Source organism: Rhodamnia argentea, chromosome 1, assembly GCF_020921035.1.
Source record: "Rhodamnia argentea isolate NSW1041297 chromosome 1, ASM2092103v1, whole genome shotgun sequence".
Lineage (NCBI taxonomy): Eukaryota > Viridiplantae > Streptophyta > Magnoliopsida > Myrtales > Myrtaceae > Rhodamnia > Rhodamnia argentea.
The window spans coordinates 12267220-12339308 of NC_063150.1; the positions used below are offsets into that span (position 1 = coordinate 12267220).

At 37.9% G+C, this 72089-nt stretch overlaps 3 protein-coding genes and 1 non-coding gene across 4 annotated transcripts; all 4 read right to left on the reverse strand.

Moving 5' to 3' along the window:
- Positions 1–32917: 32917 nt before the first annotated feature.
- On the reverse strand, positions 32918–35863 carry LOC125312428 (transcription factor NAI1-like). Its single transcript, XM_030692612.2, has 5 exons — positions 35762–35863; positions 35332–35680; positions 35026–35189; positions 33913–34281; positions 32918–33568 (listed from the first exon to the last, which is right to left on the reverse strand). Exons 1-5 carry the CDS (start codon positions 35795–35797, stop codon positions 33494–33496), a joined length of 993 nt encoding a protein of 330 aa, XP_030548472.1. The 5' UTR covers positions 35798–35863; the 3' UTR covers positions 32918–33493.
- A 6996-nt stretch (positions 35864–42859) lies between these two features.
- LOC115753799 (transcription factor bHLH18-like) lies at positions 42860–45318 on the reverse strand. Its single transcript, XM_030692611.2, has 5 exons — positions 45244–45318; positions 44801–45152; positions 44529–44692; positions 43512–43880; positions 42860–43273 (listed from the first exon to the last, which is right to left on the reverse strand). Exons 1-5 carry the CDS (start codon positions 45277–45279, stop codon positions 43199–43201), a joined length of 996 nt encoding a protein of 331 aa, XP_030548471.1. The 5' UTR covers positions 45280–45318; the 3' UTR covers positions 42860–43198.
- A 4557-nt stretch (positions 45319–49875) lies between these two features.
- TRNAE-CUC lies at positions 49876–49948 on the reverse strand. The gene has a single exon. It is a non-coding gene; the product is annotated as a tRNA-Glu (tRNA).
- A 3843-nt stretch (positions 49949–53791) lies between these two features.
- On the reverse strand, positions 53792–57509 carry LOC115753812 (transcription factor bHLH25-like). The gene is made up of 4 exons (XM_030692629.1): positions 57221–57509; positions 56942–57105; positions 54379–54759; positions 53792–54032 (listed from the first exon to the last, which is right to left on the reverse strand). The coding sequence occupies exons 1-4, from the start codon at positions 57438–57440 to the stop codon at positions 53931–53933; spliced, it is 867 nt and encodes a 288-aa protein (XP_030548489.1). The 5' UTR covers positions 57441–57509; the 3' UTR covers positions 53792–53930.
- Positions 57510–72089: the final 14580 nt, after the last annotated feature.

The following is a 72089-nucleotide window of genomic DNA, read 5'->3' on the forward strand; positions in this document are numbered from 1 at the left end:
TAAAGGCACTAACAATTCACATGTGTTTTCAAGATCTTGTATGCATTTCACTTTTATTCCCCTCGAGAATTTATATAGGATGGCAAAAAAGAAAGAAAAAAACTCAACTAATGCAAGGAAGCCAATAAAGTGTTACAAATGATTATAGAGAAAGATTTTAGTGAATTCAATGAGTACGTAAAGTTTTTACCTTTTAAATTACTCTTGTCGAGTCTATCCTCTAACGTTGCAGATTGAAATATTTGTTTCAATCAATTGTGTCTAGGTTAATATCGAAAGAATGTAAAATTGGGATAACTGAGGATTTTGACTTAAAAATTTTTTAGATGTTCCTTTTCCAACTATGATGATACTTTGGAAAAAGAAACTAGCAAAGAAAGGGATAAATAGCAAATTAGCCTGACAAAAACTAATAAGTGAAACTTCTTTCTTATATATTAAAGCGTACCAAAGGGCAACCAACACTAATCATCTCCTCTTACCATTACCATAAGGATTCTTCATCCATTAAAGAACGTTTGGATTGAATCATGATAACTTCACACCACTTGGGATCCAAATATCCGACGTTGACGATCAATTGCCCACCAAGTTAGTAGTAGTCAAGAAATCTCTCACCATAAGGTATTTTGTAATGGCCGACGCGAGCTGTTCAGAGGTCCATGAACAATTTTATCCTAAACTTTTCTTTTTACCACTTGAATCCTAAACCTTTTTTCAATTTTTTCCAATTAAATCCATCCGGCCAATTTTGGCCAAAAATTGCTAACATGAACATTAGTGTTGACACCAAAATTTTGACTAACCTTTTCAGTCATTTATTTTTCATAAAAAAATATGGAATTAGTTTTAGCTCCTAACAAAAATAGTTAAATCATCTTTTATATTAATTTTCATGCATTTCATTTTCATTAATTTGGCTGACAATGACGAATTGAAAATTGACAGGTGATTAGACCTAGATTCAGCATTGAAATTTTCGGCAATAGGGAGGGGGTTATGCCGAAATTTTTAAGATTTATTGGGGCCTATTTTGAGGTTAATTCAGTCCATTATTCAAATAAGGATTTCAAATTATTTATTAATTATTTAATTAAATCCTAAATCAGGCTCAAAACTTGCACGGACAAGCCCAAAGGAAGCTCAAATTCGGTAAGCTTATTGGGATAGCACAACCGAAAATTCTGATTTGGTTAAGGACTTAATTCGATGCAATTTTATCCTTTGGGATTTAATTTGAGCTAAATTTCTAATCTTAGGTTTATTTCAAAAGAAATATAGAATTTGAAACCCTAACTTGTAACTTTATTGTCTATATAAATTGACGTAAGCCTAGGTTTAGGGGATCTGCATTTTTTTGCTTATATGACACTTTGAGAAACGAGAGAGAGAGAGAGAGAGAGAGAGAGAGAGAGAGAGAGAGAGAGAGAGAGAATCTTTTGAGTGGAGCCCCTGGAGGTCCATGAAACTTTCCCCCCAATAAGTGCTGCTACCTCTTGCCATCCTAGCCGCCGTCACTCCCTTCCACCTGTGCCACCGCCTAAGCTATTGCTCAAGCGGTCTTGTGGCTACTATTCGGGCGAGTTTTCCCAGCTATCCAGGCCATTTTCAAGCTGCTGTCCGGGCAAGACCGAGTGGTTGTCCAGGCTTGTCATTTCCTGTTGTTGAAAGCAAGTTCGTGCTGCTATTCAATATGTTTTCCAGCCACTATTGAGTATCGAAATCACTGTTGTTTGGTGCTCGTTTGTGCTGGAATTGGTGTGTGATGTCCTTGCGGTTCGGTGCTCAATACCTTACTATTTGGTGCTGATTTGATCACTATTTGGTGTCCGATTTAGCTATTGTTCGTGTCCAAAATGGTGTTGTTTTTTCGATATTTTTGGTGATCGTTCGGTGCAGATATTGGTCGACGTTTATAGCTATCTTCCTTATCATTTGGTTGCAATTTCCTTACAGTTTCATGTTATTTAATAAGTGATTCATGCTAGAAATTATCTACTGTCCATCAAGTGGGAAAATGTTGGAGTTAACGAATACTTCGAGGACCATTATTTCTCATACCCTTGTTTATCTACCGTCCATCAATTAGGGAAACTGCGCACAAAATAAGGGGGTTCGGGGGCAACGCCCCCGACATGTGTGTCCTGTTGCCCGTTCGGCGGGTGGGGTTTTCGCTTGTCGATGAGCGTGCAACGGTTCGGGGGCAGCGCACCCAAAACAACAATAGGTTTGGACTTTTATTTAAGTTGGCCTATTTGTTGAGGGATTAAAGAGGTTCCAGATAGGTTTAGGTTTTGGGCCGGTTTAGAGCATATATATTTGCTCATTTTTTAGCTGATCATTACAACGAGTTGTCCTACTGTAAACCAAAATCATAGTGAAATCTTTTTGCAGGATGTAGCTCTATTTTGGGGTGAACCTGGGTAAACCGTGCGTCGTCTATTTTTCTTCTATTATCTCGTGTGATCATTCGAATCGGTTTGCAAGACAACCCTTCAATTGATATCAGAGCCTTGTGTTCGAGAAATTAGGATTTATCTAAAATGTCAAAAGGGTCACGGATTGAGATAGAAAAAATCGATGGGACGCGATTCGATCTGTGGAATATGAAAATGGAAGATCTTCTTTGTGATCCCGATCTTTGGTTGGCGATTGTAAGTGAAAGGCCAGGTCTTGCAGCCCTTGGTGTCGTGATAGGTAGAGAAGCGAGCAAGGAAGGGGATTCAACTTCCAAGTAATTATATCCAAAGGAGATTGAGGAATGGGATCGGATCGATCGGAAAACAAAGGGTTTGATCCGGCCTTGTCTTATGGACTCCATTCTGATGAATATGATGAGCGAATCTACAGCTAGAGATTTATGGCAGAAATTGAAATTGCTATACCAAAGTAAGTCCTTAGTTAATAAGTTGTTCTTAAGGAAAAAGCTATATAATCTTTGGATGCACAATGACGATTTGTTTTCTGCACATCCGTATAACTTTAATACATTGATAAGTCAACTCGCATCAATCGGCGTTAAGGTTCGGGATGATGATAAGGTGATAACACTACTCTGTTCACTACCCGATTCATGGGATAATCTTATTGTGGTAATCGGTGGTGGGGACAAGGAATTGCTGTATGAAAGTGTGTGTTCGGCCTTGTTATCAAAGAAGAGATGAAGAAAGGGGTTAGGAAATTTCGGGAAAGAAGCGCTGGCTGCTAGCGGTAGGCTAGCAAAGAAGGCTCAAAATCGGAGAGGGTTTATATTCAAATCTCGTGGGTGATCGAAGAGTGAGGAGAGGAGGGTACAATGTTGGACATGTGAAGAGTGGAACCATGTGAAGCGGGATTGTAAAAACAAGCCTATTTCTAAGAAAGAAGCTAAATCATCCTCGAGGAAGAAGGAGGTCTAGATAACAGATATATATGTGGCTACTGTATGTACGGCGCAATCAGACAAGGATATTTGGTTCGTCGACACTAGTGCTTCATACCACATAATGCCTCAAAGACACCGATTTTGTGAATATGAGCAATATAAAGGTGGAGATGTGTCGCGACCCTCGATCTCTTTGGGAGATCATGGGCTAATGGGTCGCCCTTCCGGCCCGGTTGCGTGTGGACCTTCGGACGCGGGCCTCTCCCAAGGCCCATTACCCAAATCGCGGCGGAGGATAAAATCGAGTCGACCTTTCGGTGTGGTCTAGTGGCATGTGCTACGTGTGCATGCCTTGGAGTCGCCACCAATCGTTTCGTGGAAGGTACGATTGGAAACCCTATCGAATAGTCGGGAGTTTCTATTCGATTCTGCGAGAACCGGAGAAATGGGATCGGGGACTTAGTTACGCCAACTATCAGAGTTGACGCCCTTTTGGTACCTAAGTTGATTGAATTTTCTAATCTCGGATTTCATGCAGATGAGTGAGGTACGAATCCTAATCTAGGAGTTCATGCGGATGGGAGCGACTATCCTAGCAATCACAATCAATCAAAGTAAATGCTCAAATCAAGGAATCCATAACGTGCGGATAAATCGCATCAAATCAACATGGTATTCCTAGTATAGCTCTATCAGCTTAGGGAAAGGATATTCAAAGCATTGGAGGGGATCGGGAGTGATTTGGAAGTGATTCGCCCATGAAGGGCAAAATCGTAATTTTGAGAAAATTTGGGGACGATTTGCCAAAAAGGGCAAAACCATCATTTCGGAAGAGATTCGGAGTGAGAAATGTTGAAAATAGGATTGGCCACCTAAACTGACCCGTTTCCTAATTTCCGACATTTTTCGAAATTTTCTGGAATTTTCTAAAGACAAATTACCCCTAAAGGGTAAAAATGTCATTTTTAGGAAAGATCGGGAAGAGAAATCTCAAAAATAGGATTGGCCAGTTGATTGTGGCTATTTCTCAATTTTTGAGAATTTTTGGAATTTTTGGGAATTTTCTACGATTTTTCCTAATTTTTTTTTTTATTTTGTAATGATTTTTTCGATTTTTTTATTATTTTTTATTATTATTTATCGGACCGGGTCAACCCGGTCAACAAACCGGTCAACCCGGTCCGAACCCACGTCCGGACCGGCCTCCCTTCAAAACGACGCCACTTCGAAGATTTGCGTACGAATTTTCAAAAATTCCCGCCTAAATGAAATGTGTGTCTCAGATTGCGCCACGTGGCGAAATCTGGACGCTCCGATCGGAATTTAAAATCTATGGCTCAGAATTCGCCACGTGGCGAAATCACAACTCTCTGATCTAAGAGTGAATCTATGGTCAGGATAATGACACGTGGCTAATCCACGGTCGTTGGATTGTCAGATCAGATCTACGGTGGGCATCTGACAACGTGGCTAGTCCACGACCATCAGATCAAGAGTATTATTTTTTATTCGAAAATTGATTATTTATTTATTTTTTTTTAAAAAAGAATTTTTGATCCTACGATCGGAAACATGACGCGTGGCTAAATCTGGGCCACCCGATCACAAAACGTTTTTTTTATTTTTCAAAAATGGAATATTTTTGAAAAATGATTTTTATTTTCGTTAAATCCGAGATCTCGACACGTGGCCTCTTTTAGGCCGTTGGATCAATTTTTTTTGTTTTTTCTGTTATAACCGCCGCGCTGACGTGTCCTCCACATCAGTGCCACGTCAGCGCCACATCAGCGCATTGACCCGCTGACCGCCACGTCAACTTCATCTCCTACCTCTAGACTCCGACGGGATGGACGGCCGACGGCTTCCCGGCACGATCCGACGGTGAAATCTAGCCCGATTTGGGCGATCTAGGTATCGACAGAATCGTATCGACGTCATCTATAACATATCCGAAAATCAGCGCGATCTAACGGTGGGAACTATCCTAAAAAAGGCCAAACAGGTCCGGCCAGAATGCACTTTTCCGGCGATTTCTAGATTTCGAGTTTTCAGCCATTCAGACGTGATTTTCAACATATCAAAAGCATCCAGGAGGTAGGAAGGACTTACCTGAGCATCTTGAATATTCGGCGATTGGTCGTTTAACGACCACAGACTCGGGATTCCGGCGAAGTTCGGGAAGTTTCCGATCTCGTCATTTTTGGCGTGCATCGATGCAAGAAAAGAGGAAGGATAGGCTTAGATGTTGTTCTAGGCTCTAATCGAAGGTTGAGAACGCATGAACAAGACTCGAGCTATGTAGTCGAACTGAATTGCAGATTGGACATGAAAACAGAGCATACTCGGATGGAAGGGGACTGACCTGGTTTCGCCGGCGATGATGGCGGCACGGGGTAGTGCGAAGGTGGTGAGCTCGGCCTCTTGAATCGCTCTCTCTCAAGAACTCGCGCTCTCTCTCCTGTGAAGTCGTCCTCTCGCACCTATCTCTCTCTCTGTTCTCTCCCCCTTTCTCCTCCTCTGATTGTTCTTCCTTTTTTTTCTGTTGTCCCTCCTTTCTTTTATTTGCGAGCCCCCTTTTTATCCCCTTTTCTGTTATGCCCTCGTCGTTGGAGTCCCTCCTTGTTCTGTTAACTCCACCCGAAGACCAATCTGTGTTCATCCGAGCGATGGTGACGATGATTCGTCCTCTTGATTTCTGTCTCGTATTTCCTTTCTCGATGAAGTTCTCGAGTGAAAGTCCGTGAAGGACCTCTGATGAACGTCCATGGTCTCCGAGCTCTCCTCGTGTGTCTCACCAAACGGAGTCTCCCCTCGAGCTCGATGAAGCTCTCCTTGAATCTTCTCCCCCCCCAGATCTTTTGATTTGAAGTTCCTCGCCTCCAATCTGTTACGAGAGCTCCAGTCCAGGGTGTCTTCACGTGCGCACCATGTGCTCGCACCAGTTGGAACGTACCGGACGGAAATGGGCGATCCGCTGGAAAAAAGATCGATGGATGGGCATGACTCAAAGGTCTTCCATTTGTCTCCCCTTTGCATCTTCTCTGGACGTTGTGAAGCTTTCTGGGTGTGCATAGGAAGAACCTGCATAATAGGTTATGTGCGTGCACTTTTCCTTGGGTGATTTGGTCAACAAAGTCAATGGGTTGACCGGATTGGTCAACCCCACGTCATTTCAAGTTTTTTTGGTGTAATTCACTGTCCATTTGGTTGATTTGCATGAAATTAATGTCAAAATTGGACCTTACAACATGGATACCATTTATGAATGTCAATTTCGAAACAAATTGGTACAATTTCATGCAAAAGCCCCAAACTTCAAATTCAACCCGAACATAAAATCTGGTCAATTAGGGCCCTAATTGACCAGTTTTTGTCAATCTAACCTCACAAATGTGTTTAGAACACCAAAAAAACTTGTGGGTCAATGTTCATTTCTGTATGGGTTCGCCTTTAAAATGACCAATTTGACCCTAATTGAAAATCGAGGACTAAATTGGAAATGCAAAGAAGCACAATTTGCAATCTGCTCAAAAATTGAAATTGATTGGACTAAAATACAATTAAAGGTGTAGGAATCAAATGTCATAACTGACTCAAAGTAAGAAAAATAATAGAAAGACCTCAAATGATTTTTTTGGCTCAATTTAGGTCCACATTTGCAAAGACTCATGTGACCCCAAGTTGAATTTTTCAATTTTTAAATGGCAGAAATGAAGAGGGAATTAAAGGAAAAATATTGGATATTTTCCTATATTTTTTAGGCCGAAAATGCTATTTTTTTTTTGTAATTTTGTGTATTTTTCTAATATACGGAAAATACTAAAAAATGTGAAAAATATCGAAAAATATTTTTTGTTCAAAAATGGATCCTTAAGCTTGGCAAAGGCTTCCAAAATTGATTTTTCGATTTTATGAATTTTTATGGATTTTTAAAGATTTTTTCAAAAGAAAAACTAATCAAAATCAGGTATTAACATTTGCCCCTCTTTGGAAGTGATCTCGTTAGAGGTTACTTCCAAAGACAAGGTGACACCTGAAATTTAATTGACTTGATTGGAGAAAAAGAAAAGAAAGAGTCATGACATTTGATCCACACTTCTACGTTTCAATGCAAGTCCAAAAAATAGTTTCCAGGCTATTAAGGATATGAGAGAGATCGGAGGAAGAGCTTCACCCGATACTTACCTGCTCATTGTGTGTATGGTTTCTGAAATGAATGGATTTAAGAAGATACCTAGGGACTTGTCACTAGAATGTCCTAGGGAGGTTAAGCTTTGACCCGTATGATAGGTCAAACCATAATGGAATTCCTAACTAAAGGAATGTGAAGGTGACTTATCCCGTCCGAGGGATTCGTCAGAAGATTTGATCCGTGTGGTGGATCAGCCCATAAAAAGAATTCCTACTTAAAGGGATTCTAGAGACGACCTATTCCGCCTATGGGATTCGTCCGATGATTTGATCCGTATGGTGGATCAACCCAGAAAAAGAATTCCTACTAAAAGGGATTCTAAAGACGACCTATCCCGCCTATGGGATTCGTCCGATGATTTGATCCGTATGGTGGATCAACCCGGAAAAAGAATTCCTACCGAAAGGGATTCTAAAGACGACCTATCCTACCCGTGGGATTCGTCGGAAGATTTGATCCGTATGGTGGATCGGCCTAGAAAAAGAATTCCTACTTAAAGGGATTCTAGAGACGACCTATCCCGTTTGTGGGATTCGTCAGGAGATTTGATCCGTATGGTGGATCAGCCCAGAAAAAGAATTCCTACTTAAAGGAATTCTAAAGACGACCTATCCCGCTTGTGGGATTCGTTAGAGGATCCGATCCGTCCGGTGGATCGGTCCGGAAAAGGCTCACCTACTAAAAGGTTTTACCTGTAAGATGATTTATCCCACTTTCGGGACTCGTCGAAACACTTTAGAAAAGGCTTACCTACTAAAAGGTTTACCTAAACGATGACTTATCCCACTTTCGGGACTCGCCAAAAATCTTTAGAAAAGGCTCACCTACTAAAAGGTTTACCTAAACGATGGCTTATCCTACTTTTGGGACTCGCCGAAAAACTTTAGAAAAGGCTTACCTACTAAAAGGTTTACCTAAATGATGACTATTCTGGGATTTAGGGGATACCCGAGTCCTACAGAAATTTAAACTTTGAAAATTCTTTCTCATCAAGAGAGGCGTCCTTCTGAGATCCGGGGTTACCATGAGTCCCGCTGAAACTCAAACCTAAAAATTCTTTCTCATCAAGAGAGATGTCCTTTCGGGATGCGGGGTTACCATGAGTCCTTCCGAAGTTCAAACCCGAAAACTCTTTCTCATCAAGAGAGATGTCCTTCTGGGATGCGGGGTTACCATGAGTCCCGCATAAGTTCAAACCTGAAAATTTTTCTCCACAAGAGAAATGTCCTTCCGGGATCCGGAGTTACCATGAATCCTGCAGAAGTTCAAACCTAAAAATTTTTCTTATCAAAAGAGGTGTCATTCTGGGATTTGGGGGTTACCAAGAATCCTGCAGAAGTTTAAACATGAAAACTCTTTCTCATCAAGAGAGATGTCCTTCTGGGATCCGGGGTTACCATGAGTCCTGCAGAAGTTCAAACCTGAAAATTTTTCTCCACAAGAGAAATGTCCTTACGGGATCCGGGGTTACCATGAATCCTGCAGAATTTCAAACCTGAAAATTTTTCTTATCAAAAGAGGTGTCATTTTGGGATCCGTGGGTTACCAAGAATCCTGCAGAAGTTTAAACATGTAAATTCTTTCTCATCAAGAGAGATGTCCTTCTGGGATCCGGGGTTACCATGAGTCCTGCAAAAGTTTAAACCCGAAAACTCTTTCTCATCAAGAGAGATGTCCTTCTGGGATCCGGGGTTACCATGAGTCCTGCTGAAGTTTAAACCTAAAAATTTCTCTTTATCAAGCAATGGAAGTTCCTTCTTACCATGAAAGGTAGCATTCTGGGATTTGGGGATACCGGGAATCCTGCAGAAGCTTAAACCCGCAAACTATTTCCTACCAAGAGAGGTATACTTCTGGGATTTGGGGTTACCATGAGTCCCGCAGAAGTTTAAACTTGAAAATTTTTCTCCACCAAGAGAAGATTATTGATCTTTTAGGTGGTATCTATTATCAAAGCGATAAAACTTTATGACTCAAACTGAAGTCGTGAAAAAGTTTGAGTGAATGCATTATGATGTCGGAGGTTATCCAAAACATCTTGCAACATACTAAAGTGATCAAAAATTCCTTGTGAGGAAAGTTTGAATCCAACGATCTGAAACTACCAAAAGAGTTTGGTTAAAACATTCATTGGATTATTCTCATCAAGGAGGGCTTCTCACCATTTTGAGATAATAGTTTTTCATTTTGAAAGCGCTCAAATTTTCTATCGAACATATGCCTAGGATTCGGGATCATTGACAGCGCATACATCTTGATCGATCGGGAGGTCTTCGAAAGGACCGTAATGTTGGGCTTGGACAATGGTTTTCAAGTGGGACTCACAATTGAGTCAAGGTTATTTGAACGAAAATCTTCAACATCTGCTCCAGGTTTACAAGTCAAGAAACCCGCAAAATGAGAGAGAAATGATCTTGCTCGTACTTCTTCGAGCTAAGCTTCTACGTTAATCCAAGTGCTTTAATCGGAAAAGACTTGTCGGGGTTGTAACGCAGGTGAGGATTGGGGACTGAAAAAGGCTTATTTTTGGGCCCGGGACATGTAAATGGATGTGTCGTTGGTGATCATTGCAGCTTTACCACCGATACCGGCCCTTAGGGATTATCTCTCGAAGAATGTTTTCAATCTTGAAGGTATACCCAAAATTCTTTGGAGAGCATCCGCCATCTTCAAAGTATACATTTGTCTTGAGATAGCACCTCTATCACATCGGAATGGTGCAAACTTTTATCCGTGTTTTCGTCATCCGAGCATGACATAACTATGGAGTGATCTATCTCCACTCGGGGTTTTCTTTTACAACCGGGTCTCATTTGATACAAAGGTATCATGAAATCTTTTTGGTGTTTACAAGATCAAACACGAGTGTATGAGTATTTGAATGGGCATTGGCCTTGCTTTTACCAAGCACTTTGCTTTTTCTTACGCCCGGGATTGGCTTTTTCTTTCTCGCTCTTTTCTCTTTTTCCAAAATCTGGCCTTTTTCCTTTCTTTTTGGGAATCGAATTTTCAATGGTTGTGCTAGGTATTCAATTGAAAGTTCTAGCATGCCCCGATATTGGCTTAAGAATTTATTGTAAATCCTGTCTCTCGAACTCTTCCGTTCTTGGAGTGTTGTCGCTTACACCTTGAGATATGCAACAATCACCAACGGGGTTCATGAAACGAATATGCAGGCTCAATTGGGCTATGCAAAGGATAAAAGTGTATAGGATAGAGGAATGAATGCTTTTCGTCATCCTAAAGCACTTGAATTATCGTATAAGCAACACACGAAGATTGATGTTAGTCCAAGCAAGAAAATTTCTAACCATTTTCCTCCCGATATTGCCGGACTTACCTCCATTTGACCCCCATGTGGGGTGGTTCTTGACAGGGATAAAGAATGAAATCGCCGTTCAAAGGGGTTATCAATGGTCACCTGTAGTGTTTATGATAGAGAAATAAATGCCTCCGTCATCTCAATCCATGTAATCGCTGCGAATAACCCCTACGTCCCCAGGTCAAGGTTTCGCTATCCCTTCCACTCCACTCATCTCTCAAGTGTGTATGGGACGTGTTTGGGATAGGGTTTACCTCTTGTCTTATGAGAAAACATCCAATGAATGGTTTAAACAACTCTTGTTGGAAAAATTCATTTTGTTTTCTCTGAAATTTTACATCCCATTAGGATTTGTGATGCACCATACATGTTCCAGTCATGTTCAAATAACTTCCAATTTTTTTAAACATGAGTGTTAACAAAGTGATTGTAAGAATTTTACGCCTTTTCTAGACATGAGAATTGAATATATCATAGATTCCTAGAAGTTGTAACATTCTAGGAAGAAAAGACTTTGAAAGCTTTAAACCGTAAGAGATTGGGGAAATGAATACTTACCTGTCCGTCGTGGCTGAACATTCCTAGGGATATAAAAGGAACATGTCGGTGTATGTTCTCGAATTTTTGAAAAAATTGGAAGATACAACTTACCCTCGGTTATGCGCTCCAATTTAAAGGAGAATGCATGGATTGTGAAAATCGACCACTTGTGATGGCGAGTCCCTGTCAAGTTCAAACATTAAGTGTCAATTCGTGTTCCCAAATTCAAACAAGTTGGAACGATGCGGTCTTACTCTTGATTATGTGCTCCAATTTAAAGGAGAACGCATGAGTTGTGGAAATCTATCCACCATGATGGCGGGTTTTCGCTATTTTACTGCTATGGCGATAATTGCTCTGCTTAGTTTGGCAATGAATCTTTCTCATGAATTTGGAAAAGATCCCATCAGGTTGTGTTAGGCCTCGCATGTCGCTTTTCATTTTAGCAGCTCCTTTGGCATGTTCTATATCTGCTCGATGGTTGTGAATCCCTTTGAACATGTTCCATGCCATTCTTCGGAGTTCCTCCACTCAATCTTATAATCAAAGATCGTTTCTTGAATGCTTGATTTTTGAAACTAGTATTTCTTTTCGCCTTGAGCCCATGTCAGCGAGTTCCTTTCTTTTGAGTTGTCTTGAGTGCCAATAATATCCTATTGCAATGAGGACAAACTCACATTAGGAATAGGATAATCGAAGATCAAATTAGAACGATACGAAGTTACCCTTCACTTGAGTAAATATGTTGACAATTTTGAGATTTTACTATGATGTGCACGACCTCTGTTGAATCCAGCCATTCTACTTTTTAGAGGTGTTACATACGAGAAGACTTATATCGGGTTTACTTGATGGATATATATTTCTCTCGCATCCATTGACTTGATAGAAACGAAATGTCTCTCTTTCATATCCGGTTGGTCAAATGATTCACTTGCTCTGGCTAGTCGACACTTGCCCCGACTAGGCGACACTTGCCCCAGCTGAAGGGTTTAATTCTTTTCCACATTTTCTGTCCAATTTGAAATACCCCTTGTTTGGAGTTTTGATTTCTTTCTTCTTGTTTACCTCCTTTTGGGGTATTATATCTTCAATGTTTGAGAAAGTTGTCCTCCACCGGTGTCTTGTCGCTTGGTATCTCCTTTGTGACTTTTTCCCTTCGTGTGCATTGACGATCCATTTGCCCCGGTTGGGCGATGTCTGTCTCGGCCAAATGACCTAGTCCTTTTCCATATTATTTTGCAATTTCCTACCCAACTTAAGGATGTCTTTGTACCTACACATGAAAGAACAAATGTCGGCGCATATCTGATTTCATTTGAACTATTTTAGGAACACGATACCCCCTTTGAGGTGTTGCATTTCTGAGATTGAGGAAATTGTCCTTTCGGTCACTTTTTGCCCCGGTAGGGCGTATCTTGATGTTTGTCTCCTTTTGGACTTGATAGCTTTGCTCCAATATACTCCCTTGGTGACATATGAGAATTTTGCCCCGAGCTTGGTCTCTTGATAGGAAGGGAAGAATTTGCTCCCAATGAATCTTCTTTATTGATTCTGGTCATCTATCTCAGCCATTTGAATCACTGATTATTTTCATCTTGGTAGTTTGACAACTTTGGCAATTATCGTATGGCAACTTGGTAACTCTCAAATTCGTAGTTGCCCTTGGAGTGTTTGACGTTTCCCTGTCAAAGAAAAGAAACTTCATGTTTAAATGGCACATAAAGCGGACCATAGGAATCGATACAATTTACCCTTCATAGTTGTCCTTTGAGTCTAGGCATTTTCCTTCTTTTTGGATTCTTCTGCATTGAATTGCTGACATCTTTCAAAAAAGAATATGGATAAAAATGACGCATGCATGGTATGCATGATGCAAGTGATCTGATTAGTATTTACAACGAAAGTGTGGCTTTGTAACCTTCCCTCTATTCATAAAAAGCATCTCTTTATCAAACATGCCAATCTGCAAAGTTTGAATTCTTTCTTCTCAAATGCTCTTTTCAAATAGGCTTCTAATTGACAAAGAAAACTCTTTCGGGTTTCCTTGAGGATTTTGTTCACAAATGAGCCATGAAAATGTTCTTAAAATCATTTTATCCTAAATGCATGGCTGAGATGCCATGAAGAGGGGTACTCCCTGTTTTGTCATTTGAATGCATCGTTTCTTGAGTGCCTTGCCCCTATTTATCGCCTGAGAGAAAAAAGATAGGAAACATTATTTCCACATCTGATTGAAAATTATTTCGGAACGATACGTCCTTTTTTACCAAAACAGATGATCCGGTTTCGCTCCCTTTCTTGGTTGAGAGCGTAGTCGCGCTTGAGCAACTTGCCCCACACATTTTCCACATATGCTCCTTTGGTATAATAGGAATGATTTGCCTCAATGAATTTTCTTTGTCGATCTTCAAGCATCTCTTCTAGTAGCTCGAATGATTGGCCATCTTCAACCTTAGTCAAAAGGAATAAGTTGGCAAGTTAAATCGTATAGGAAGTACTTTTATTGGAACGATCATGTTTACCATCTTAAAGAACTGTTCCTCTATAGCTCCCGCACAAATCATCACGTAAGTAACATCAAAGTTTATGCATGCAATTTTGAAAAATCCTTTTGAAAGATGTTTTTAATGAAAAAATGAAGGAAAAGGAAACCGATCCTCTTATCACAGGACATTTTCATTCCTCCGATCATGAAAAGTAATTTTCTAAAAACAAATCAAGAAGTAGGAACTAATCCTCATGTCATCGGATATCCTCGTTCCACTAATCTAAACATAAAAAGTAATTTTCCAAAAGTAAATCAAGAAGTAGGAACTAATCCTCATGTCATCGGATATCCTCGTTCCTCTTAAATTCGTTTGGAAATTAGGAAGCGTACGGGAATCCAGGCCTCAAGTCTTTGAAAATCGAAGACAATTATCATTATCGGGCTGGTTTGGAATATTCCCGCATGTCCTTAATAAAATGTGCACATGCATTTATCAAAATTCAAATGATAAGGCCGTTTTACAAAACAGATCACCTTGGACCAACGGCTCAAGATCCAAGGTGTCAAAGAGTCTTTCTTACGGAATGAATTTGAAAGACTAAATGAAAATAATCACAAAGCAAACAACTAGCATAAACCGCTTTATTCTGAAAAGTCCGTGACAACTTCGGATGACCTAGCTTCTTCGTGCTCCAATACGATATCTTCCTCATATCAATTGGTCACCTCCTTCACGATCCCTCCAAGACTTGATGGCTTCACATCCGGACCTTGTAATTTGTTGATGCAAACTAAGAAATCCAATCTCCCTTCCTCTTTGTCATCCATATGAAGTTTAGTCTTTGCTAATCAAATAAGAAATTCTCCTGCACACTTGGCCTCATCTCATCAAACTTCAAGATCTCACCGTCTATAAGGGCTTGAACTTTGTGTTGGAGAGCCCGACAATTATTGACATTGTGTCCCTTTTCTCCCATATGGTAGGTGCATGATTTGGCTTCATCATATCCAGCAAATTTAGGAGGATTATTCCTTGATGGCACCTTGGCAACCATTCGTTTCTCAAAAAGCACGGGTAAAAGCTCTGAGAGTGAACATGGAAGTGGAGTGAATTGCTTTGGGGGTGGCTTTTTCTTATGCCCAACAGATTTTGATACATTTTTAGAGGATTTGTTTGGTTCAAAAGTTTGAGTTATTGTTGCCTTTCCTCGATATATGATCTTCATCTCGTTAGGTAATCCTTCATTTGCTTGAGAGTATCCTCCATAACCTTGCTTATTTCTGCACTTGTCATTCCGCATGTCCCATTCCACCTTTTCACCAACGTCTACCGGATGTGAAAATGATTGACGATCGGATGTATACAATCGATCAAAGAACTTGTATGGAAGAGCTTTCGGAAAGTATTCTATCAACTCATCCTCGTTTAATGCGGGTTGAACTTGAGCAGCTTTCGCTCTCCACCTCGGTGCGAATTCTCTAAAAGTCTCATTTCTTCTCATGTTTATATCCTTCAAATCCATTTTGGTAGGCCTAGCCTTTATGTTGTATCTATCTTGTTGCAGAAAGCGGTCGGCAAGATCTTTCCATTCTTGGATACTCCCAGTGTCAAGTGACATAAACCAAGATAAAGCGGGACCAATCAAGCTATACTGAAAATTCCCGATAAGGAGTAAATCATCATGAACATAAGCAGTCATCTCTCCTAAAACGTGATTGATATGAGTTTGCGGACATCCAATGCCATCATATTTCTTTGTGAATTCTGGCCTTTGAAAAACTTCAGGAGTTTTCTCTTTAGAATGAGGAGACAATGTGTTATCCTTTTGAGGAATATCTGGATGAATTCCAGCTCTGATCGAATACGTAGGGTCTTCTCCCTCCATCAAGCAGCTAGATTCCTTTCTCACAATGGAGCGCAGGACCAAAAGGATTTCTTCAGTCACCTCCTCCTTATTAGTATTAGTAACGAACAATCCGGTGGGTGTGATCATAGGGCACTCCATAGAAGACAATGGAGTGAAAGTATCATCTTCCTTTGAGAGTTTCGAAAGCATGGTAATAATCCGGGCTACTTGACTCTCCGGTTTAGTCGGTCGCGCATTGGTGTCATCATCCTCCATGTCTATCCACGAATGGATGTTTCCACTACCAGTTTTTATCACCTGTTTCAAATGAAAAAGGCGATACGAGAAGAGAAAAATAAAAAGGAAAGCGTAAATCCTTTCAATTTTATGCTTGCTCATGATTAATAAGGATAAGAATCTTTACACGAGCTTTAATCTTGTGTGAAAAACTCTTATCAATATTTTTCCAAAGAAAGCATACCATTGAAAAGAGTGTAATCCACGATAATTGCTTTTGATCAATTCCAAGAAAAAATCAATGGAATGTTCAAAAAGTGTAAAACACAATTTTAATGTGTTTTAAATTCAATTGAAGATATGATATCCAAATTAAAACCGTTTGCTAAGAACGAGAGTAATTTAAATATCTATCTTTCATTAAATTTGAAAACACGAAAAATCTTGGTCAATTATCATGAATTACAAATAACGAAAATGATATGCAACATGCATGAACCAATTCAATTTTATAGTTCCTTACGGCGAAATTGGGATTGGATTCCCCTATATAGCCAAAAGGTCAAATAAGGGTTCTAATTCCAATTTCCTCCAAAGGGAATTATACAATTAATTGGGAATATTCTAGTGAATAAAAGAAATGCCATTGTCACATTCCAATGGTAAATCAAAAGAAATACAACAAAGTTTCAACCAAGTGAGTACAAACAAAATAGATCCCTAATACAATCAGTCTAAAGGATGAGATGGAAGGGATCTCGGAAAATAAATCTTATACAAGCAAATTAGGAACGTAAAACAAATCAAAGGAATGTGACCCTAAACACTTAGAGATGCCCCCAATTCTGGTCTTCAAGAGTTAACTTCGGGATCAGCTATTCCAAATCTTCATCTTCATTGTCAAATCGCCATCTTCATCGGACGAAACTTCAATGACCTCCATGGGGGACTCCTTTTTTACCACCTTATGCTTGTAAATGAATGGTGCTATCTTTGCCTTCACATCCGGAATATTGGGACAAAACATCTCTATCTACCCCCCAAATGGCATTTAATCCAATCACGAGAATTATTCAAATGCAGTGGATGCAATGATCACATTTAAAATGTGCAATGAGTTGAACATGATATAAATTGTAACAAGTTTGAGGGAAAGAAAGACCTTACCAACCCTCCATAGACATGCACATGAGACAAGTGAGGGTAGGACTCTAAAAATCAGAAAATCGGGTACGGAACCTATAGCTAAAGGCTCCCACGATCCAAATATGGCAAATTCACCCTCGAGGGTATCTACCCGAGAGGGTTGGAACTTGCTAATCAAGATCATGAGCGGAACCGGTCAACCCGGTCCGAACCCACGTCCGGACCGGCCTCCCTTCAAAACGACGTCACTTCGAAGATTTGCGTACGAATTTTCAAAAATTCCCGCCTAAATGAAATGTGTGTCTCGGATTGCGCCACGTGGCGCAATTTGGACGCTCCGATCGGAATTTAAAATCTATGGCTCGGGATTCGCCACGTGGCGAAATCACAACTCTACGATCTAAGAGTGAATCTATGGTCGGGATAATGACACGTGGCTAATCCACGGTCGTTGGATTGTCAGATCGGATCTACGGTGGGGATCTGACAACGTGGCTAGTCCACGACCATCGGATCAAGAGTATTATTTTTTATTTGAAAATTGATTATTTATTTATTTTTTTTAAAAAAAGAATTTTTGATCCTACGATCGGAAATGTGACGCGTGGCCAAACCTGGGCCACCCGATCACAAAACATTTTTTTTATTTTTCAAAAATGGAATATTTTTGAAAAATGATTTTTATTTTCGGAAAATCCGAGATCTCGACACGTGGCCTATTTTGGGCCCGTCGGATCAATTTTTTTTTTTTTTTTCTGTTATAACCGCCCGCGCTGACGTGTCCTCCACATCAGCGCCACGTCAGTGCCACATCAGTGCATTGACTCGCTGACCGCCACGTCAACTTCATCTCCTACCTCTAGACTCCGACAGGATGGACGGCCGACGGCTTCCCGGCACGATCCGACGGTGAAATCTAGCCCGATTTGCGCGATCTAGGTATCGACAGAATCGTATCGACGTCATCTATAACATATCCGAAAATCAGCGCGATCTAACGGTGGGAACTATCCTAAAAAAGGCCAAACAAGTCCGGCCAGAATGCACTTTTCCGGCGATTTCTAGATTTCGAGTTTTCAGCCATTCAGACGTGATTTTCAACATATCAAAAGCATCCAGGAGGTAGGAAGGACTTACCTGAGCATCTTGAATATTCGGCGATTGGTCGTTTAACGACCACAGACTCGGGATTCCGGCGAAGTTCAGGAAGTTTCCGATCTCGTCATTTTGGCGTGCATCGATGCAAGAAAAGAGCAAGGATAGGCTTAGATGTTGTTCTAGGCTCTAATCGAAGGTTGAGAATGCATGAACAAGACTCGAGCTATGTAGTCGAACTGAATCGCAGATTGGACATGAAAACAGAGCATACTCGGATGGAAGGGGACTGACTTGGTTTCGCCGGCGATGATGGCTGTGAAAGTCCGTGAAGGACCTCTGATGAACGTCCATGGTCTCCGAGCTCTCCTCGTGTGTCTCACCAAACGGAGTCTCCCCTCGAGCTCGATGAAGCTCTCCTTGAATCTTCTCCCCCCCCAGATCTTTTGATTTGAAGTTCCTCGCCTCCAATCTGTTACGAGAGCTCCAGTCCAGGGTGTCTTCACGTGCGCGCCATGTGCTCGCACCAGTTGGAACATACCAGACGGAAATGGGCGATCGGCTGGAAAAAAGATCGATGGATGGGCATGACTCAAAGGTCTTCCATTTGGTCTCCCCTTTGCATCTTCTCTGGACGTTGTGAAGCTTTCTGGGTGTGCATAGGAAGAACCTGCATAATAGGTTATGTGCGTGCACTTTTCCTTGGGTGATTTGGTCAACAAAGTCAATGGGTTGACCGGACTGGTCAACCCCACGTCATTTCAAGTTTTTTGGTCTAATTCACTGTCCATTTGGCTGATTCGCATGAAATTAATGTCAAAATTGGACCTTACAACATGGATACCATTTATGAATGTCAATTTCGAAACAAATTGGTACAATTTCATGCAAAAGCCCCAAACTTCAAATTCAACCCGAACATAAAATCTGGTCAATTAGGGCCCTAATTGACCAGTTTTTGTCAATCTAACCTCACAAATGTGTTTAGAACACCAAAAAAACTTGTGGGTCAACGTTCATTTCTGTATGGGTTCGCCTTTAAAATGACCAATTTGACCCTAATTGAAAATCGAGGACTAAATTGGAAATGCAAAGAAGCACAATTTGCAATCTGCTCAAAAATTGAAATTGATTGGACTAAAATACAATTAAAGGTGTAGGAATCAAATGTCATAACTGACTCAAAGAAAGAAAAATAATAGAAAGACCTCAAATGATTTTTTTGGCTCAATTTAGGTCCACATTTGCAAAGACTCATGTGACCCCAAGTTGAATTTTTCAATTTTTAAATGGCAGAAATGAAGAGGGAATTAAAGGAAAAATATTGGATATTTTCCTATATTTTTTAGGCCGAAAATACTATATTTTTTTTTTGTAATTTTGTGTATTTTTCTAATATACGAAAAATATTAAAAAATGTGAAAAATATCGAAAAATATTTTTTGTTCAAAAATGGATCCTCAAGCTTGGCCAAGGCTTCCAAAATTGATTTTTCGTTTTTATGAATTTTTATGGATTTTTAAAGATTTTTTCAAAAGAAAAACCGATCAAAATCAGGTGTTAACAAGATGTCATACTCGGAGATGATACTGCGGTTCGGATTGTTGGGCGTGGCGGGGTGAAGCTAAGGATGAGTAATAGCACAGTGAAGACTCTTCTAGACGTGATGCACATACCCTCGATGAGTAGAAACCCGTTATCGGTTGGTACGATGACCGATTCAAGGGTTACTTTCGGCTTTGATAAGAATTCGTGCAAGATGACTCGAGGTTCTATTGTGATTGTACGAGAAGTCTGTCATGGAACGTTGTACAAGCTGCTCGGGGAAACGGTGACTGTTGGTAGCGGGTTCGTCTACGAAAAGGCAAAGGAAGATGGATCTAATACATCCATGTTGTAGGATCAGAGGCTAGGGCATATCGGTGAAAATGGACTATCTACCTTAGCTTCGAGTCAAATGGTAGGGGGAGTACCAGATTGTTCTATGGGTTTCGGGTTTTGTGAACATTGTTTCCGTGGAAAACAAAATCGAGTTAGCTTTTAACATACCAAGACGAAAGCAACAGACATTCTCAAGCCGATTCATAATGATGTTTTCGGGCTTACTCCAATTCCATCCATTGGAGGATCCAAGTACTATATATCATTCATAGATGAATTTTTAAGATATAGTTGGATTTATTTTATTAAAAGTAAATCGGATGTATTTGAAAAATTTCGAAAATTTAAAATTTTGGTTGAAAATCAATTGGGCGGGAAAATCAAAGTACTTCATACAAATAACGAAGGTGAATTCTATTTGGACAAGTTCGAGCAATTCCGTATGAATAATGGTATTGTGAGGTAGAAGACAACTCCATACATGCTTCAACGGAATGAGAGTGGCCGAAAGATTAAATTAGTCACTCATAGAAAGGTGAGAAACATGCTGAGTTGGACAGGTTTGGAGTCCGAATTTTGGGTAGAAGTCGTAGCCATGGCCAGTTATTTGAAGAACCGATCATCGACCTCATCGGTGAAGGACCGTACACCATATGAGGCGGTGTTTGGGAAGAAGCTGAATCTGTCACATGTTCGGGTGTGACGCATATGTTCATATATCTAAGGAAAAAAGGAGTAAGATTGACAATAAGTCTAAGAAGAACATATTCATCGGATACAAGAAAAGGGTCAAGGGCTATAAGTTGTGGAACCCGGAATCAAAGACTATCGTATATATCGGGGATGTTGTCTTCCGTGAAACGCAATCTTAGGCTAGCACACGGAAAAGTGATGAGCCCAAGCAAGTGGTAGTGTTTGAAGAAAGTCTTAAAGCTGAAACTATGGAGATGGTTCCATAAGGTATGCTAGTGGAGTTCGATTCTGATCCGGAGCAAGGGATTTGGTTAATGAAGTTGAGGATCCATATTCAAATAAAGACTTGGACACATATAGCATGCTAGCTCTCAAGAGATCAACACGGGAAAGGCATGTACCACTTCGGTACTCACTTAGTACATTGAGTACTTTTCATGCCCTAGGCATTACCAGAGATGATCATAGTTCGGTGAAAGAGACGAGATCCGGGGATGACGTTAATCGGTGGGAGCTCACAATGATAGATGAGATGCGATCGCTTGATCAAAAAGATATATAGAGCTTGTGTAAATTGCATAAGGATAGAAATGCAATTGGGTGCAAATGGGTGTTCAAGTAAAAACTGAAATCGGATGGAACCGTGGAGAAGTACAAGGCCAGGCTCATAGTCAAGGGGTATTCTCGGATCGAGGGAGTTAACTATGACGAGATTTTTTTCTCCCGTGGAAAAATTGACTTCGATACGGTTTATTCTATCCATTACAGCTGCATACAATCTTGAGGTGGAACAGATGGATGTAAAAGTGGCTTTCCTTCATGGGGACTTGGAGGATGAGATATATAAGGCAACTAGAAGGCTTTAAAGTAAAAGGAAAGGAGAATCTGCTGTGCAAACCGAAAAAGTCCTTATAGGAGCTGAAGCGATCACCGAGGATGTAGTACCGTAAGTTTGTCATGTACATGATCTAGCTTGATTTTGTGCGTTCAAATTCTGACCACTGTGTTTATGTAAAGAGGCGAACGATCGGTTTGTCATTCTCACGTTATACGTGGATGATATGCTGTTAATTGAAAATAGCATGAAGATGGTGAAATCCGTGAAGAATTTGTTAGCTAAGAAGTTCGAAATGAAAATTTTAGGGTCTGCAAATTTTATTTTGGGCATGCATATTATGAGGGACCTTGAGAAACGGAAATTATGGCCAGAGTAGGAGAAATGCATCAAAGAAGTATTGAAGAAATTCAATATGATGGATTGAAACCTATTGGTTCACCCATACCTTTAAGGACCAAGCTATCCGAGGAACACTGTCCTACAATGGATGAGGAACCCGAGGACATGGCCCGAGTTCCATACATGAGTGCAGTGGGTAGCTTGATGTATGTTATGGTGTGCACACGTTCGGATATAGCCCAAGCAGTGGGAATCTTAAGCCAATATATGTCTAACTCGGGTAGAGAACACTGGAATGCGATCAAAAATATTTTCAAGTATCTTCGTGGAACTTTGAATTTTTCTTTATGTTTTAAAGGTATAGGGAATGGAAACATGCATGATATTGTAGGCCATGTAGATGCAGAATGGGGTGGAGATATTGATAGTAGACGGTCCACTAGCGGGTATGTTTTCACATTGTTTGGAACTGCGTTGAGTTAGATGAGTAGGAGGCAAAGCGTGGTAGCCCTCTCTTCTACGGAGGCTGAGTACATGGCTCTTACTCATGTCGAAAAAGAAGCCGTATGATTACGGTAGTTGTGCTTGGAGCTCGGTTTTGAGCAAAGTGCTATAAAGGTGAGATGTGAGAATCAAAGAGCTATTTATTTAGCTAAGAATCTAACATTTCACTCACGCACATAGCACATCGATATACAATATCATTTTATCGGAGAGAAAGTAGAGAAGAAAGTAGTTTGACTGGTAAAGGTCGACATAGTGGAAAATAGTTCAAACTCCCTTACAAAGCCGTCACAGGTACGAAGTTTGAATGGTGCTCTAATGCGATTGGATTGAAGAAGAATGATATTGGGAAGGCTCTCATTTATGAGAAGTATCCACCAAGTGGGAGAATGTTAGAGTTGGCGAATATTTCGAGGATCCTTGTTTCTCACACTAAGCATGCCCACGTGAGTTTAGGGAAACTAAAGTATGATCCGACGACATGTGACCTTGCGCACGGAATGTGCGGGTTCGGGGGCAGCGCCCCCGATACGAGTATCCCGCTACCCCGTGAATGGGCTGGGGTTCCGGTCGTTGATGAGCGGGCGAGGGTTCGGGGACAGCACTCCCGAAACAACAACGGGTTTGAACTTTTATTTAAGTTGGCTCTTTTGTTGAGGGATTAAAGGGGTTTCATATAGGTTTAGGTTTTGGGCCCATTTAGGGTATATATATTTGATCATTTTTTAACCGATCATTATAACAAGTTGTGCGGCTATAAATCAAAATCATAGTAAAATCTCTTTGCGGGACGTAGCCCTATTCTGGGATGAACCTAGGTAAACTGTACATCGTCTATTTTTCTTCTATTATCTATGTGATCGTTCTGAATCGATTTGCGATACAGCCCTTCACGAACGCCCTTAAATCGCACCTTGTCGTGCCATCCTCACTCGACCTCGTATGCCGCCGGTCGCTTGTACACTGTTGCTACGACTTAGAGTTGAGTGTGCCGTGGAACAGCCTTGGACCTAGAGTTGAGTGAGCCCCGGCACGGCCATACATAGCGTTGGGCCGTTCGACCTTTGATGGATAGCTTGATTCACAAGTTTGTTTAATCCAAAATTGGGAAACTCAAATATAAATTGGAAAATGCTTCCCTGACTGTACGACAATACTTTTACTTATTTCTAACTATAGATCTATACATTATCACCGCATGTTTTGCATAAAGCACTCATTAATTGTAATATCGTGGGGTCAGAAATAATGATAGTCTTGAACATTGTCGGGCTTGCGGTTTCCATAAAAATTCTGATCTTTTGTTGATTGGCATCTTCAAATGAAACATCGTGAGGTTAGAAAGGCTAGCGGCTTCTATAAAATTATGATCTTTTCTCGATTGGCATCTTTTTCTTCCCTATCTTGGACTATTTGCATATTTGCACTTCCTTATTTGAATTTCTTGCATATCTTTTGCATATCTAACATTTTTTCTTGCGGATAATCGTTGCCTATTTTGAAAGATGTAAATCCTTGTGGATAAGATAAGATTGCATTAGAAATAACATGATATTATCCTATAATTTAAATTAGGCACCTTTTATGCTTTTCTTATCTTTTATTTTTCTTACTTTATCTTATCTTATCCATTGTTCATGCTTATCTTGGTTGTTAATTAAATTGCACTTGAATAAATAATCTCAAATATAATACATGTTCCAATTGTGCCTTGTCCCGTGAAATATGTGCAATAGGATAATATATGACTTCAATCTCGAAGTATGATCATTTCTGTCCACACATGAAATTGTACATCATATCCTCGATCTCGATGTAAAGGGTTGACAATTTCATATAGAATTTCGTGTTCTACTCTACTTAGTATGGGACAATGTTATTCTACATCAAATTCTTTTGCTGACCTGAATTTGAGGGTAATATGAATAAAATCGAAATTTTCTGATTTAAAGGCATACAAAGTCGAGTGAGGATGGCACAATAGGGTGCGATTTAAGGGCGTTCGAACCTTGCAACCAAATGGCAATGAAAATACATATGAATGCTAAGCAAAATCTGCATCGAACGATCAGCAAAGGACACATTCCCATACAATTCACTCTTGATTTGTCCAAGTTGTCTTTCAAAACATTTCAAATATCTTGCGCTTCGCATCTAAGGGAAACCTCGGGTAATAGACCGGCAACCTTGTAACTTGAGAACCTTACTTTCATTGGTAAAAAAGTTTGGGGATTTGGGGAATTGATGGCATCACAAAGTGTTTAGGAGTAAAAGGCTGGATGTTTTGTATGCGATTCATGTGGAAGACTTTTATCGCTTCACCAGAAGTAAGAAGTCTTAGTATATGTTTTTAATTACATTGTTAGCATATCACGCATCATGCTATTACATTAAAAAATTTGGGACTAAAACCCAACAAAAAAAATATATTCATCATTTGCATTGTCAAAATTTAGGACTCAATTTTTGTTTTTGAGCGAAACCTCTGCGAGCCTCCACTCAAAAAGGGGCATTTGTTGATACCTAACCTTTGATTAACCTTTTCAGTCATTTATTTTTCCTAAAAAGTATAGAATTAGTTTTAGTTCCTACCAAAAATAGTTAAATCATCTTTAATATTAATTTTCATGTATTGTATTTGCATTAATTTGGACTGATGATAAGGAATTGAGCTTAAATTGACAGGTGATTAGACCTAGACTCGGTGTTGAAATTATCAGCAATAGGGAGGGGGTTATGTAGAAAATTTTAAGAGCTATTGGGGCCTATTTTGAGGTTAATTAAGTCCATTATTCAAATAATGCATTCTAATTAATTGTTAATTCTTTAATTAAAGTCTAAATCGGGCTAAAAAATTGCACAGATAAGCCCACAGGGAGTTCAAATTCGGCAAGCTTATTGGCATAGCACAACAGAAAATTCTGATTTGGTTAAAAACTTAATTCGATGCAATTTTATCCTTTGGGGTTTAATTTGAGCTAAATTTCTACTCTCGGGTTTATTTCAAAAGAAATCGAGAATTTGAAGCCCTAACTTGCAACTTAATTGTCTATATAAACTGACTTAAGTCTAGGGTTTAGGGGGTCCACAATTTTCTGCTCATACGATACTTTGAGAATTCGAGAGAGAGAGAGATAGTCTCGCGAGTGGAGCCCCCGGAGGTCTATGAAGCTTTCCCTCCGAGAAACCATGCCATATAGGTTAAGTACATTAGCACTATATTAAATAAAAGAAAACATATAAAAATTAAATCCATTTGCCAAATCAAAGAGGGGTTTTATGAAAAAGTGATATCGAAAGGGCGTTAATAGAAATGACGTAACCAAGTTCCCGAATCCATTTAATCTCTAGTTCGCATGAAATAAAGTGTTTCTCCCAAATACTTTATTTAGGTTTCTAATCAACCTACCAAAAATAATCAGTGGTGGCTCCGAAAATTAAAACCTTTTGCAGAATAATCACTTGAATCTAAGTTGCAATTTGATAGGGATTGAGAGAGTCCAAATTAGGTCAGTAGAATAATTAATATAATAATCCGTTAACCTAGAAATTTTATTTTTCCGGTAGCGACAGTTGGCCGTCTATCAACCGCCCTACATGGCATTGCTGGGTAAGTAGCATCAACACCGATACCGACACGCGACACAATATGCCACGACAAGCCGTCATATCATTTCTAAAAAAATAAAGAATTCCGACACCTTTGAATTTATCACGTATATATAAAAATATGAGCAGTGAGTTTCTTCTTCTTCTTCTTCTTCTTCTTCTTCTTCTTCTTCTATTAGGGATTCGCAATTAGAATTTTTTGTGACTTGCTGGGTACATTAATTACGAGGTGTCAAAGTATATGACTTAAGTATACAGATTTTTCATAGATTTATATTTATTTATTTTTTTGGGTAAGGCGATGAAATCACTGGTTAAGCGAAAAAGGTATATTTCAATCCTTCATTTATTGAAAATGCTTAAAATTGACCCTATGCATGTCAAAATGGCATGTCGAGATGCTGGATTTGTATATCGTTGGCGTGTCCGGAACGTTGACCATGTGTCAAATGTTTGATACCTATTGACCACGTGTCGGTCGAGTTTTGGAGGGTGTCGGATGCGTATCGGACACCATCACGCATCCGACATGACACAAAAGCCCTTGGAGAGTGCCGGTATTCCTAGACTACTGGCATGAAATGAATTTTTTTTATTGTTTTAATTTGTTATGTCTTTTTTTTCTTTTTTATTGTTAAGGGCCCACCGATCGAGGCCTCAAGACCTCTACTGGCCCCTAGGCAAGGGTTGTGACCATTGCCCAGCTGTGACCAAGGGTCACAAGCCCTCCCTCAATGGCTGGGGAGGGCTCGTGGCCCCCGTACTCAGCTGGGGAGCCCTCACTAGCCATTGGATGAGGGGTCGCAGCTCGCAACCGAGTGCGAGGATAGCGAGCCCTAGCCTAGTGGTCAACTAAGGCCACAACCCTTGCCTAGTGAAATAAAAAAATAAAAACTGAACAAAAATTTTAACAAATAGATAAATATAAAAATATAAAAAAAATTCCACGTCAGTACCGGCAATGTCACGTAGGACAACCGGTGAACATGTCATCAATTTTCGACAAATTGGTTGAATAGACTTAATTGGCAAGATATGAAAAGATTTAAGATTCAATTAACGGAAAAATGTTAAGTACTGAATTAACACTACTACAATAGGTTTAAGACTTGTTTTGATAATTTTCCTCACATTTAAATATTCATTTTTAGCTATATTCACAGTTTTTATCAATCAATTTTCATGCTCTATAATTCACGATATTGTGCGTCTTTCTCATTAAAACCTGGAACATCTTCAGTGACCCAATTTCTTCCTATCTTTTTTTTTTCGAAAACGAAGGAATGTTATAGATTGGACGGTGATTTTCTTTGGTGAGATTGGACGGTGATTCAATAGTAAAAATCTCAGTCAAAATGTCCCACCCAGCATAAAGCACATTCCTTACTTGGATTGGTCAATTTTGCTGTGGCAATCCGAGTTATTCAATGAGGATTTGCGTTTCATATACCAAGTTGAACTTTATGGACGGTGATTCAATAGTTTAATAACAAAATTTCACGAAAAGGCAAAAGTCCTTTTTTTTTTGCTTGGACTGAAGGACAAGAAAGGCAGTCCAAAAGTTTAGGAGAATGCAATAAAAATAGTCCAATCCAAGTGCAACGTTAATGAGGTCCAATTAATGAAGTGGCGTGCTAGAAGGATGTTCAAAGGTCATTTTAGTGGACTAGTAATAGAAGGCTTTGAATTAAACAGAATTAATTATTTTTCATGGAGGAAAATTATTCGTCCTCCAATTGTTGCTTTCTTTTTTCGAGACGTGACTGCAGCTAAACGTTTTAAGAAAAAAAGTTATTTGATCCGATTGAAAAAGATGTCCACTTATCGCGACTCTTTCTCCCTCATTTCATAAAAGTTTAGTTCTCGGACTATACTTTGTAGATGTTAGATTTATGACCTGCGGTGTAACTTTTTGGATATGGATACGTAGATAACTTGGTAAAACTAGTGAGTTAGCAAATTCTTATGCTAGATAAATACATGTATTTAAAGTTTAGGTCTTGAGAAAGCAATTTTTCTTGTACAAATTATGATATGATATATGTCTCTCTTTCCTCCACCTGGTTCTGATAATGTTTTCTTGTGCCGTCAACAATTCCTTTTTTTATTTTTTTGGGTACATGGGAGATCTTCCAATACGATATTTCAACTCGAAATGGATGCTTGAAAGCAGAAAGGAGACGCCTACCTTACAAAAGCACATTCATGTACCTTTATTCAAAGTAGATGAAGCTTCCATGAAATGGATGTCTGATAGTCGTGAAACACGTGCAGCAATAGAGTTACTGGGCTAAAAAATGAAAGAGAAATTGAATAGAATTTTAAGCTTTCGAATATATAGATGTCTTAGAAACAATCAAATGGATTACAAAACTGCTCAAATTAAGCTCTATTAAGGAGCACTTGTGTGGGTCTAAGATGAATAAAGTCTCGAATCGGGAATCTCTTGTACTATAGAGCAATTAAGACATTCTAGTTAACCCTTAACTTATTTATTTAATTTCTAAAGTGAAGTTGGGTCCAACTTGATATATTGATGATTTCGGGTTTGAGCCCTAGCGATCTTTCCGTATTATGGTATTATACTTTTACATTGCATCCCAACAAGGTCGAAACATAGGAGACTTCAAATGATGGTTTTTTTTCCCTTGAAAAATTTGAAACTAGATTCTGTCATGGGAGGAATCAATGGAATTACTACTTATACTATTAACGTCATAAAATGTGCAAAATATAGGTTCGAAATTATTTTTGTCATTACTAGTGTACTACTCTTCGGGTTGGACTAGATCAATTTGCATGGCATTAGGGATAAATACGGCGGGTATCATAAAAAAAATTATAGTGCGCATGCAACGAGTCCTAAAACTTTCATTTGTTCATCTAAATCCTATAACTTGCAAGATTCATGTCCTCGAGACATTCCATTTTTTTGCTAGTTTTAAGTGGATGGAACGTTTACATGGCTATTGAATTGTCCTTCTGTTTTTAGACACGTGGTGCAACGTGATGCTCAGCAGACGCCACATTAGAGAAAGACCAAAATTTAAATAAAACGAAAAACAAAAGAAAGCAGAGAAAGGTCGAGAAAGATGATCGAGGGGGGCCAAGTGGGTGGCAAGCGAGGGTTGTTGAGCCATACTCGGGCCATGGTGAGCGTCGATGAGCCTCGTCTAGGCCAACGCCAGGGCCTCGCGCTGGCCCTCATCTGTGCAGTGATGGTGCCTCGATCACCTGCAACAAGCGGTGGTGGCTGACCCACGCCTAGATCTACCGATGGCAAGCAATCCATGGCCCTCGTCAGCATAGAATCAGGATATCACTAGCGGAATCACGTCAGTCGATCACCATAGCGGTGATATTGGTCATCACTGGGACTAATGTTATTGGGCTGGCTTTGGTGGTTTTTCTTGTATGCTAGACCTTTCTTCCTTTCTTTCTTTTTAAGAATTTTTTCACTAGATAATTTGTTATTTTTATTAAATTGGACCCTAACTCCACCAGACATTGTCTTTGATTGGATATAGCTTCATTCAATGAAAAGATACCGTAAGTGTCATAACTTCGTACGGCACTCATTTAAATGTCATAATTTTTTTTCGATCGCTTAAATGTCATAACTTATATACAGTACTCACTTAAGTGCCATAATTTTTTTTTTCTGATCACTTGAGTGTCGTATAATTTTTCCTTTGATTACTTGAGTGCGCAACCATTTATAGACGTTTATCACAAGTCTTATGCCGGATTTCCGACACTAGGGTGAATGTTTTTGAAAAGTTATAGCATTCAAGTTATCAATTCAAAGTTATGGCACTTAAATGGACTTTTTAGAATTTATGTCACTAATTGGTCGACAAAAAGTTATGGCACTCACGTGAGTGCCGTATGAGAGTTATGGCATTTGTGATGTGCTTATCCCGCTTCATCTATTATTACATTTGATATATTTTCTACGAATTATAACATATAAGAAATGTACGGGGTTTTTTTTTTGTCACATCTTAATCAATCTTTTCCTAAATGTCCCTTCCCGTGACTAAGTGTTGATTTAATATATTTATGGAGTATATATAGAATCGGCACAATTCTTTTGGCTCCAAAGAGGAGCAAGAAGAGGCGACAAATGATGGAAACCCCTCTTGGGCTGCGTTTGGTTGTTTGGATTTTTAGCTAGAATATGATTGGATAGGATATGAAATCCAAGAATTTTGTCATATCATATCCACTGTTTGGTGAATCAAAGTAATAAAGCCGAATATGTTCATATCTTATCATGTTCATTGTTTGGTATTTACACATATCGATGTAAGTTAACTTAAAAATGCACAAATTGAGACTATAAGAATCTTTCATAATTCACTACCAACTCTAGTAAGAGAGAAAACATGATCATTCACATTTGCAACTACAAAAAGTTTTGCCTCTCTCTCTACTTTCGTTACACTTCAACATGAACCACAAAACTGCGGAAGAAAATGAGTTTTGACTCTCTTTGTACTTTCACAAATTTTTGACGTGAACCAAAAACCTACGAAAGAGAAGAAGTTTAGACTCTCTTGCTGTTTTCATAGAGTTCTGACGGGAACTAAAAAATTACAAAGACGTGATGAAACTTTAACACAAACCAAAGATATATAGGAGAAGTAGATGCAAATTTCCATTTTTATTTTAGAAATTTCATTCCATATTCTTCGAGAATTATTTTCATTTTCAAGTTCGAATTTTGTTCATTTAAAATCTGGGTTCTTCCGCTTCATTTTTATACTTGTTTTTATTTTTTATCTCTTTTTTCATTATTTTTATTTCGTTCCATCATTTCTTAATAAATTTTTATTAAATAATAAACTATACTACCATACCTGAAATATATAATGATGTAATGTGGATATGAAGCACGTGTGTATATGCACAAAATATATTATAAAGTAGAAAAAACTAAAATTTATAAACACGTAAATGAATAAATAAAATGATAATTTTTAGTTTTAATGTTTTTAATTTAGAATTCATATATAATTCATATTTAATAATAATAATTTAATTTTATTATTTAAGAAGTTTTTTATTAGAGATAAAATAGCTTTTATACCATGAACATAAGAAATCCTATCTACCTTTATCTCACCTCCCCCATAGGATAATTTTATCCAGGCTATATCCACTTTATATCCCACTTTGTTTTATTCTGGGCAGGAACCAAACATAGGATAGGATAAATTTTATCATATCCTAATTTTTATCCTAACTGCAACGCAGCCTTAGGGTTTAACGTAGGAGTTTCTCATTTGCAATGGAATGTTGGATTCGTGCTACGTAGGATTCCTCGGGCGTGCAATGTCTAGATGGTGGGCCCGTTACCACAGCTTTACCACAGTGCAAGTTAAATAAATTACATCAACCGATTGTCACATTAGTTGGATTTACAAATTTCAATAGTGCAAATGTACTTGACATCTTCATCTTATTCGAGGAGTACTCCATCTCTAAGGCAAAATTAGACGAAAAGGACCTGTCAAAATAGTTATATTAACGGCCTACACAACTTGTGGTGTTTTTATGTCTATGGACATGACAAGCTCAAATTGTCCATGAAGCTTCATGAGGAGTTCACTGCCTAAATTGGTTCGCAAATTCAATTTTCTTATGGAAATGGTATGTCAATTGTTGAGAAGACCTTCTTCTGAATATTTTGATTCTGACAAACTATCCTATCCAAGAAAGAATCTAGTTAATACTCTAAAATATTTTATTGCAGGTACCACACGTGAATGAAAAAGCTTATATTGCTCCAAACTTGGTGTTTAGACTCAAGACAAAGTCGTCACATATTTGTTTCAGAATAAATTGAATCTTATTATTCAGATGGAGAGGGATATCACTTCTAAAGATTCAATCCTTGGAAAAAACTCACGTGAAACATCAACAAGGACTTTATCGAAGCTCTTATTCACTATTTCAATCTATTCGGATTCAAGACTCTTTCACTTTTGAAGACTACTTCTAAATTATGTTCAAATTTTGCAATATACTCTTTCCAAATTCTAAAGACCCACGTTGGTAGGTTTCCATTTTGGTTGTGTTATTTATGGAAGTTTGTAATCTTTCATTGACATGATCATTTTACAAATCGATAAGTATAATATCCTCGATTGGAAATTACCTTTCATTGGATAATAAATTTTTTTTATTTGAACAACCATGTTCATGGAAACTGAAAATTTAATTGTATGAGCAATTAAATCTGAAGGGTTGAGATTCTACACCAACAGCTACCAAATCTCCCTAGATATAGTATTTTCCAATTAAAATTGATGACATCTAATCAGCGATTGAAGAGCGATCCTTCGGATGACCTTTGCAACGGCTAGTTCAAGGTCGAAGGAGTATAAAAGATGACCCATGGTGACTGTTATGAAGAGTGATCAAAACTTGGAATTCCAAAGTGCTTCAGTTATTCAGATTCATATATTTGTTCTTGAGAGTGAAAAAAAATTTGTCTTTGAGAGGTTCCGTAAGAGTTTGAAAGTGCGGTCTCACTTGTAACCTTTTAACGATTTATTTAATGGAATCCAGTCAATCCGCTATCGGCATGGGAGAGTGGACGTAGGCTTATCTAAGCTAAACCACTATAAACTTTGTGTGCACTTCTCTCAAACTCTAAACTCTTTCTACTGTGTTTAGTCTATTGCAAGATACTAAATTTTATTCAGATTCTATTTTAACTTGTTTAATTCCGCTTAATTGTTCAAAATCATTGTTCACCCCTCTTTAGGTGATATTGCTAGATGCAACATCAATCACATCTACATCGAATAAGGACCAAAATCATCTGAACCTAAGTCACTATATACAACAAGAAGATCATCCCACAATCGTTCAATTTACTTTGATTGCAACACATATGAACTGATAAATACAGAATGCTTCTGAACAAAAGATCTAAAAAAGACTGCACACCCAATCTAACCGGGAGAGAGAAAAGTTCCGGTTCGTCTATCTGAGCAAGACCCATTTCCACTTGCAATTAGAGTGCAAAAAAGAGGCTTCATTGAAAAGTCAAACCTCTTAAAAAAAAGAGAAGTGACCCTTAAAAAACAATGTACTAGAAGATTTCTATACTGCTCGTGGGTAAGATTTCAACATGGCCAAACATGTCGACCATGAAAAAAAAAACAGATGGAAAAAACCCATTAGCAAAATAGAAACTCTTAGTCAAAACAAGACATTTCGTGCCGCTAGGTTGTGGTCTGGTCAAGAGAGACTCAAAGGTTTTCGCTCACAAGGTCCGAAAACACTCTATTGGGAGGCAAAAGAGTAGCTAACTTCCAAATGACGAAAGGAAAAATCAGACGAGACTTTCGAAAATAAAAGAACGAAAATGATGTTGATTGATCACGCAATCCTGAGAATAGCTTGGCGTAGATTCTTGACGAGATCCTCAGCTTTCATGCAGAATCCAACGTCCATCTGAAAGGGAAAAAAAAGGATACGTTAAGGAAAATGCACGATGATAAAGGATAAAGGTTATGTAAAATGTTTTTAATTAACTGATGTTCAGACAGAATTGCTTATTCGACATGGAAGTTCCACACTAATTCGTAAATTCCCCTTCCTCTTCACCTAGACAAAGACTAAATCGATAATTAAAACTGCTAACGTACAGTAATTTCCTTAATATTGGGTACATATGTTTGCATTAGTTTCTAAGCATGTACTAGTTTTGAAAACTTAATCAAAAGCACAAGCTTTTGTTGCTTCGAGCTTTACCCATAAAAGGAAAAGAGAGGAACGATGCAAGAACTTGGATTTACCTGAGCTACGATGGTCATATCTAGCATGGAACTCCCAAACGGTAGTACACTGCTGTTGAGGACAGATAGTTTCAACTTCTCTATTTCACTGAGTATCTCTGTCGTATATCCCTTTCGTTTCTCGTGATGGATTCGGAAAAGAACATTTCTATCCAAGACTCTTGCTTCGATCTCCGGGAGTTGTTGCTCGAATTGGTTGTAGAAGTTCTGATTTAATGACATATCATTGTCTGCCGACACTTGAGACTTCTTTACAAACACAACTGATTTCTTATTCTTGATTGCCACCTCTTCCTCGAGTTTCTTGATGCGTTCTTGAAGCTGCTTCATGTACTTGATCGCATCGCCAAGGATCGATGCCTTGTCCATCTGGAAAAACAACAACAAAGCACAAGAAAATTGATTTGAGTATACTGTGGTGTAGTAGCTACACCTTTCAAATATGTCAATTTTTATGAACTTAAAGAAAAACTAGTACTCAACCTTGTTGAAGATTTGTCAAAGGTAAGAAAACCTTTTTCAAGCTAACTTTAATTGTTTCCATTGGGAGTGAAATACCCAGTTGCAAACCAGAAGATTTGCTCGACACTATGACATGGAAGTTTAAGCTATTGTAAGCCGGGATGTAGATACATATGATTTTAATGTTAATCCATACTTTAGGAAAGTGAGACTTCTAGCTAACACCTCTTTCCAGTGTAAACTTGTGAAGAGTGATTGGATTAGATGATCTTATGTAGGAAACAAAACACCGAGCTGTTGATTGCTTCATTAGCGGTGGGGAAAATTAGGTTGTTACTACGACTAGGATCTCTTAATTAAGATCGCTGCAAACCCAACTTTAGGAAATTCACAATAATCACCGATAATGATTAATTGGAGCAAACAATAAGTTAATGTTTCTAATATTGTCTCTAATTCCACAGTGCGATCTTTGGGTGTCCTACCGTGGGCGTGTCAACATCGATCTCCGACATATACTCATTGTCAATATGGTTTTGCTATTCTACTCTAATGTTATGATGAAGATATGTATTCCGAGCAATAGAGTAACTTTCCAAAGAAAAATGCAAAGAAAGAAGGAGCAAAAAAAGTTTGTTGAAGAAGGTTCACCTTTTTCAGGCCAGGAATGATGGCAGAGAGAGCAATGAAGCTCTGGCTAAGCTTCTGGCGCCGCTTCCTCTCTGCAATCACATGTTCTTGTGTATGTAAAGTTGGTCTACTCATTGCCCCAGCTCTCTTCATTTCTTTTTGACAATCTTGGATCTCATAAGAACCTTCCAAATTAATTGAAAGAAGACAGCTTTGAGCACCATCACAAATTAATTGAAAGAAAGCTTTTTGTGTTAACGTCATACAGCATACTACCTTAGCTCTTAATCTTTAGTAAAAAAAAAACAAAAGTGTTCCAAGTAATACCGTAAAGCTGTTGCGATTCGGTCGGGGACAGATCCAAGCTCCCAAAAGATATCAACTGGGTATTAGACGACGGCGAGGACATCACCCTTCTCGAGGCTTCGTATGTTTTAGGCGAGCAGGTTTTGCTCCAGATCTTGGTCTTTGGCGTCTTCATTGGCCTCTCCATGATTGTCGGAGCAGCTTCAGCCAGTGGATCCACGATACCCCGCGTCGTTTCCGGAACAAACGGCGCACATGGGTAGTGCATCTCTGAAGAGAAAAGGTTGAAGTCGAAATCGTCGAGAGGAAAATCGAAGGGGTTCATCATTTGATGATGTTGATACATATGAGGAAGTGGATCTTCTATTACCTGTGAAATCGAGTGCAAATTAGATCTTGAAAATTCGACATGAAAATTGATAGGGATTGCAAGGAAAAGTAAAATGCTTACTATCTCAGGGAACAATTTGGGGGATAAGATGTCCATTGACGCACTCTCTGGAGTTCTTAAGAAATATGAATTTTTTTTTTTTTACTTCTTTTTACTATGGATTTGGGTTGATGCAAAACCTCACAATTTGGAATTTAGAACCCTAGATAGAAGAAAGCAAAAATTTCATCAGAGAAGTACGGGTTGATTATGACAGATGAAAGTCAAACATAGAAAGTTCTCTCTTTTGCCCTTTTTCTTTTCCTTGGTGATGAACAGCAAATTCAAACATGTTTGAAATGGACTAATGATTATTGACCAGAGGGACATGAAAAGAAACACAAGTCTGAAATCTCACCTGGAGCACAGGAATGTGTGAGAACTTTTGCCCTTTCAAAACTGGGCTTGAGGGGGAAATGATGCCTTTACTTTTATGGAGGGCACCAAACGCGGTCGATCTCGAACGCACCAGTGTGAAGAAAGGCTTTCGCACGTGCCAAGCGCCTAGGGCTTTATCTTTTTCTTCGGTCAACTTTAGCCCTCTCAATTGAATATTTGGATATAATAATTCGTTGATACCCACATCTACAATTGGAGAAAAAAATGAAAGAGAAAAGGAAACAAACGTCTAAAATGGTTGGTCATGTCAGATCTTAAACCTTTTTCTTGGACCGTCAAAGAGACTACTTTTCGACATTTTATCATTATTTGAAGGAAGTATGAATAATCATTTTGCGACTATGTAAAAGGGGTTTATGTTTCAAAGAATTGTGTAAAAGGCCAATTGAGCGAGGTAGTCCAATACCATTAAGACAATAATTGGAGAGCAATCTGTCACTAAATCTTCGAAATGATCTGTCCAAACATTAGTTTTATGCTCAAAACACTAGCAATTTGACATATATAGCAAGGAGATGTAACATTTATATCGACATTTGTATTATTATAATTCTCCAGGCCATGAAATTAGGGTATTACCAGGTTTACCAAATATCCTTAATTACTTATTTTACAATTATTGTGTATATAGGATACGCGCAAGTAAATTATTTTATCTTATCTTTCACACGTTTCACTATAAAATTGTATATTTTCTATCCTAACACAAATTTCCTGAAAAAAAAAATCAAATATTGAAATATCTTTCCCTTTCCTCGTATATTTATAAAATTTCTATGCTTAATTTTTCAAATGTCAACGTTCTTGCATGGACATAATGCGTGTGTACATTTACTAGCAAACAAAGATGGGAAAAGTACCAAAAAAGTCCTAAACATATTGCATTGTACCAATTCAGTCTTTAACCTTTTAATTGAACTAATTTAGTCGTAATTTTTTTGTATTGGTACCAACTTAGTCTATCTGACTAATTTTGATAGGAAATTGCTGAGTGGACGCCGACACTACTAAGTTTTTAAATATTTTCTTCTTCTTTTCTTTTCTTTTCCACTTTGGCTTTGGCCATTAAGAGTCGCCTGCAATCATCACCGATCACTGGCAAGGGCAAGGGCCAACTAGCCCTTATTGACCGCTAACGAGTGTCGCCTTGCTCGAGATTTATGGGGTTGTGAAAGCCCGGGTGAGGGCCTCTGTTGTTTCGTGAGGCCTCGAAGGCCCTTGCCTAGGGACTTCGTGATCGTGGCCAAGCCGGTCCTCGCCAAAGGCTACTAAGGGTTGGCTGGCCCTCGCCTAATGGCTGGCAAAAGTGACAAAAAAATTTTAAAAAAAATTCATTTTATTCTTTGAATTATTATTACAAAATATCTACGTCGGCGTCGGCTACGCCACGTAAGATTGTCAACATCTACATCAGCGATTTTCAGTCAAAATTGATTAGATTGACCGAATTGATACCAATGCAAAAGATTTAGGATTAAATTAATCTAATTGAAAGGTTTAGCACTGAATTGGTACTAATGCAATAAGTTTAGGATTTTTTTGGTACTTTTCCTTAGCAAAGATGACTTCAAATTTTGAAGGATCTTGATCATTTTTTTCCTAAATGTGCTCATTTACTTATCTTACAAATATATATTTTACGAAAGGCCATTGTATTGTGTAACTTTATGAATAAGTTCTCTCCATTTTTTGATTAATTTAATTTGTTTTAATAAAACGATTTTGACTAATCCTTCAAATGTCAATTTTATGCACGCAACGTGTGTACGCATCTACTCGTACTTATACATGTATACACGCAATATACATATGTTTGGTCAACTAATAATACCTCCATATTTGGCCGGAGAACATCCTTCAATGATTCTCTCGTCATAAAGTGCCTCGCAAATCGAAAAAATGGAAGATGATGAATGCCGAAGGTTCTTGGAACGCGTCTCTAAACCCGACGTTTTTTTTTTCTGTTTCCCTTCGTATTTATTGACCAATTGACTGATAATAATCCTATCCAGAAAGTATAATAAATAATGGATTAATTAATGATTTGAGCACAAGGAAAATGTGGACTCAAACCCCGTAGGTTCTGCTCCATGTCTTGTACGGACTTTTGGTTTGACTGGGACTCGGACAGATGGGACAGGATGCATCTGCAGGCCACTAAGAATGAAATATTTAACGTTTAGATTAATCCTCGATGTATTAATATTTATCTTAAAGATTTATGGGTAGTCGTACCAAAAACTTAATTCGTAATCGACACCCAATAATGATGTACGGGATCAATATGTAAGTCATTTTTATATACAAATTTATTAGGACAACTTTTATATATTATATTGCGTTTGGTAAGTCAGAATAAAATGGAATGATAAAAAACGATTATTATGTATAATTAATTAAGGTAATCACAAATAATTAATTTAATAGTTTACATGTTACTTGGTAATATGTAATTATATGTTACTTGGTAATATGTAGTTTTCATTAATCTTATGGAAACCATGGACTTGTCATAAAACTTTTTGACAAAATTTAGATGTTGAATGTTGCTTTTGTATCTGCTTTATTCATTAGAGAGATTTATTTTAACAAATTGAGGAGCAATTGTACTCGATGCTCATGAGATGTTTATGGGATAGACTTTATTGTTCAGCCAACAATGAAAATTGACATTTTACCTATTATAGGATAACAATCAATATTTATCTCGTTAAAGTATGAAATATTTATGAAATTTTGGACGAAACTTGATATGTCACATTTAAAATTTACTTTTTAATATGTAAATCAATCAAATCACACTAATGAATGGGAATTGTGTCATTTCCATTTCATTGCTTTCATTCCCCATCACTAAACGACGAAATTAGGGATCTGAAAATATGAGACTAAGGTCTCGTCTTTTTGCGAATTTATAAAAGATTTTAAAAAAATTAAAAATGATCCTTTATATTACTTATAAAAATAAATCAATGATAAGTATTCTCATTGTTCATAAAAATATTTAAACATAAATTGTTGTTTATAACAAATACATTTTTTATTGACTAAATATTTTAAGCAATACAAGCAATTATTTAAAAAAAATTTCTAAAAATATTTTTTTTTATGAAACAACTAAAATCTAAATTGAAAAGCAAACTGTCTTACGTAAGCTATTGGTCAAGCAATTAGAACGAATATATGCCACGATGGGACACATGTCAGAGCGCTAAAGGACCGACCAAGGATTACTTGCATTCACGAAGGGTTCCATGCTTCTTCATACACCTGGAGGTCAATAAAGAAATAAGTAAAAAGTGTTTTATTAGTGCCCAATATTTTTTCCAGGATAACTACTAAAGGAACAGCATCGAAAATATGAATGCAAACTTTTGTTAACACTCATGAACAAATTTTTTTTTTTTTTTGTCAACACTTGTACAGTATAATATGATACGCACGAGACACGCACGTACTAACCAGTGAAGTAACAACTTGTTCTCTCAACTCTAACCAAAGTTATTATCTATTTAGTACAATTTCAAGTATGACTTTGCTGAGTGGTGGTGACAGCAGCAGCGACGATGGCAACGGCCACCTCGAAAACCCAAGCTTCACGAGTATCTACAATGTCGACAGTGGAGCAGCAGCGATGTAAATCAGTGTGGATCAAAGAGGAGGGAGAGTGCTCACCTACGATAGAGATTGGCGAGTCGCGATCGGTGGAAGTGAAGAGGGAGAGGAGAGGACTGAAAATCGGGCAACCGGTTTTATAACTTTTAAGTTCCCCAGTCTGGAGCCGACATAGACCTACAGAAACCCATTTTTTTGGGTTTTTCTTGTTGTAACCTATTTTGACCCATAATTTCAAGTTTGAGGTGATCCATAGTAACTCATTTTAATAAATTTGAGTTACAATATGAGTTTGTGACCTTTTTTCTATAGATCTACTTTTAATATAGAACGGTTAATATACATATTTGCTTCAATATTTAAATGAAGTTAGGTCCGACTTGATATATTGAGTGAGTTCGGACTTGAGCTCTAGAGATTTTCCTGAATTAAGATATCATGCTTGTACTGTGTGTCCCCACGAGCTCCAATTGGAGGAAATAACGTGGAACCCCCTAGATTCAGTGATGGAAGGAATAGAAAGAATTACTATCTTACACTAATAACATAATAAATGTGCAAAATATTGGATTGAAATTCTTTTTCTTGTAACTTATTATTAGCTTTCGATTGCATCAATTTGCACGGCTTTAGAAAATAGGGATAATTACGGCTAGAGTCCTAATAAATTTTTCACGAGAATGTACATGCACTCGAGTCCTAAAACTTTCATTTTGTTGATTTAAATTGTAAAACTTACAAAATTCATATTCTTGTAAGTCCTATTTGTTTTGTTAGTTTTAAGTGGATGGAACATTTACGTGGCATTCTTTTTTTTTGATTTTCCCTTTTCTTTTTAGACACGTGGCACCTTATAATGTTGAGTGGACGCCACATCAGAAAAAAGACCAACAATTTTAAAACAAGAAACAAAAATGAGAAACAGAAGAGATAGTGAGCCTTGCCCAGGCCATGGTGAGCTTTTACGTGCCTCGGCTGGGTAAGGCAAGGGCATTCTCACCACGAGGAGAGCAGACGAGGGGCGGTGGTGGCGGTTGATGGTGCTTCGATCACCAACAAAGAGCGGCGACGGCTGATGCTTGACCTCGCTCAGATCTACCGAGCCCAGGGCAAGCAGTTGATGACCCTTGTCGACAAAGGGCCGGGATCTCGCAACCTCAATCATATCAGGCAATCATCCTAGTGGTGATCACCGTCAACCGTGGTGCTTCCCTCCTCGGGATGGCTATGGTGGTTACTCTTCAACATTAGATTATGGTTTTCCTTCTTTCTTTCTATTTAAAGTTTGGTACTTAGTAATTTGTTACTTCCATTAAATCTTTATCTAACTTCACCAAGCATTACCGTGAAGTGGGTATAACTTTATCCATTGAAACACGTGAGATCTTTTCTACAAAATATAACCTACATTTTTTTTCAATTGCTCCGTAACCTATTTTTCCTAAACACCGTCCTAGCAACTAAATGCAACCTTATTATATCTGTGTATAATTGGTGTAATTCTTTTGTCTCGCAAAAGGATGGGTAAGTAATGATGGCAACTCTTGTTGAGCTTTCACATAGGAGTTTCACACTTGTAACCGCATATTTGATTTATGCCGCATAGAATTCTCTGGCGCGCAACGTCAAGATCGTAAGCCCATCATCACAGCCTCACCATAGTTTAAGTTAAATAGATTGGTTCTATTGACATTTTATAATAGTGCAAATATACTAGACCTCTTCATCTTATTCAGGGATAATCTATCTCCAAGGTAAGCTTAGATGAAAGATATATATGAGACCTATCAAAATAATTATATTAATGGCAAACGCGACGCGTAGTTTTGGAAAAAATTCAAATAAAAACCTAAAGTGCCCTCATTTTTTCAAATAAGGGCATGAAGTGGATTTTATTTCAAATAAGAGCCTAATAGTCTCAAAAAAGGGCCTGATCGAAGGGCATTTTCGTCCATGACTTTTTTGAATTTTTTTATTTTTTTTTCTATTCCAATTTCTTTTCTTTTTTTCCTTTTCCTTTTCTTTTTTTTTTCTTTTTCTTTTTTCCCTCTACCTTTCCCCCTACCCTCGCCTGGGCTCCATCTTCACGAACTCTCCATCGCCATCGTTGTTCTCCCTCTCCCAACGTGCCGTCCCCCCCTTATCCACATTGTTACTCGCCAAACCCGGCAATGCCTCGTTGTAGGACCACCACTTGTACCCCTCCAACAAGGGGATTATCAAATTTGATCAGCGTGATCCCGAAGATGCCTATCAAATTGGCTGAACAAGAATTCAAAGACACGGATCTCATCAACGAGATGAAGCCGACCACAATTAGGCTCTTGCACTCGGCCCCAAGAACCCTGCCGATGTCCGCCGAGGGTTGCCCTCACATGGATTGGGCGCGTGAGGGCAGCTCTCACTCGACGTCCGGCCTCACCGGCCTAGGTGAGGGCAAGGGTGGGTTTCCCTCGCCTGGCTTGGGCAGGCTAGGGCGGCCTCGCTTGACGAGTGCAAGGGAAGGGAAGAGGGAAGAAAGGAAAAAGAAAAAGGAAAAAAAAAAAGAAAGGAAAGAAAAAAATTCAAAAGGGTAAGGACGAAAATGCCCTTCGCCCAAATCCTTTGAGACGGCTTGAGAACTTCATACCCTTATTTGAATAAAATCCACTTTAGACTCTTATTTGAGAAAATAAGGGCATTTCAGACTCTCAATTGAAATTTCTCCCGTAATTTTTGAAGTCCATGAAAAGACATGCTCAAATTGTCCATGAAGGATCATGACGAGTTCACTGCGTAAATTGGTTCGCAAATTCATCCATTCATATGAAAACAGTTCCACGAGTATCATGAATATCGATCCATCACCTTTTTGTCAATCACATTGCATAAAATATGGATCAACATCAGCTGAACTTAAACCTCCATACACAATAAGAAGATGGTCCCACAATCGTTCAACTTTGATTACAACAGATATAAACTGATGAATACACTATGCTTCTGAGTAGAGCACAAGTTACTAAAAAGACCAAACATCTAATCTAACCTGCGGAGAGAGAAATTCCAATTTGTCTCTCTGAGGAAGACCCATTTCCACTCGCAATTAGAGAGCATCGAAGAGGCTTCATTGAAAAGTCAAACCTCTAAAAAATGACCCTTCAAAAAAATTGACTAAGACTTCCCTATACAGCTTGTGGGTAAGATTTCAACATGGCCAAAAATGTCGACCATGCTAAAAAAGCGAGACGGAAAAAACCCACTAGCAAAATAGAAACTCATAGTCAAAACAAGACATTTCGTGCGCAAAGTGGTGGTCTGGTCAAGGGAGACTCCAAGGTTTTCCCTCAGAAAGTCCGAAAACGCTCCATAAGGGGGAAAAAGAGTAGCTAACTTCCGTAAATGATGAAAGGAAAAATTAGATGAGACTTTTGCAAATGAAAGAACGAAGATGATGTTGATTGATCATGCAATCTTGAGAAGAGCTTGGCGTAGATTCTTGACGAGATCCTCAACTTTCATGCAGAATCCAACGTCCATCTGAAAGGAAAAGAAAGGATATGTCAATGAAAATCCACGATTGATTCGAAACACTCCGACCAATTTAATTGAAACTTCGTACGATCGGTAATTTTGTTAATATGTTGAAATATATGTTTGTAATAGTTTGTACGTATGTGATTGTTTTGAAGACTTAACCAAAATTGCAAGCTTTTCTTGTTTGTAATTGTACCCTTGAAAGAAAAAAGGGAGGAATGATGCGAGTACTTGAACTTACCTGAGCTACGATTGTCATATCGAGTATGGAACTCCCAAAAGGTAACACATTGCTGTTGAGAACTGACAGATTTAACTTCTCTATTTCGCTAAGTATCTCTGTTGTATATCCCTTTCGTTTCTCGTGATGGATTCGGAAAAGGACATGTTTATCCAAGACTCTCGCTTCAATCTCAGGGAGTTTTTGCTCTAATTGGTCATAGAAGTTCTCGTCTAAAGACGCATCATTGTTTGCCGAGACTTGAGACTTCTTTACAATCACAACTGATTCCACAGTCCTGATTGCTACCTCTGCCTCGAGTTTCTCGACGCGTTCTTGAAGCTGCTTCATGTGCTTGATTGCGTCACTGAGGATCGATGCTTTGTCCATCTGAAAAGCACAACAACACACAAGGAAATTCATTTGAGGATTGTGGTTGAGTAGCTACACATTTCAAATTTGTCAATCTTGATGTACTTGAAGGAAAGCTGGTATTCAATCTTGTTCATGATTTGTCAAAGGTAAACAAAACTTGTTCATTCTAGCTTTATTTGTTCTATATAGGAGTGAAATACCTTGTAACGAACCAGAAGATCCACTTGACGGTATGACATGGAAGTTTAAGCTATTGTAATCAAGTCACTAATGGATAGAGATGTATATGATTTGAATGTTAATCCACACTTTTAGGAAAGTGAGACTCCTAGTAAACACCTCTTTCCTGTGTTAACCTGTGAATTGTGATTGGACGAGATGATCTTATCCATGAAGTACTGTGCTATTGACTGTTTCATTAGCTTTGGGGAAAATTGTGTTGTTGATATGACTGGGAACTCTGAATAAAGATTGTTGCAAATCAAACTTTAGGGAATTCGCAACAGTGGTAAGTAAAGATGAATCGGAGCAACGATGAGTTACATTGCCATAGTCAGATTACCTAACTTGGTGCCTCAACATTTCGATTGCTGACATAAATTCAATGCTGATAAGTTTTTGATATGAAACCTGTAATGTTATGACAGTTTGTTGAAGATTTACCTTTTTAAGGCCAGGAATAATGGCAGAGAGAGCAATGAAGCTCTGGCTAAGCTTCTGGCGCCGCTTCCTCTCTGCAATCACGTGTTCTTGTGTCTGTAAAGTTGGTCTACTCATTGCCCCAACTCTCTTCATCTCCTTTTGACAATCTTGGATCTCATAAGCACCTTTACAAATTAATTAAAAGAAGACTACTTTCAGGATTACCATCGTACAGCATACTACCTCAGATCTTAATCAACAACTTACATATAAAAGATGCACGAAGTAAGTACCGTAAAGATGCTGAGATTCAGGTGGGGACAAATCCAAGCTCCCAAAAGATATCAACTGGGGATTAGACGATGGCGGCGAGGACATCGCTGTTCTCTGGGCTTTGTTTGTCTCGGACGAGCAAGGGTCGCTCCAGATCTCGGTCTTTGGCTTCTTCATTGGCCTCTGACTGGTGGCCGGAGCAGCTTCAACCAGCAGATCCATGGGACCTTGCATCATGCCTGGAACAAACGGTGCACAAGGCGAGTGCATCTCAGAAGAGAAAAGGTTGAAGTCGAAATCTTCGAGAAGGAAATCAAAGGGATTCGTCATTTGGCGATGTTGATACATATGATGAAGCGGATCTTCTGTTACCTATGAAATCAAGTGCAGATTAGATCTTGAAAAACTCATCAAGTCAGACATGAAAACCGATAGGGATTGCAAGGAAAAGTAAAATGCTTACTATCTCAGGGAACAATTTGGGTGATAAGATCTCCATTGAAGCACTCTCTGAGCTTTTTAGCTTCTGTTTTCTATATGTTTGGTCGAGACCGTGAGGAAGAAACGTTGCCCATATTTATAGAGGAACCAAACGCGGTCTCCAGTCTCCTGCGTGTTAGGCGGTCTCCAGCCTCCTGCGTGTTAGCCTCCCTGTCTCTCTTTGTTGAGCCATCACTGTTCTTGTTTTTCAAGTGTTCCCACGTAATGGGTCTAGGGCTTTATCTTTCCTTCGGTCAACTTTAGCCCTCCGTCTCTCTCTCTCTCTAGAATTTTAATATTTTGATACAATCCTCGGATGATACCCTTATCTACCGTCAGAGGGAAAAGAAAGAAAGAAAGAAAGGAAAAGAAAGCCTTATCTACACCTCTAAAATGGTCGGTCATGTCGTATTTGTACATTTCCCACAAACCATGTTATGCAAAGAAAATTCAGTCATATGCTATGTTATATTCAATTCTTCATAAAAGGACTTGAAATGTCCTTATTTTCTTAATAACGATTTGAAGTGGACCCTCTTTCAAATAAAATATAAAGCAGCCAAATCATTTCAAATAAAGACTTTTGGCCTACCGATGAGCATGTGAATATTCCGGCCATCGAAAAAAGGATGTTTTAGTCAAAAAATCCATACGTATAATTTTCTTTTCTTTTTTCTATATCTTTTTTTCTCTTTTGTTTTTCCCTCTTTCCTCCCCGACCATCATCAGGTCTCATGGATGACCGGCAAAGGTTGCCGGCCTCGGGCAAGAGTCGCCGGCCTCGATTTGGCAACCCCGCCCATACTCGCCAGCCCAAGCAAGGGCAAAGGTTGCCCTCGCTAGCGTCGAACAAGGGTTGTTCTTGCATGGCCTCACCAACCCAGGCGGGCGAGGGCGAGGGCGAGGGTGGGGGTTGCCTTGCACTCTCTTGAGTCCGCAACCTCCATCGACCATTGATAAGGCCATGGTCGACAGAGAGAAGAGAGAAAAAGAAAAAAATAGAAAAATAAAGAAAAATAAAAAAATTAATGGAGGAAAATGTCCTTGGCTAACGAGGTCGGACCTTTCTTTAAAGCTGATATGGCCACTTCAAGCCCTTATTTTTAACAAGATTAACCTCTGGCCCTTGGTAAAAAAATCTACTTAAAGCTCTTATTTAAAAGTTTCCCTTCTTTAGTTATGCTTTTTTATCATTATTTCACGAAACTATAAGTAGTTATTTTTTTGACAATTTAAAATGGGTTTATACCTCAAATAAATTTAATACAAAAAACAAGTGGGCCAGCTAGTCCAATAACACTAAGACAATTATTGAAGACAGAACAATCCGTCGCAAGATTGTCGACATGATCTGTCCAAACAGCAGGTTTTTGCTGCAACTTGTCAAAAGGGGAGGAGATGTAGCACTTATATGGTTATGTGTACCTATTTTCATGCCTATCTTTATCTTCATCATGTACGGTATTCATAAAATAACAAGGACCTCCTATTTCAAGGATCTCAATTCTTTTTTTCCCCAAATATTCTTGATTGTTTATTTTATCATTATCTCGCGTATGAAAATTATAATATCTTATCTTTGGCATATTTTAATATGTAAGCAGGGTACTTTCTACCCTAAAAGAACACTCCTGAAAAAAATTCAAATCGTGAAATATCTTTCTCTTTCCACATGTATTATCGATATTTCTACATACTGTGTATTCTTATCAATTATTGTTTTCTACTCATAGTAATTCGGGTATTTCATGACAAAGTGATTTTGCTTAATTTTTCAAATGTTAATTTCTTGCATGAATGCAAGCCCCCTGTGCAACCACTAATATTTTATGAAGCAAAGACGACCTCATATTCCTAAAGGATCTCAATCATTTTTTCTATCCACAATTACTGAATAAATAAACATCTACTTACACAATTTTGTTGTAATCTGGATGTTTAGGTACAGTTTCTTTGCATGATTTGAAGATTTAAAAGAGGTTGGGCTTAATCTTTCAAATGTTAATTTTATACATGCACGCTACGCGTGTATGCTCGTGCGTATTTGTATACGGAAGTTGCTAGCCTAACAGTTTGACAATATTATCAATTATTTATGACCATGATCTCTCAATCAATGAGTCCTTTATACAAAACATACGGAGGTGGTTTATGAATTTATGATTGAATTGTACCGTCCCTAACAATACTGTCCGGAAAGCATTTCTCTTTGTATACCCTTTATGTATGTATGTTTGACCAAATAATTATCCCATCATAATTGGTCGGAAAAAAAATCCCTCACTTGATTTTCCCTGGTTAAAAAGTGCCTTCACAAAACGGAAACATGAAAGATGATGAATGACGAAGGCTCTTGGAACGCGTCTCTAAACCAACGTTTTTTTCGTCCCTTCTGTTTCCGTCCGTATTTAATAATCAATTGACATAACGCCATCAAGAAAATATAATAAACAATGGATTAATTAGTGATTTGAGCACGAGGAAAATGTGGAATGTGGACTCAAACCTCCGAAGTTCCAACCCCATTTCTTGTCTGGAGGGTTGGTTTGGTTTGACAGGGGACACGGACGGACAGGACAGGAAGCAGCTGCAGCCCACCAACGCTTCCTCGGACTCCCTGTTGTTACGCTTACGTTGTCTTGGGCCACTGAAATATTTAATATTTAGATCCACCCTTGATGTATTAAGATTATTCATGAATAGTTAGTGGTGGCCGTACCAAAAACTTGATCCATAATTGACACCCAAAGGGATTATATTATATCACTACATATGTCATTTTTACAAATGGATTAATTATATCGATTTGGACGCATTATATCACACTTGATATGACGGAATGGAATGGAATGGAATGAAATGAAATGACAACTCCCATATCTTTATGTGAATAAGTATGGAAATATAATTGTATTGAAAATTTCTTTCTTTGATTATAAGCAAAGTCTTACGGGAATGGAGCGAAACGAGATTTTTGGAGTGCATTCACTCTTAGTAACATAAGTACAAAACGAAATGTAGAATTTTTTTTTATAATTAACTTAATCAAGTAGACACAATAATTATTTTTCCTTAACTAAATAAATTGTTGTTGTTTGTGATTAATTAGTATCGGAAATTAATATAATTTGTCATGTCACTTGATCAATTAATTTAAAGAAATAATTCAAATTTTAAAATGTCATTATCAATGAATTTTTACTATGGTTTGATAAAAGTTAATAGAAATTCAAATAATCACCTGTTGTGAAAAAAAAAAAAAAGGCAGGGAGCACGATTCCACCGCTAACTGTCTTTATTTATCTCGCAAAAAATGCGGACTCTTCATGAGATTTTTCGAGGAAAGCTAGAAAATTAACTTTATATAATAGAAGTTGTTCCCATTCTATCCATCCGCAACAAAAGGTTCAAACACATCAACTAATGGGAACGGTCTCATTTCCATTTCACTAGCTTTCATTCCCGATAACCAAACGATGAAAATCAGTAGGAGATGAAAAAGTAAAAGTGCTTGTTTCTTCTAATAATTTTGTTGCAGGTTAACTATCAAATTTCGCGAAATACAAGTTTCGGAAAAATATTCTTCAAATTTTTCAGCATTCGATTCACGAATATAACAAAAACATTTTCCGAGCCTCGCCAAATCTTGCCAAGCTCACCCTAGCTCGAGGCCGGCCGGCTTGAGCCGAGCCTTGCTGGATCAAGCGAGGCGAGGCTCGAGATAGTCAACCTGGGGCGAGACCAAGCCTCACCTATAGTCAATCGCTGGTCATAGCGGGTAACCGAGAAAGGAAGGAAAAAAAGGAAAAAGAAGAAGAGAAAATAAGAAAAACGTTCTCAAAATATTGAGAAATTCGACATGAAAATTATTAAAAATTTTAATTTTTTTAATTACAAATAAAATTTTATGTTAGGGCCGGCCGTGCCACTGAGGACGACTAGGTCCACATCAACAATTTCCAACTAAACAATGTTGTGGAAAATCAAATGACGAAAAATATAATCTTTACCAAATGACAAAAGACATTTTCCAATTCATTTTTTTTTTTGTCTCATATCGATTGAGAAAGGAGTTGGTGGTTGATTTATAAGGATAAGAGAGGTCCAAGGCCACTCGATAATTTTCAAGTTTCAACTAAATACCAAAAAAATACTATCATTTTCCTAGTAAATGACTTTCCGAAAAACCTTTTTTTTTTTTAGAAATATCACATTTTTCACGAAACGAACGGAGTTTAAAATGTGAAGCATGTCTTCATTAAGTGATTGTTCATTGATCCGCACGCGATGATATAAAAGAAAAATACAACAAAGACATATGAATATGATGCTACGTCTCCAAACTATTTTCAATGAGAAAATATTAAGTGGTTACAAAGTGCAGTATCAATTACTGATGTGATATGACATGCATTTTTTACTCATATCCTATAGTAAGATGACATGTGTACGCTGGAGTTCGAATAAAAAGACATAAAAAAAGCCAATTTTACTCTTCTTCGTCCTCTATACTTTTTTCTCCTCCATCTCTACCTGAGTTTTCCCTGATTACGGGCGAAAGTACGACGAAGTTATGAAAGAGAAAAAAGGTAAAATAAAGCAAAACAAAAAGAAATTCCGTTGCCGGGACTTGAACCCGGGTCTCTCGGGTGAGAGCCGAGTATCCTAACCAACTAGACTACAACGGAATTGTTGTTCATACTACAATCCTTTTATAATTATTTCTTTTTCCAGCATACTTCTCCTTGCTCATTCGAGAGAGTGAGAAGATGCTCATCTGTGCTAACAAGTTACAAGCACAAGTTGTGATTTGAGCCCACAATCTTGCATTGTGTTTAGTTTCCCTTGAAGAATTTCTTGCCAGTAGAATGGTCAAGTATGTTCTATTTGCTCCTAATGAGTCATTGCACGTGATTTGTAACTCGGAGTTTGTGGCGCAGCAACATATCCATAGAAGGCGGAGAATTGTGTTTATGTGTAGTTCTTGGTGTGGATAGACCCCTTTGCGTTCTCGATCGAAGTTGATTAGTAAATCCCGTGGCCCGGTGATTTTCCCATTTTCTCTCTCTAGGATATCGATGTAGCTGCCCTCTTTGAATACTCTCTTGTTTCACTTTACAATATCGTGATAATTAGGGTCATTGGTCGGTAGTTGCCTCTGGTGTGGAAGGTGCTTACGTGCCAACAAATACTTGGCAAAACAATAAGGATGACACCCCTTTGGTAAAAGGAATTTCAAGAAAGGTGGGCGGTCTACCTCCTGAGAAAGCTGCAGTGACAAGGATAAAGAAAGACAACATTTTACTACTCGCATGCGGAGTTCAAGAAAGGTGACAAGGAGCGATAGAAGCAGGACCAAAAACCATAGATTGGTTTTTTACTCGTTTATTATTGATTTAGATGCAAGAAACATAATTTCAAAGCTTTTTTGGTATGATGAAAAGTGATGATGCTGAAGCTCAAAGAATTATTCTCATCGAAGCGTTTTCTACGCTGCCTACGTGGCTTGTCCAGCACCGACATGAATATTTTCTTAATAATATTTTAATAATTTGTGAATATTTTATTTATTTATTTTCTCCTCTTTCTTCCTACAGCCGACGTGTCCATGGCTGGCAAGAGCCGGCCTCACCTAAGCCACCCTCGCCCTTGTTGCCACAGGCAATGGTCGGCCTCGCCAAGGCAAGAGTGTAAGCTGGTGAGGTCGCCCTTCCCGGATCTGGAGAGGCCAACCCTCGCCCGAGCGAGGGTTGGCCTCGCCGGGCTTCACCCTAGCTTTGCCGACGCTTGGCCTCATCGGTGTTCGCCCTCGCCAATCACCGGAGGAAAGAGAGAGAGAGAGAGAGAGAGAGAGAGAGAGAGAGAGTTAACAAAATTCAAAAATTATTAAAATGTTATTGAAAAATGTCCACTCATCATCGCCAGCTATGCTCGAAGTCCACATCAGCAATAACCATGCAAAATTAGTCGAGAGGATTGAATTGGCTCTAGGTCAAAAGATTTAAAATTAAATTGACACAATTAAAAAGTTTAGGACTAAATCGGCATCACTGTGATACATTTAGGACTTTTTTTACACTTTTCCCTTGAGAAACCCTGCCACTAGACTAAAACTATGGGAAAAATGATAAAATTATGAAAAAAGGGGAAAAAATGATAAAATTTTGTTTCCCAGACTATCTAAACAGCAATGTGCTCTCAAGTAAAGATCATAATGCAAAACCATCTAGAGTAATTTAGTTTTTGTAGAAAATTAGAAGCTACTTTTTTTTTTTGGTCGGATAAAAAAAAAACTACTTGAAATCATAAAAAGACTCTGCTTTTCACAATTTGGAGAAGTTTACACTAAATATTTCTGCTTTAAGTAGATTTCTTTGGAATAAATGCTTCGGATGTAAAATTCCTAGCTTTCTACCGCTTGGATCTTGTTATAATCCCGACAGCTTCAATATTATAATGCAAGAGAATTATGAAGCTTCCATGAGGTCTACAAGACCCCGCCACGTGAAGCACGAGCAGATTTCTTTAAGCTTTCTTTGAAAGTGAATGAGGAGGAATTGGCAAAAGTCAAAACAATAGAAAAGGGAAAAAGTCAATATCAAAGAGAAATGGACGGAGGAGATTGTCTTTTATTTGATAGGTTAAATTTAAAGAGAAAGAGATTGAAAGTAGAATTGAAAAAAGGAGGAGAAATGTGATTTCCCGTTAACAAAGATAGTCTTTTATTTAATAGCCCTTAAGGTACCCGTTAAGCATCGAAATGAGCATTTCCATTCAATGACTTTTCAAAAAAAAATCCCAGCAGAATTTTCTTGCGATATATTCAACTAATGGTCGGAAAACTCTTCTTGTTCGGTCACCCACTTAAGTTTTGATACACATCTTATCTATTCTAAAGAGTGTTGGGCCCGGAATCTATCTTCCTAAGGTGACCTTTTCTGTTATCAACAAAAAATTAAAAAAGAAAGATGGTCAAATCCTTCTTACTAAGTATGCTAAACAAGAGTGCTTTCTTTCCTCTTCTTCATACATTACAGGCAGAAAGAACATCCTCGCCATGGATTATCCGTATTTTTCTCGTCAGATACATGCAAAGCTGTTACTGTGAAATCATCTCTTACACCCTTTATAGTTACACCATCATACTCGAGAAGCAGACTTACCCGCTTCTCATCAGAAGCCAATGGCGCAAAACTTTCTCGTTTACCTTTCAGCTCTTACACTGAGCAGCTGTTTCTTCTTATTGGCTTCGGTTTTCATCATCGCGGGCACCTCAGTTCATCCTCGGGGCGAACCCGATTACTCGCATTGGCGTATCGTTAGACAAGATCAACTTCATAAGACTACATCTGACAACAACCTGATAAAACCCTAGAATACATAAAGAGTTAGAGATGTCACATATCCAAAGAGGTCGCCGGAGCAAACCACTCTGACTGACAGGGACCCCGACGAACAAGATCTTTAGATACATCTTGGAAGGGAGGGAAAAGAAGATATCTAACTTACGTCAAGATTTATATTCGTACGGCATAAATAATCACCATAAAAAGAAAGAGTTATCCTCAATCTTTTTCCTGTCTCTAGATCTTCACACTCTTCTCATATTCTCCGTCGGGCGTGACAAGCTGTTGATTTGACCCCATCAGTATGAGCTTCCAATATAGAATCGAGTTACATCTGAATGTCTGTCCATCTCTAATCCAAGCAATGGATTTGATCAATGAGTGTTGACAAACACATGATGATTTACAAGTACACCCGAACTATATATTCAAAAACTGCATCTACAATTTGCAAAATGAAAAGCCAAAGAACATCTAACTCGCCATGCCTCCTGAAGATCTGAATCTTCTCTTCTAATTTCTCGGCACTAAGGAAAGACTAAATTTTGCAGTGTAACTACCTAAAGCATGGTGCTTCTACCTGTACGTAGAAGTGCTGGAACAAATAAAGAAAAGAATGACGAATGAGTTAATATTCGTGAAGGTAGGGCCAAAAGAAAACCAGACTTAAAAAGCTTCAGAGGCAACGATTTAGAATCAGGGCTAGATGAATCAAAAGCAGCAGATTTTAGTCCGAGATAAGAAGGTAACATGGGAGATTTGTTGCAATTCGGGTCCGTGTGTCTGTCTCGATATAGGTCATCTCTTTTCTATGCAAGAGGACTGTGCCAATGAGTTACAAGGAAGGAAAACTCGGTTTCTGCTAGAATGGATCATTACATGTGACTCGTGCTTGCTTCTATTTCCATCACGATCGTCATAGATATGCTTCCCTGAACCCCCTTGAGAATCTAACTGTAGATATAGGAAAATAATCATAATAGATAGCCACATTAAAAAGTCTCAAAGCAAGATTTTAACCATTGGTCAAGCAAGATGAGGGGTCTACCACAAAGAAGACTGCAATAACAAGGAAAAAGATGATAAGCTCGTTCCACCCTGTTCTTAAAAGGTGACAAGGGCAACAGAAGCGAGACCAATAGAGAGGAGTGACAATTACCCACAATTCTTGAACTAGCGCGTGGTTAAATCTTGCGCTAACAGATAACTACCCCAATAAGTAAGAAGTTACAACGCACATAATAGTACAAGTACCCACGACTCTTGCACTAGCACGTAATCAAGAGCATCTCTAAGACTCAGGCCACCGCAGAAAGCCAAATTGTTAACAAGCTGACTGTCTTGAAGATGATCCGATGAAAGTCGTCAGAGCACGGTGTAGTTTTTCGACCATCTCCTCAATCGTTGGGCAGTTCTCATTTTCTATCTGCAAGTGATGTAGACGAGACGAGTAAGATTTCTTCACTCGTTTAATTGTTTCCTTACCAAAAAAAAACGAAATGTTAAAGCTTTTGGGGTATGACGAAAAGTGACTCTAAAGCTCAAATAATTATCGAGGATGCCATATTACCTTTTCAAAACCAAAATCAGAATAAGAAGAAAGGAAAAAATCCTCATACCAATTCATTTCCAAGAATATCTAAACAGACCGTATGCTCTCAAGAAGGGATCGGAATGCGAAATTATCCACAGTAGTGGGAAATTAGAAACTAGTTGAAGTCTTACAAGACTACTTTTCATTAAAACAATTTGAAGAAATTGACAATAATTACCTGGGCCACAATTGTGACATCCAAGAGTGAACTCCCAAAAGCTAGAACACTGATATTTAGAGTCGTCAACTTCATGTCCTCCATTTGTTTCATCACTTCCTTGATGCAGCCCTCGTGCTTCTCACACTGGACTTTGATCAAAATGTTCTTCCCCGACACCCGTGCTTCAACCTCAGGTAGTTGCTCATTGATGATTGGGTCATACGACTTCTCTTCGGATGAAAAAGATACAATGCCGTCGCCATGTTGGAGCAATGGCTTCTTAGAGAAAACCGCCGATTCCACGGTTCTCATGGCCGCCTCTTCCTCGAGAAACTTCACACGTTCCTCAAGTTGTTTCAAGTAATTTATCGCATCTCCAAGGACAGAAGCCTTGTCCAGCTATGCAACCAAGACATCATTAATTTTTTTATCAGGAAACAATGAAGGCTTATAATGCGATGAATTAGAGGACAATACTATGTTTTTGGTCCCCAAGTTTTCCGGCGATTCCCAAAGGTCCTTGTAGGTGGAACCTTTGTTATGGTCATTATTTCAATAAGAAGTTGCCTCCATTTCTAAACAAATCCTCTAGCTAGCAGCTGTATAAATCAGACTATTCTATGTAGACGTCGAATTTAAGCTGTTTTGTTGAGTTTTTTACCTCTTCAAAGGGTTTTGTTTTACTCCATCGTCAGTAGGGACTAGTTTTCTAATTGATGGGACTACTGTAAATAGAATGAAAGAATGCGACAAGTACTATAATGATCCGAAATTACTAGCTAGCATTTACAAAATCTTATGCATGAAATACGACTCATGATGGATTGTCCTTCAATAGTCATAAGAGTGAAAATAAAACTATAGAAAACGAAATTCGAGTTTGCTTTTAATTCATGATGACAAAACTAAGGATCTAAATGTGTTAAGGAACTAGAAAAAGGGTTTTGTCACTCCTCTGGACAAGTTCAGAGCATAGTATCTTACGACATGTAAAAGATATTGACTTATGCGAAATCTAAATCGGTTGACGATAGATGCGAAATCTTATCAATTTTTAAATGCATGGATAGTATCCAGTACTATTTTACTGTGAGAAAGAATATTCAATCACCAACGTGGTGCAAACATGTATCAGAACAATGTAAATCAACTCAATCATCGTGGAGCTTGAGTAGTTGAGTGGTTTTTCAGAATGAATTCCAGCTTAAGAGTACTTGACATTAGCAACCCTCTGACCATATGTAGTTGGATATTACACTAGAATGATGTCCATGATTCACTGAAGTTATCTATCACTTATTTACAATTTTCTCATGTAATGAGCAAACTGTGTCTGTTTTATCTTGAATGCTTAAGAGAAAGCACACAAATTCTCATGAATATGACGGTTCAAAACTAATTTAATTCATTATCCTCCAAAAACAACTAATCACAAGAACAGAAACGCTCTTTTTTTTTTCAAATTATTGATCTCTCTGATTTTCGGATCTTGGTCTTTGGTTTTTCTCTCTCATGGAGTCCTCTATCCATTTTTGAAGTCGGCAACTGCTTTCTACCTTTTCAATTTGAGGTGTATTGGCCTATAATCTCTAATCCGGGATTCTAAAAGTTAGGTAGATTTCGGAGACTGGTATGGACACTCAATACACATACACTAAAACAATCATGTATGTCCTCCGATGTCAATTTAAGCGAGAAGTACCCATTTTCCCACACCGTCTATGAGAGTTTTGAGCTTGAAGTCCCACAATGAGAAGCATATGAACTCCATTTGATTTTTAATCAGGGTTACATAGTTCCCAAATTTGCCTACCTTTTAGGAACTGCCGCGTTGAGCTAATTTTTAAGTCCACATTCAAAATTAGCAATCTGACATGGATTTAAGACAGAAACTGAAGCTACTGGTTTTCTCCATTTCCACTGGTTTCTTTGGCACATTGTTGCAAGTCTTTGCCTTGGTAGGAAAAGTGGAAAGGAGGAGGAGACCTCCAATCTCTATTAAGAGAGAGAGGAAGCGGTATGATGATGGTGGGAATGGCGGCGGCAACGGTTAAGGAGGTGATTGGATTAAGGCTAGTTCCTTTTTTGGTGATGCTTGGCTTTTCTATGCTAACTTTTCATGAAGAAGGGTAAATGACTTTTTAGAGTATTACACAAAACCGGGATTTATAACTATGGTGGGTTATTGTAACATATGTAGAAAGCAATTTACTTGTTCTTTAGACAGTATGCACAGTATAGAAATCGGCAACGAGCTCCTACATATTCAGTAGTAGGAAGATTCAACCAAAAATGTCTATACTATAGTTTGTCCTCCAAAAAGTTAGCATAGCATAATTGATACAACCCTTTCCTAAGAGGGTCGTGCTTATTGATGGTTTCAAACAACCGAACTACTAAACTAAGGTAATATTACTATTTGGTTTGACTTTGGACAGAAAATTCTTCCAAACCCAATTATAATATGTCAGATGGAACCAAGAATACGAACACTCCCAGCAAAGATATATGATGAAGGTGGAAAAAGAACAGATATCAATCCTTCAGGAATTTTCACGCAATGAAAATTCATCTGGAGTACCTTGGTAAGGCCAGGAATGATGGCTGAAAGAGCAATGAAGCGCTGGCTCAGCTTCTCCCGGCGCTTCCTCTCTGCAATAACGTGTTCTGGTCCATGCAAAGTTGTTCTACTACCACATCTTTTCATCTTCATCCCTTCCCCATAATCTTGCAACTCATAGGTTCCTAAAAAATAATAGCAATGACAATAACAATAAGCGAAGGGAGAAATTTTTCACTTCTATCACACCGCAAAATCAACGTTTCGGCCTTAATTTGTCAATCCACATGCGTCACTGACCCGGATATTGCTGAGAGATGTCTGGGGATAGATCTGAGTTCCGAAATGATATGATATGAGAATTAGAAGGTGGAGATGGTTTCGCTTGGGGGTTTTTGCCCTCGGTTGCAAAAGGGACATCGGGCGAGTGGATTCTATGTGACGAGTAGGTCGACGCCGGAGAAAATGAAGTCAATTGATTGAAGCCAGACTCGGTGGGAGAGTAACCAAAGGGGTTCATCTGTTATCGATCCACAAAAGGCCGGATTTTCTGTGGCCCTGAGAAAAATTCGTTGAATGTTTTGAGCACTCAATCAGCCTAAAACTGCAAGATTCAGCTGAAATACTCCGCGAACTATCATGCCGCAATATTGAAGAAACTCAAATATATCATAAGATACTTGATCATCAGAAAAATATCGTTATCCGAACCACAAATTTATGTGCCCAAAGAAAACGAAAGAAATCCCAAACAAAAGAAAATGGACTCCGTTATGAAGTTTCGTTCCGACAAAAAGCTTCACGATTGAAACTTTCTATTGTTCTCTGTTTTCTGGATCTCTTCCTTAAAAAAGAAAAACAGAAATGCTAACATAAAATCGACAGATTCAAACCATTACCAAACTAAACCAGCAAATAAAAAAATAAATGAATGAAAAATGAGAAGTGGGAAGAGAGAGAGAGAGAACATTTCCTTTGTAGGACCTCAAGAATAATGCAACACAATGCAATGTGAAATGGCCATCTGTAAGTGAAGCGGTGCTCACCGACGAAGGAGAAGGACAAGGAGAAGGAGGTCGGCGAGGGTTTTTGTATTTTCTTGAAAAGCTGCGACCCATGAAGTTGCTGAGTTTTCTGCAGCTTGTTTAAACAACTCCCCCCGAAGGGAGCGCTCTCGCCTAACCCACGCGGCCATTGAATTTTAATTATATGTTTACTCATTGTACTGAAATTTGTCCAGACTCGCTGGCGCATTTTGACTGGATTCCGCTTAGGGTTTCACCCGCGCTCTATCACTTAGCAAGTACTTTTATCTTCTCTTCCTTCTTTCCTCTTTGGGAGATCAGTCTCAATTAATATTACTTTTCAACCGCGAGAAAACATGGAGCACTTATGTTCACTTATCTTCCATCTTGTTTTTTGAGTTTCCAAGTGATAAATAGAGTTTGTCGTGTTGCTACGTCCCAAAATAAGCCATAATCTTTTTTTTTTTTTTTTTGGAGGGGCGGGGGGTGGGAGAGGGGTAAAGTATAAGCCATAATCTTTTTCTTTCGTCGAAGTTATTAATCACTTAGGATCAGAGCATCCTGTGCCTTTTCACGTTTTCTTTGGGGGATGGAGCTCAACCCCTCGATGATCATCATTTAAAGAAAATAAAGTCCAATTTCGCCTGTTGGACATAAGACCTTTAATGTGCATTACGATATTTTGTATAGCAGTAACGAAAAATATATGGAGTTACGAACCGGGAGTACGTCCCACAGTTATGACCATACAAGTCTACCTTAAGACATGGGGGTAGTACTAAAGTAGCTTATGGTGCGATGAACTTCGTCATAAGCGAAAAAGAGTGGCTTACACGCCCCAGCGATATGACAAACTTTATTTGTCACTTTGCAAGTAATTTCTATGCCAAATTGAGTTTTCTTACACGGCAGCGTTTGTCCTTGGTGGAGTGAATTTCTATGTGCGCATGAAGCTGCAGTTTTTGCCATTGATACTACAGCAACCGTGTGACCATTACATCGTATATTTCCTTTGTGTCCTTGGACCCATGAACTATGGCTAGCGTTTGTTAAAAGACAATTTCCCTTGATCATTATCAGTTATAATCACATGACTGGATCCAATGGCTATCCAAAAGCAAGATGACAAGGTTATCATATTACCCTTTTAATCCCAAGAAGAAAGTCATCTTCAATGATCCTTGACTACAACTTATCGTAATTATGTACTAGTGTCATAATTTTCACATTAAATTGTCATGACATACAAAGACTCCAAAGTTTTACAATTAGCGCGGTGAAATTTCCTCTCTTTTGATCCGACAATCAATACATTCTGAAGCAAGCGATCCTTGGATATCTCCAAAATCCTGTATCGAATGTAAGACAACAATCAGTGATAGAGATGGACGGCACTATTTTTCTATGAGTACTTTTTCTAGTAGTTTTGTCTAAAAGGGTGCTTCCAATATAAAATTCCTAGTTATCCAACCACCCGGATCTCGTTTAGATCGTGACAGCTTTAGATATTTTCTAATGCAGGAGAACATATGAAGCTTCCTGAGACCAACAAGACCCCACCACATGGAGCACCAGTAGATTTCTTTATGCTTTCTTTGAAAGCGCATGAGGAGGAATTGGCAAAAATTAAATAATATAAAGGAAAGTAGAAAAAAAAAATCAATTGCGAAGAGAAAAGGATGGAGATAATAGATTTGATCCTCTTTTCATTTGATATGTAAAGCGTAAAGAGAAAGAAATCGAAAGCAGGATCAAAAAGTGATGAGAAATTTAATTTTCCATTAAGCAACAATAGATTTTTATTTAATAGTGTCTTAAGGGACTTCTTAAGTAACTGTAACTAAATGAAGAAAATTTATAATTTTCAATCAATTGACTTTGTGACAATGAAAAATCCACCGACTATCTCAATATATTTAACTGATGGTCTTAAAATAAAATTTCTCAAATAATTTCATATTTCGGTTACCCATTCAGATCTTGATTCGCATCTTACCTACTTCATAATAGTAGCATGATCCTTCATAAGCCCATAATCTATTTGCTTAAGGTGGGCTTTTTCGTCATTAACAAAAAGAGAAGAAAGAAATCAAATTCCTCTTGTTAAGTATTCTAAATAAGAGTGCTTTCTTTTCCCCCTTCAACCCAACACCTGCACATGGTTTCAAGATAGAGCTAAGAATCAAAGAACCGAAGCGGTGGAAACAAGGTAGGTTCTACATTCCAAAAATTACATAACAGATTCCGATGAGTAGGATCAAGGTTCTAGGAGATGGAACCTAAAACAAATTTTTGTGCTTTTTGTATTCTATGTTTTCTCGTAATCATGTGATACATGACATTTGATGTTAAGTCTATAATCTAGAACCATAGTCAGAGCTTTCATACCGGCAATATCCATCACCTAGACTTTTACTTTGTTAATATTTGATATTCTTATATGTCTAAATATGGCTTATCATGGGAAAATTACCAAAAACACCATAAATCTATTACAATTGTGCCAATTCAGTCCTAATTTTTTTTTGTCAATTGAGTTTTAAAAATTTTGACATTGTGCCAATTGGGTCCATGTGGCCGCTCGGCATTGACGACGCAAATTTTTTTCATAATATTTTAATATTTTCCAAGTTTTTTAAATATTTTTTGTATATATATATATTTTTTTTGCATTTTTTTAGGGCTGGCAAGAGGTTATCGATGACCTTTGCTGGCCCCCGGCCGATGGCTGGTATCCTCCTGCCGGCCCTAACAAAAAAAAAGATAGAAAAAATTATTAAAAATTAAAAATAATTCAAAAATTAAAAAAAAAAAAACTAGTATTATAAAAGGTTTGCTACGTCGGTGTCGGCCGGCCAAATGAATTGAATTGGCACAATTGAAAAAAATTTAAGAGTCAATTGGAAAAAAAATGTTTGGGACTGAATTGATATAATTGCTGTATATTTAGGAATTTTTGTGTAATTCTCCTAAGTTATGGTCAGTGGTTTATAAAAACAAATGGTGATCCTTAGATGTGATAATTTACTACAATCGTTTAATTAAGAATACATATGAAATTTGGGTATACCTTCGAACCTACCCTAGATCCGTGATAGGGTTGGTTATAGATTTCAAGATATGCATGGTAGGATTCAAGTTCCAAAAAATACGAAATCGATTTCATCGGAAAAGAAGCCTGAAGTCCCTCAACCCTATTAAATATTTTGCATTCCGGTGTTTGTTAATAAGTAATGTGATAAAAATAAATAAATAAAAGGGAAAAAGGGCACCTCAAGTGCCAATATTTGTATATGACGCTCACATTGATGCTAATATTTTTTTTTTAATCACTTAAGTGCTAATTTTTTTGAAAAACGATTATTTAAGTGTCAACTCCAGTAAGGTCACTAGAATTTCTCGCCGTTGGCACTAAAGTGGTCTTTTTTTCTTCGATTTGGTACTAAAGTGATTGTTTTTGGATCACTTAAGTGCTAATGATTTTGAAAAATAATTATTTAAGTGCCAACTCCGATGAGGTCGCTGAAATTTCTCCTCGTTGGTACTAAAGTGATCATTTTTTCTTCAATTTAGCACTTAAGTGATCAAAAAAAATATTAGCATCAAAGTAAGTATCGTACACAAATATTGACACTTGATGTGTCCTTTTACTCGAAAAAAAAAATGGCTTTATCCTCTAAATGCTTCTTTCATTTTGGAAATATGATTCGAAAATTGTATATTTCTTCTTTAAGCATGTTTAAAAATAGTTCGGAGATACTTGTTAATAAGAATTACAAATTATCTTTTGTTGCCCAATATTATTAAATAGCACTTATATTTTTCATATTTCTCTCAGTCAGTGTTGACGTTTGAGGTTGTGGTTTGTTAAGGAGGTATATTCCATAGATAGAGTGGTGTTCATAACTATAATGAAAGGGGAATTGGAAGTGCACTTGGTGATGCGAACGAACTTAATCTAATTGGTGCACCGTGTCAATACCAACTTACCAACTAATTAAGCCAACTTAAGATGGACAATCCAACGGATAGGTCAATTTCAAATTAAGATCAATGCCAAGTAATCGGGTCCAATTTGACCTTCTGTTGAGAGATGGGCATTCACCTTACTCCAGGCCGACTAGGTTGTTCCGTTGAGGGAGAAGGAAAGAGGAGGATATTCACCATTGGAAACTAGATCAATCAGGCATATCTAAGGACAGACTCTACATATGATAACTAATTACACCGGGATGCTTCTCGGGGTTAATCTGACCTTCTTTCCCATGCATTTCTTAGGGCTTTTGGGTACGCCACCTTGCATATTGAGAAGTTCTAACATATTATACAGTGATCAATTCAGTTTGGCTAATTTAGTCTAAGGAATTATTATGATTATTTAATCTAGTCATTCCAATCAATTTTGACAATAAATCACTTATGTGAACGCTGGCCTTATCACATGGCACGGACCGTGACAACGTGGAAGATTTTATGATTTTTTAAATTTAGTTTCTTTCCTTCTCTTTTTATTTTCGCCTGTGGCTGCTCCGGGCAATGACCAGCAAATGACCAAAAGCGAGGGCTCGGCCACAAGGGAGGGTCAACGACTAGCGAGGACGATCCTCGTTTGTGGTCGGCGAACGTCACCAGCCATCGTTGAGACATGGCGACGGGCATAGGAAGAAAGGGAAAAAAGGGAAAAAATAGAAAATTTACAAAAAAAAAATGCCACAAAAATAGTTCACTTCAATGCCGGCCGTCCAACTGTGTCATGTAGACGGTCGAACAGAATGACAATGTTAATGATTTCCAGCTAAAATTGGCATGAAAGACTATGTTAAAAAACCATCACAAAGTTTATGAATAAATTGGCCAAATTGAAAATTTTCAGATTAGAATTGGCGAGTACAATGACATAAGACTTCTTTATAACAATTATCTCTCATGGAGAATATTATTTGAACTTTTTTTCGTCTCTTATACCTACCTAAAACAATTGATTTTAAATCACGAGATCTATTTTAACGAATATTTTGCATCAATTTGAAATTGTATTTGTATTGATATGGAAACATGGGCATGAAGATCCAATTATCTAGAAATTCATAAAATTCCCTGCAAATCCAACAAATCAAATAAGTTCTGCATTTTTGTCTTTGCAGATGATCCTGACTCAAAGTAACTTGCACGCCGTTTGCAAGAACAAATGGCTTCCGATGGTGACCTAAGAGTTCCATGACGCTTCATGTAGCTTCAGCAACCTTGGGGTTGGTTTCATTTGTTTGAATTTGAGTTGCAACAAACATTACCGACGGAAAAGTTAATATATTACTAAGCGGGCAAATTAGTTACTCATTAAAAAGATGGTACCATCACCTAGCACAAACTCTTCCAAGTATGCACCAATCACAACTTAGGGTTTAATTTACAACATTTTAAACATGTAATTCTATTTATTTTCGAGTAGCCACTAATTGATTGTAGATCAATTAGACACCCATGTAATTCTAGTTCTACGAACCAGAGATTAATGGATACGGAGAATTGATTATGCTAGATTAATTTAACCACATTTCGGTTCATTTTCTGTTTATTTCAAATATGTTTTTGCAAGCAGTCTTCGTTAGTTTAATCTTAAATCACTAATATGTGAAGAATGATCACGGGTGCACAACTAATAATTATCACTCAATAATCAAAAGCAGTAAATAAAATACTTAGAAGAGATCAAAGAACCCAGGTGTACTGAGTAAGCAAAAGCAAAGCTTCGCTATCACTCAATGAAACGAGGGTTCTGCAAATTTTTAGAGGAAAGCAAGCAATGATATCCATGTCCATGACTTCTAAGTGTAATCATGCAGGGATGTAGACCTAACATGCATGTTAGTGTGATGTTCTTTATTTCCTTCCTTTCATGATGATAAATTAAGAGTTTATATGAACATGGTTTATGTACAATTTAAGCTATATATGATAACTTAGATTAATACATAAAATGCAATGGCAGTTAATTCTTTTGGATCCTTTCCTCGTTAAGATTTATATGAACATGGATAATGTATAATTTATGCTATATATGATAACTTAAGTTGATACGTAAAATGCAATGCCAATTAATACTTTTTGTTTCTTTTCTTGTTTAATATGAGTAAATCGATCTTAATGTTATGTCTCTATGAACTCTAGTCTAAAATGCGTTAATGGACTAACATAAAGGAAACACATGACTTATGCTGACCTTCACGATCTGCTTTTCTAAATTATTCCTTTTGCTTGCATCAAGCAAGACCACAAAACATATAACTTGTGCTGCTTTTTGTTTCATCTACTCTGGACAAAAACCAAAAGAAACAAATCCCCCGTTTTCCCGCAAGCTAACATGTAATGCTTCTTCATGTTCTGCTTTGCGCCGAATATAATGTGCCCATAATATTCCTTCCTCATTCCTTTTGTGGATCACTTTCCTGATCATGACCGAACCAATTTGGTACGGAGACACTACTGAAAAAAAAAATGTCTAAAATGCCTAAGTGCAATGCGAATGTGAATCGTATTAATGATAATTTGTTTGGAGATTGGGGTTGACTTTTAATTTTATTATGTGATAAATAATTGAATTTTATAGCCAATATTTAGGTGTCAACAAGTTTCAAACTAGAGATATATTTTCAGCATCTAGAGTGATCCTCCCAAAGGTGAGTGTATTAAACATAAAATCTGCATAATCAAACTTCACAAAGACGTGTCACGGACCCACCCAACCGACTAATCATATAGCCCGAAAAAGACAATAAGATGTGAAGTGTCTTGGTCTTTAGGGTGTTCCAGACTATTTTTAGGGGGGGGCGGGGCGATATGGTAATTGTCTTATGATTCTAGAATTCTTATCTTTAATGCTAGTAAATGGAGAGATGCATTCTTAGCCGTTAGACCAAAAGTCAATCAACAGTTGTAATGAGAGCTCTTCTAGTATAATAAAGGAGCTCTCTGCCTCATTTGTACACATTCTCTCTATGATCCGGGTGAACGACCAAGCGATTCTCTAGAAAAGGCTTAGCTTAGGCGCTTTACTGCACGGTTCTATCCTCAAAAGTCAGCCCTTGACACATGCATCTAACCTAGCCCAAAGCGAGAGAGAGAGAGAGAGAGAGAGAGAGAGCATTCTCAACAAAAATAGATAAAGGGAATGGAAAACAAGTTGTTGGTAAGATCGGCAAAGAATGTACTAGAGGAGATCTACATAATTGGTTTACATTTGAATTTCTGTTCATTTCTTATCCAAGCAATCGATCTGATCAATAGATGAAACAAACACACGATAATTACAAGTATACACAAACTGTATACAACTAACTACATCTACAACCACTACCTATATGTACAATTGCCGGAACAAAAAGAAGAAAAGAATGATGAAGGATCAAATATTTGTGAAGGTGAATCAAAACCAGCAGTTTTTGGACTAAGATATGAAGGCAACATTGCAGATTTATCGCAGTTTGGGGTCTGTCTCGATAAAGGTCATCTCTTCTTTCCATGGGATAGGACTTGCGCAAATGAGCTACAACACCGGACACGGGACACGATACAACACGACACACCGATACGTGACTTCTCAAAAATTAGAGAATTTCGACACGTTAGGACACGTTACATAATAAATAAATATGTTTTTACATATGCGTGATAAATTATTATTCTTTATGATTCCATATCTTATGTCTCATAAAATACCGATTTTGAATTAAATCAAGAAGGCACCAACAACAACTTAAAAAATAATTCCATCATATACCAATTGATGGCTTTTTTATGGAAATAAAAAAATTTAAAGAAAGAGAGCGAATAGAAAAGATAATATTTTTCAAAAGATAATATTTTAAGAGAAAATGACAAAAAAAAAAAAAGGGGGGGAGGAGGGTAGGAAGGAAATATTATTTTTTGGGGTCTCATAGGTTGCTTTCAGTTATAAATTAGGGAAGTGTAAAGAGCTATCATCACCCCCTCTCTCGGAAAAACAACACCTCTCTCTCTCTCTCTCTCTCTCTCTCTCTCTCTCTCATTTGCGCATCCCAACACCCCACATGTTTCCTCCATTGACGAACCTTCTCTCGTGCGTCTCTCTCTTTTGCTTTCGATTTCCACAGGATGAGCGCTATTTTCGTCTAGCTTCACTGTCCATCGTCGCCTAATGAGCTACCGCCCATTATCCTTTGAAGAAGGCAACCTGAGGCGAGGCAAGCGAGGACCTGAGCTGAGGCGAGGCCGGCAACCACGAGGCGTCAACGGGCCTGATCTTCTTATGCGAGGTGGCCTCCCCTCTTCCCTCGGAAACGAAGGCCGCCGAGCGGAGGCGAACGGTCCCTCACGTGTCCGTTCGATTGACCATGTGTCAGAGCTCGGACGCGCGTTGACTCCGTGTCTGAGCGTGTCCGACACCCGAAAATCTCCCCAAGAGGCGTGTCCGTGCTACGTAGGCTACAAGGAAGGAAAACTTGGTTTCTGCTGTATTGGTTCATTACAGACTCTTGTTTCTTCTATTTCCATCATGATCTTCATAAAAATGCTGCCGTGAACCCCCCTTGAAAAGCTTAACTGTAAATTCAGAAAAATCATCATAATAGATGACCAAATTGGATTTAACACGGGTCAAGCAAGATGAGAGATCCACCACAAAAGAAAGCTGCAATAACAAGGATAAAAAAGATAACCTCTTACCACCTGGGCAGTTCAAAAAAGGTGATAAGGGCAACAGAAGCTAGACCAATAGATGAAAAAAGCCATGAGGGCAAGAGGACTTGCATTTGCCCACAATTCTTGCACTAACATGTGGTTAAATCTTGCCCTAACAGATAATTACCACAATAAGAAAGAAAATACAATGCACATAATGCACAATTATCCACAACCCTTGCACTAACACGCAATCAAGAACATCTCTAAGACAGACCAGGACAGAAAACCAATTTGTGGCCTAACAAGCTGACCGTCTTGGGTTTTTTTAAAAATGGGGTAAAAAAATATTTACGAATTTAGGTATTCTTTAAAAATATTTACTGATTTAGGAAAGAGAAAGGACCACTAAAAAAAGAAATGATTATGAACATTTATTGGTAGTCGGTATCTGACTTATTGCTTTTTCAGTTCGTAAGTCATAAATTTTTTCAGTGAGTATAATATATGTAATTGTTCTTATTTTTTGTTTATGCAGCTGGAGTTAAGCCCAACATACAACAGAGGTCCCCGCACATACTTTGTCACATCTGTGCTATCAATTTGATAAAATGACATTCGAAGATATAAGTAATGATTGCAACCAATGAGTTCAATGTAATGTTAGCTTTTAAATTAATTTTTCGTTTAATTTGATATAAATATAATACGATAACAGATTACTTGGGAGCTCTACACTAGGGGTGGCCACAAGCCGGTTTGGACCGGGAGCCGGCCTATTGACCAGGCCCGGCATTTCCGAACGTCCCAATTAGCCATTGGGCTTAGGCCCAATGGCATAGCTTAAAATAATTATAAAAAAAAAAGGTGAAAGAGCCGGCTCTTTCCCCTATGGGCCCAATTTGACCGTTGCAATGCAACGGATGGATCCTTTATTTTTTTTCTTAATTTATTAAAATCATCCTAAATCTCTATAAATACCCCTCCCCTTTTTATTTTTTCTCACAAATTCTATCAAATTCTCTCAATCCGCTCAATTCTCTCAATCCCTGCCCATTTATCTCAATTTTCTGAATCCGCTTTCCGCTCGATTATCTAAAAAAAAAAGGGCAAGTGGAAGCAGAACTGGTGATAGGGGAAAGAGCGTGATGCGGATGGGAGAATCCGATTATCCTCATCATCATGAATATGATCCTCGTGAATTTGCATATTGGGTAGACGAGGATGATAATATCAATACTATTCCCAACGTCAAGCACGTCACAATGCAAGAAAGTCTTCATCATCCTACCGATGTTGAATAAACGTCAATAACACGGGAGCCGGAACGGGAGGGTACATCTAACATATGGAAATACTTCACGAAGGGATATTTAGGCGGAAACAAGTATCATGCAAAATGTAAATATTGTGGGACAACATACAGTTTTATAGTTGGAGATGGCTATGGAACATTTAAACGGCATATGAGGTCAAAACATGCAATACAAACGGGGATCGATACTAGCCAACAACAAATTTCCGGATACGCCAATCCTAACACTCCTCATTTCATTATACTGAACAAGTTTATAAAGAAACATTAGCTCAATATGTTTCCATTGATTGTTTACCGCTTCATGTTGGTGAAAATTTTGGTTTTTATTTTTTTATAAACACTGCATGTACTCTGCAAGCAAAACTCATTCCGATAAATACTCTTAAATGGGAAATTTTTGAGCTTTATAAAAAAGGAAAAAAAGATTTGAAATTTTTTTTTACAAATTTCAATAAATGTGTGTATATAGATAGCGACATTTGGAGTGATCATTGGCAAACTCATTCTTATATGGGTATCACATGTCATTGGATAGGTGATTATTAGAACGTTCAAAAAAAAGTTATTGCATTTCGAGTTTTTGATAATAGGTATACGGCCAATAATATTTGTAGAGTAATTATGCAAGTTTTAGAATAATATAATTTGATTAATAAAAAATTTTCAATTGATTTTGATAATGTCCTGACAAATATCGCTTCTATTCTTGATTTAGAAAAAATTTGTAAACCCGCTTTTGGTAGACAATTTTTTCACATTAGATGTGCTTGCCATGTTTTAAATTTATGTGTATAAGATGGTTTACGAACTCTTGATACTTTTCTCAGCCAATAAAGAAAGCAATTTAATTTTTATGGAAACATCCCCAAATTATGAAAGAATGGGGTAGATTTTGTAAAGCAAATAGAAGAACACCAAAAAAATTTCTAAAAGATGTTCCGACTCATTGGAATTCTACCTACGAGTTGCTTAATCAATCTTTTGCTTATAAAAATTTATTATGTTCGTTTATTTAGAATAATATTTTCAAAATTAATTTATTCCCACAAGATAGGGATATTTGAGAAAAAAAATTTAGATTTTTTAAAAGTTTTTAAGGATGAAAATTATAATTTATTGGTGTTTATTATCCTATTATGCATTTATTTTTAATAAAGTGTTAATATTGCTGGTGTTTTTGAAGAATATGAAAAAGATTATCAATTAGCTCTAACCATTATAGCAATGCGAGGAAAATGATTGCTTTATTATATCCAAATTCCTCTTATTTATTTGGTTACTTTTGTTTTCGATCCACGTATGAAATTAGATGGTTTAGGTGATTATCTAAATAGCTATGATGAATGTTTACTTTTGAATGAAACAATAAATGGTAGAATTATACAAGCAGCGGTTAAAGATGTAATAGTAGAATTTTATAGTGAATTTTATAGTACATATGGTTTAGGTGATAGTGGATTTTCCCAATCTAGTGACGTACAAAGTGGTGAGAGTAGTAGAATTAGTAGATGGTACAAAATGCTTATAAGTAAGAAAAAAAGATAAAATGGAGCAACAGGTAATATTTCAGAAATAGAGATATATTTAACCATTTTTTTTGAGTTTGGTGAATCCGAAGGCACATATTTTCCAATTCTAGAGTGATGGAAAAGGCATTCAACTCAATTCTCAACCCTTGTTCTCATCGCAAGACAGATTTTAGCAATCCATTGTTCAACGGTTGCGATTGAACAAGCATTTAGTGCTGGAAGATTAATTCTGAACAACCAACGTTCAAGATTACATTTGGATTCAGTAAAGGCTTAAGTTTGTCTCGATGATTGGATAAAAGCTCAATTTCGACAACAAGAAATGGATCGCAACGTAGAAGCCAAATTCTTCGAAGATGATGATGGAAATATCACCGCACGACTACTGGAACGGGTAGCAATGATTGACGATGAGGTAAGTTGGGGTTATCACATGTAAAAAAACTACATAGGCTTTGATTCTTCTATCCCCAAGAAGATGTGTAGGCACCTAATGATAATTTATTAACTTCAGGCCCCTTCTCCCTTCCTTTTTTTTTTCCCTCCCAAATTTGGGGTAGCAATGATTGACGATGAGGTAAGTTGGGGTTATCAAATGTGAAAAAACTACATAGGCTTTGATTCTTCTATCCCCAAGAAGATGTGTAGGCACCTAATGATAATTTATTAACTTCAGGCCCCTTCTCCCTTCCTTTTTTTTTTCCCTCCCAAATTTGATTATAATGTACAATTTGATGATAATTTATATTTGATAATTTATTATTTTTTATTTCATAATTTATTATTTAAAAATTAAATATAAAAATCGAAATCGAAAATCGACCCTTGAACCGGTTCAAGGTGGCCACGAATGGGAACCGCCTGTTCATGAACCGGAACCGACCGGTTCCGAACCGTGGCCACCTCTACCCTACACCGATGATATTCTCCAAACTCTACCAAATTACTGGTTGTAGGAACAAGATATTTTAAGGGCTCGTGTCCCACTCATCTGTTTCCATATCGTTGAGTGACATTATTCAGACCAAGTACTTCATCGGTTTGGTATGCAGCAAGGAATACCTACTCCTCCCGATAATCATGCAGCCTGTCATGATATTGATTTAAGGCTAGTTGCAAGAGATTGGATTAATTTGCATAGACGGTGGATTGATACATGAGACAATCGTCTTGACCATATAGTCGATGATGTTCTTGCAACGGAGTCACTTCACTATCATTCAAAATATATGGAGTGGTATCGTACACACACACGGAGGTGGATTTCTCACATGGGAGATGCAGTGGGTGTAGCAGTTCGTGCAAATGATTTCAATTTACTTCATTAATTATTTTTTTAGTAATATAAGTTATTGGCATTTGATAACTTCTGTTGACTTTGATTTCATGAGTAGAGTAATGTCGCGGAACAAATCGTACAATTAAGTTTCAGGGGATCTCGGGAGAACATACGGGCTATAGCGAGGATAGCTATGGGAATGCTATATGCCTTTGATGAGGAAAGGCGGATCACAATGATGTCATAACCCTAACCAGCACCTACAGCAGCCCCCATTGGGCCGCATAAGAATGACTCACCTAAGACTATTCAATTGACCCGGAGGACTATTGGAGTTTATTCGATTAATGATGTTGTCTCCTTTGCCTATCCTACGGCAGATTTCACTATGGGGTTCACTCTAGGGTTCAACCAGGCAAATTTCAATGCACGGTTCAGCCGGTTTGCCGACTTATTTCACAAGGGACCCGCTCTTGTATTCCATGACAATCAACAGCCCCAAACTCCAGTTAGTTCTCCTAGTTCATACGGATCCAATTTCTCTCTTTTTTTCCTATGTCCTCCTTCAATATGATATGTACCATCCGAGCGTAGGATATTTTCTCATTTTGACGATGCATCCACATCACAATCACGTTAGCCATCATAAGATATGTCTTCGTCATCCACACATCCTACTCATCCGGAACCTCATCCTCGTCCTCGTTCTCGTTCTCGGTGCAATACTAGACCCGCCGAACAATGGAGACGATCTCATTGCAAAACAAGAGGGCACGTAGGAGGACCACATCATTAGTGAATGTAATTGAGATTGAAGATTATTATCTATTATTACAATTTTGATTTGTTAGATTTTTTTAGCTCATTGATTGTTATCCATGTTCTTTTAATATGGATATGTCATCTTCATATATCTTACCAATTTTATTTTATAAATATTATTTATAAATTATTTACGTACTAAATAAATTAATTACATAAATACAAAATTATTTATTAATTATGTATCTTAATAATTTTTTCAATTAATTATTGATAATTATTTACAAAGTTATATAAATATAAATATTATAAATATAAAATAATTACGGAATTTAAAAAAAAATAATAATAAGAAAAAAGGCCCGTCCGTGCGGGAGTCTGACTCCCGCGCGGCTTTTGTGCTGGAGTCAGACTCCCTCACAAGTCCCAATCCGGTAAATATAAAAAAAATTAACCTATTTTTGTAATTTTTTTTTGTACCATTTTGGGAAAAAGCCCGTTTGTGTCCCCTTAGTTTTGTTTAAAGGGCAACCACGAACTCTTTCTCTTGCTATAAACAACTCACCACGAGGGGAACGCCCTCGCCTAACATCGTTGGCGC

Coding starts and splice junctions, on each gene's coding strand:
- LOC125312428 (XM_030692612.2), bottom strand. CDS start 35,797: ATGGACATCTTATCCCCCAAATTGTTCCCTGAGATA. Junction 35,190..35,331: donor CGAATCGCAACAGCTTTACG/GTATTACTTGGA, acceptor TTAATTTGGAAG/GTTCTTATGAGATCCAAGAT. Junction 33,569..33,912: donor ATATGACCATCGTAGCTCAG/GTAAATCCAAGT, acceptor TTTCCCTTTCAG/ATGGACGTTGGATTCTGCAT.
- LOC115753799 (XM_030692611.2), bottom strand. CDS start 45,279: ATGGAGATCTTATCACCCAAATTGTTCCCTGAGATA. Junction 44,693..44,800: donor TGAATCTCAGCATCTTTACG/GTACTTACTTCG, acceptor TAATTTGTAAAG/GTGCTTATGAGATCCAAGAT. Junction 43,881..44,528: donor TTATTCCTGGCCTTAAAAAG/GTAAATCTTCAA, acceptor TGTGCTTTTCAG/ATGGACAAAGCATCGATCCT.
- LOC115753812 (XM_030692629.1), bottom strand. CDS start 57,440: ATGAACCCCTTTGGTTACTCTCCCACCGAGTCTGGCTTCAATCAATTG. Junction 54,760..56,941: donor TCATTCCTGGCCTTACCAAG/GTACTCCAGATG, acceptor TTGGTTGCATAG/CTGGACAAGGCTTCTGTCCT. Junction 54,033..54,378: donor ATGTCACAATTGTGGCCCAG/GTAATTATTGTC, acceptor CATCACTTGCAG/ATAGAAAATGAGAACTGCCC.